The following is a 70500-nucleotide window of genomic DNA, read 5'->3' as shown; positions in this document are numbered from 1 at the left end:
TCCCCGGTGGCTGGAAGCAGCTCCCATCCCTTCCCTCCCACACAGTGCCAAGAGGCTGCTGCTGGCCACATTCTGCTGTGAACCCTGGCAGAAATCGGGGGTGGGGGTGGGGGCATGTGACCCTGTGTCTTGCCTCCTCCTACGTGTTGCCTCGGGAAGACACGGTGCCAGGTGCCAGGTACCAGGAGAGGCAGGTCCGTCCCCGGGGGCCCAGCCAGGCATGGAGGGAGGAGAGCGCTGGGCAGAGAGGTTCCCGTCGGTCAGTCACCCCCACCTTGTGTGTGTGTGTGTGTGTGTGTGTGTGTGTGTGTGTGTGTGTGTGTGTGTGTGTGTGTGTGTGTGTAAAACCTCTCCCCGCAGAGGGGGGGATGGGGTGTATATGTCACCCCTCCCAATTTGAACTGTAAAGCCTTAAAGATAAGAAGGTAAATACAAAGAATCCAGCTACGCAGAATTTCTTATTAACAGGGGCTCAGTCAACTTAATGTTAATTAGGATGTTTTTACTGCCTAGTTCTGATTGATTGGCATTGAACTCGCTTGAATACGAGTAATTTTACCAGGTGTCCCATATTCAGCATAGGGAAATATGGTCACCCTACAGATGGGCTAAGATCAGAGCCCAGCCCTGCCCCCAGTGCAGTCAGGGGTGACTCCGGATTGACCCCGAGGGCTGAGATCAGAATCCAGCCCACAGGTTCCCTGTGGATGCAGTGAGGTGTCTGTTACCCCTGGCGCTGTCCCTGGGGCTGGGCACTAAGGGCAGGTTACAGACACCCAGGGAGGGGTTTGTGTCTCCCCATCTCACTCCTGTTTGTGTGTGAACGCAGAGCTCCCTGCGCCCGGACCCTCCATCTCCGTCAGCCCAAGCGGGGTGATCGCCCCGGGGGGAGCTGTCACCATCCGCTGTCAGTGTCGGTGCGAGGCCAGGAGGTTATTTCTTTATAAAGGTGGAATCAAAAACTGGGAGCTGGATGCTGCTGGGGACGGGGGTAACTTCACCATCCCCAGCGCCAGATGGGAAGACTCAGGGGTCTACAGCTGCCGATCTCGCTCCAGATCGGAGCCACCCAAGTGGTCGTATCCGAGTAACATTGTGTGGATCTTGGTAACAGGTGAGTGGTCCAGCTCAGTGTCCCTGCTCCCAGCCCCACACCCAGCCAGACCATCGTGGGGGTCTCTGGGCAGATGGGAAACTCCTTGGGGTGTCACTTAACCTGCCTGTGCCTCCATTTCCCCTTGTACGAATGGGGGATAATCAGCCCTCCTGCACCTTGTGGCTGGTTAGATCCTCAGGACTTGGCTTTAGGGCAGGGTCTTTTTCTCACCGTGTCTGTGCAGCACCCAGCACCTCTGACTCCCAGCCCCCTCCCGATCTAACCACTAGACCCCACTCCCCTCCCAGAGCCAGGGATAGAACCCAGGAGTCCTGGTTCCCAGGCTTCTGGGCCCCATTAAGCACATAGATGGGTACAGAGGGGTGCCCTGGATTTTAGGCAGTTTCAGGCGTAGCTCCCAGGAATCTCTGGGATCTCAGAGAGGTTCCTCTGGCTGGGTTTTCTCCCGGGGACCCCGTCTCTGGGACGGTGCGGGGAGGACGGGGAGCACTGACTGTGCCGGGGTCTGTCTCACGGCCTGTCTCCTTCTCACCGAAGAGCTCAGCTACCCCACACCCTCCATCTTCCTACGCCCAGAGTGGGGGGCCTTCTCTGGAGTGAGCCATGACCATACACTCTTGGCTTTGGCACCAGAACGTGATGTTCTTTCTGTACTAAGATGGAAACCCGAACGTTCCCTGTGGATGCAGTGAGGTGTCTGTTACCCCTGGCGCTATCCCTGGGGCTGGGCGCTAAGGGCAGGTTACAGAGACACGGGGAGGGGTTTGTGTCTCCCCATCTCACTCCTGTTTGTGTGTGAATGCAGAGCTCCCTGCGCCCAGACCCTCCATCTCTGTCAGCCCCAGCGGGGTGATCGCCCCAGGGTGAGTCATCACCATTCGCTGTCAGTGTCGGTGCGAGGCCAGGAGGTTATTTCTGTATAAAGATGGAATCCAAATCCGGGAGCTGGATGCTGCTGAGGACGGGGGTGAATTCACCATCCCCAGCGCCAGACGGAAAGACACAGGGTTCTACAGCTGCCAATCTCGCTCCAGATCAGAGCCGCTCAACTGGTCGTATCCCAGTGACATCGTGCAGATCATTGTAGCAGGTGAGGGGCCCGGCTCAGCATCCTGGCTTCCAGCCCCACACCCAGCCAGACCCTTGGGGGGGGGGGGGCTCCAGGCAGATGGGAAACTCCTTGGGGTTTCACTTAACCTGCCTGTGCCTCCATTTCCCCTTGTATGAATGGGGGATATTGAGTCACTCTGCACCTGGTGTCTGGTTAGATTGTCAGGACTTGGCTTTAGGGCAGGGTCTTTTTCTCACCGTGTCTGTGCAGCACTCAGCACCTCTGACTCCCAGCCCCCTCCCGATCTAACCACTAGACCCCACTCCCCTCCCAGAGCCGGGGATAGAACCCAGGAGTCCTGGCTCCCAGGCTGCTGGGCCCCGTTAAGGAGATAGACGGGTACAGAGGGGTGCTCTGGATTTTAGGCAGTTTCGGGTGTAGCTCCCAGGAATATCTGGGATGTCAGAGAGGTTCCTCTGGCTGGGTTTTCTCCCCGGGGCCCTGTCTCTGGGACTGTGCAGCGAGGACGGGATGCAGTGACTGTGCCAGGGTCTGTCTCACGGTCTGTCTCCTTCTCACCACAGAGCTCAGCTACGACAAACCCTCCATCTCCCTGAGCCCCAGCGGGGGGGTCCCCCTGGGTGGAGCCATGACCATCCAGTGTCGGGGTCGGCACCAGAACGTGAGGTTCCTTCTGTACAAAGATGGGAACCCGAACGCGCTGCAGGACGTGGAGCCGGCTGGGGACGTGGCTGAGTTTCCCCTTCGCAATTTGAGCTGGAGAGACGCAGGGAACTACAGCTGCTATTATTACGGCCGTTGGTACCCGTTCATCTGGTCACATCCCAGCGACCCCATTGAGCTGGTGGTAGCAGGTGAGGGGCCCGGCTCAGTATCCTCACTTCCAGCCCCACCCCCAGCCAGACCCTCAGGGGTAGGGCCATGTGCAAGGGGGAAGCAGGCGCAGGGGCCCCCCTGAATCAGTGGCGCTGGAGCACAGAACTCCTCCGGGGAGCAGAGCCCTGGGCCCAGCAGAGGGGATGCCTGGCTGGGGGGCAGGGACAGAATCACTGGTGGGTTCCCAAGCAAGGGGCAGCAGCAGCTGCTGGAGGTTCAAGGCCGAGGGAGGGGGGAACCCTGCCCATGGGGGAGCTTCAGACCAGAGGCCTTTACCAGGGGGATGCTCCCCCGGCTGCCCCAGTTCTGGGGATGCACAGAGGAATCAGGGCCCAGGGGCTGCCCAGCCGGCCCCGCCCCCAGCCTGTGACTGCATTCCATGGCTGGCTGTGTGATGCCCACCGGGGCTGGGGGCTGTCGGGTTAAAGAGCAGTGGGAGCTGCACACGTTGGCTGCTCACAAGCAGCCTGGAAACAACAGCTGTTGGGAGACTCCCAAGGATTCCCGGGCAGCAGAAGTGGGGGAGCTCGAGCCTGGGGGGGTGTATTTTTTGTGAAACACAAAGAAAAAAGAGTCTCTACGTTACCTAAGCAATTCTTAGAAAACCACAAGAGAAGTGAAGCACGAATGAAACATGACAGAAACCAGCTGTGAGCAAAGAGAAACGGGCTGGAGAAATGAGGAGGAAGTGAGCTGGAGCGAAAGTAAAGCAAATAGTACGGACAAAACCTTCAGGTGCAGCGACAGGAAGGGAAAAATTGCCAGAGAGCAAAGGGACTCTAGATAAAGGAGCAGAGGGACAGTTGTTCGATTGAGAAGCCGACCCATCGCCTGGAGAAATAGCTGCAGGTATCTGAGCTGGAACTCAGAGCAGCAAACAGAGACGGCGCAAGGGGATGGCTCCAGACACAACAAAACAGCCTAAGAACAGAGAAGCCGCGAAGGGACCGTAGAGCGGTGGGGTTCTGCCCTAGTGCCTTGGACGTTCTAACTCCACATCCTGGTGCTCCAGGAATGTAAATTGTTGCCCAGGAAGTGGGTTTAATTCAGCCAATGGTAGTTACTGTCCAGGCGAGCTCAGCAATAGTTCCCAGTGTGACCCTACCCAGCAGTTCCTGCTACACCAGCGAACTCTGATTCACTTGTGATCATTCCCCACTGAACTGATTTCTCCTTCCCCAGCTGATGGAGATAAAACGCAATTGGCCTCTAGGTCACCTCGGCCTCTCCTTGCCCTGCCCCAGCCACCCCTCCACGGGCTCCTGGCAGATGGATCCGTGCCCTTGCCCTGCTGAGGGGTGGGGGACCCCGTGTCTCCTGTGTCACTAGCCCAGCTCTCTCGGTCTTGGATTCGGGGTAAAAGCATCTAGGAGACTCTCCTTGCAGGCCCCTGTATCGGCCTCGTCACTGGGGCCAGGCTGTGAGGACGGGGCGCAGTGACCGTGCCGGGGTCTGTGTCTCATGGCCTGTCTCCTCCTGTCTGCAGAGCCCAGCTACCCCAAACCCAACATCTCCCTGCACCCCAGCGGGGGGTCACCTTCTGTGAGTGTCGGTGTCGGGGAGCAGGGTTCCTTCTGAGTAAAGCTGGAGACCTGAACACACAGCGCACCACGGACCCCATGGGGATGTGGCTGATTTCCCCATCCACAACATGAGCAGGGCACATCTCTGTATCCTGTGTTTGTACAGCTCCGAGCACACGGTGGAGCTGACCCACGACTGGGGCACCTGTTAATTAATACTAGTCAGTAATGATTTTGGTTCCGGTTTCCGTGGAGCCAGGCATGGGTTGTATCTACGTTCAGGGTCTTGCTGGGCCGATCCTCCCCATTCTGGGATCCCAGGGTGCTGAGCCGGCCCGAATCCCTGGGTCCCGTCCTCTCCCCAGGGATGCCGGCTCAGCCCAGGGAAGAGCCACCATTGCCAACTGGGGGTGGGGGCTCCCTGTATAACTAACCACAGACACCAGAGTTTTCTCAGCCCCACGCCACACCCCTGACAGACACTGGTTTTATTCCCACAGGGGGAACTGACCAAACTCAGCCGGGAACGACACCAGCTCCCATGCGCCCAGGCACCGCGGGGGGCAGGAAATCACCATTAACCCCCCGAGAAACAGGTTTGTGCTGCCCAAGGAGCTGCCTCCGGGGGGAATCATGAAGGGCTGACTGGGTGGGATGAGGGTGGATTCCAACAGTGAATGCCCCATCTTTAAACACCCCTTCAGACTCATTTCACATGCGGGGGGGGGGTCACTGGAAAGATGCTAGATTGGCTGGTGGGGGCAGGGCCCAAGAGAGCTTCTCGCCACTGCACAGCCCCACCCCGGGGCCCGACAAACCGGGGTGCTATGCTGCCCACTGGCACCACAAAGCCACCAATTCCATGTGACAGTTAACTCTCAATATTAATGATGGCCATTGCTACACCACCCAGGGCCTGTGTCACGGAGTGTGGGGGGACTCAGGGCCCTGCACCCCCGGCTTCCTGCGATTCACCATGACTCTCAGCCAGCCAGTAAAGCAGAAGGTTTATTTAGACGACAGGAATACAGTCCAAGACAGGTCTTGCAGGCGCAGACAACAGGACCCCCCCCCCAGTTAGGTCCATCTTGGGGTCCCCGGGCACCCTAGCCCCCCTGGGAGGTCAGAGCCCCGTCTGCCTCCCAGCCATTCCAGCAGCCAGCTCTGAAACTCCCCCTCCAGCGACCCCTCCCACAGCCTTTGTTCAGTTTCCCGGGCAAAGGTGTCACCTCGCCTCTCACTCCTTCCTGGGTTCTCATGTTACATGCTCAGGTATTCTCCCTCGGCCAGTCTCCCATCCCCCAATGCAGTCTATCCTAGCCACACTCCCCTGTCAGCATTCACAGACCACAGTAAGAACAGTCCCAGTTCGTCACATCTCTCCCCCCTCCGAGACCGAACTGAGCGGGGTCACTTTAGCCAGTGACCCGGGGAAGTTCGAACCTACCCCCGTTCCCATGGATGCCCCAGCATCCCTCCCATTCCTTGGTGAGAATTACACCAGGCCCCTCCAGTTTCACGCCCCCCCTTAGGTCGCGGTTGCTCGATGGCACTCGTAGTTCGCATGTGGGAAGGTTTATGCGGCCTGTGCCCTTTTCCCACCCCAATACCCCTGGGGTTCCAACTGGGCTGTGGTCTTCTCCCAGTGCTCCAGTCTGGAGGTCTGTGCTTCGGGCTCTCTTGGTTCAGAGCCCCCCTTTTAACCTTGGCCACCCTCTGGAAAGGCTCCTCTATGCTGGGTAAGGGTCCTAAAGCCGTTTTCCCCTTGTCCCGGGCCTTCCTCCCCCTCTGACAGGGGTCACAGGATTGGCAGTACTGTCGGACAGTAGCAAAGACCCCAGGCCAGTAAAAACTCCGTAGCAGCCTCTGCTGGGTACGCCAGGTTCCCTGGTGCCCTGAGAGGGGGGTGTCATGGGCCCGGTACAGCAGCTGGCGGCGATACTTCTGGGGTACCACCAGCTGCCTCCTGATCCCCCCTGACTCCATTTTCCCTGGGGGAGCCCATTCTCAGTACAGGAACCCCTTCTCCCACAGGAACCTTTTCCGGCCACCTCTCCCCATGGTCTGTACCGCACCGAGGTCAGCCAGGTCCCTTATCTTCCGCAAGGAGGGATCTTTCTGCACCTCGGCCTGGAACTCAGCAGCTGGGACAGGGATGGCCACCTGCTCTTTCTTGCTGGCTGGGTCTGAAGCCGCCGCCTCCCTGAGCCGTGTCCCTGGGCGTTCCCTCCCCACCAGGTTAGGGTCCTGCACCTCAGGCAAGGCACCCTCCCCAAGGTCAGGGCGCAGTGCCCCTCGCCGGCTCTGACTGCGGGTCACAACCAGTGCATTCTGGGGGTTGCTTGGCCAGTCCTCCAGGTCCCCCCCATCAACACCTCAGTGGGCAAATACGGGTGTACCCCCACGTCCTTGGGGCCCTCCTTGGCCCCCCACTTCAGGTGTACCCTCGCCACGGGCACTTTGACTGGTGTTCCGCCCACCCCCGTCAGGGTCAGGTAGGTGTTGGGCACCACCTGATCTGGGGCCACCACCTCGGGCCGGGCCAGCGTCACCTCTGCGCCCCTATCCCAGTATCCATCGACCTTCCTCCCATCCACCTCCAGGGGAACAAGGTACTCTCTCTGGAGGGACAGCCCCGCGCCCACCGTATAAACCAAAAACCCTGAGTCTGGAGCATCCAGCCCCCCAGAGGAGCTGGCCTGGAGCTCTCCTCCCTCCTTAGCAGGTGGTACTCTGCCAGCCCCCCTTCCCTGGGAATGCTGCCTCTCGCCTGGCTGGGTCTCTACCCAGTCAACCCTCTGTGGGTTTGGTCTGCTCAGTCTGTCCCTGAGCCTGGGGCACTGGGCCCGTATGTGGCCTCTCTGGCCACAGTGATAGCAGCCCATGTCCCATGGGTCCCCTCGAGGGGGTTGGATGGACCTGACACTGGATCTTCCCCTTTGATGGGGTTTTTCCGTATTTTCCCGCTGGGAGGTCCCATGGTGACTCTCGCTCTGCGTTGTGGTGGGACTGTTCCTTTGGGACTCCTCCCTGTTATCCCCTGCCCGACTGTTCACAAACTCGTCGGCCAACTGGCCTGCGTGCTGCGGGTTCTCTGGCTTTTGGTCCATCAACCATCGCCTCAGGTCGGATGGGCACTGCTCATACACATGCTCCAGTACGAATAGGTCAAGCAGGTCCTCTTTAGTTTGGGCCCCAGCTGTCCACGTGCGGGCATACCCCTGCGCCCGGTTGGCTAGTTGTAGGTATGTGACCTCACGGGTTTTACACTGACTCCGGAACCTTTTCCAGTACATCTCAGGGGTCAGCCCAAACTCGCAGAGCAGGGCCTTTTTGAACAGTTCATAGTCCCCTGTCTCCACCCCTTTCAGTCGGCTGTACACCTCCCTGGCTGTGGGGTCCAGTGAGGGGATGAGAAACTGGAGCCTGTCTGCAGGGTCAACCTGGAGCAGCTCGCAGGTATTCTCAAAGGCCGTCAGGAAGGTATCCATGTCCTCCCCCTCCTTACGCTGGGCCAGCAAGCACTTATCAAAGCTCTTTGCAGTCTTGGGTCCCCGCTCGCTCACCGCAGCTGGGGCCCCACTGCTCCTCAGCCTGGCCAGTTCCAGCTCATGCTGACGTTGGTTCTCCTCATGCTGACGCTGTTTTTCCCGTTCTTCCCGCTCATGCTGACGTTAGTTCTCCTCATGCTGACGTTGTCTCTCCTTCTCTTCCCGCTCCTGCTTCAGTTCTTGCCGCCTTACCTCGAGCTCGAGCTCTTTCAGTCTCAGCTCCCTGTCACATTCCAGTCGCATCCGCTCCCGGGACGGGGAGCTCCGCCGGGATGATCCCCTGCTGGCCGCCGGGCTCAGGGTGCCCTCGGTATTCGCTGGGCTTCCCCCAACCCCTCCCCGAGGCATAGGTAGGCAGGGTCTCGGGATGTCCTCGGCAGCAGTCTGCTCCCTCCCAGCCATGTCAGGCCCCGGGGCCCACGCTGCATCCGCCGGGCGGCTTCTCTCAGGGACAGGGCTCGGTTCATCCAAGCGATCCCTCTCCTCCAGCTGGGCAATGAGCTGTTCTTTGGTGGACCTCCCAATGCGCAGCCCCCTCTGCCTGCACAGCTCCACCAGGTCGCTCTTAAGGCGTTTAGCATACATCCTCCTGCTGGCCACTCGCCGGCCTGTGCTCTCCGCTTTCCACCGTTCCAGGGGGACCCCTAGTGTGCCAGCCCTTCTTCAGGTTACCACCTCTCTGCCAGGGTCGAGCTGCAGACTCCTCTGCCCCGGGACCGCTCGCTGCGATCCCCCGGGGGACCCTGTTACTGCAACAGTCCTTCTCACTGGTCACACACTCCCAGGGCTCACTCACTCCCTGAATCGTCTCTCTCTGACTCTTCAGCACGCCTGGTCCCCGTCAATCCCCCTTCGTTTTACTTCTCCCCAGTCACTTACTGCAGGAAGCGCCGTCCACGGGGTGCAGTACATCCCACCGCTGCCACCAGTTGTCACGGAGTGTGGGGGGACTCAGGGCCCTGCACCCCCGGCTTCCTGCGATTCACCATGACTCTCAGCCAGCCAGTAAAGCAGAAGGTTTATTTAGATGTCAGGAATACAGTCCAAGACCGGTCTTGCCGGCGCAGACAACAGGACCCCCTCAGTTAGGTCCATCTTGGGGTCCCCGGGCACCCTAGCCCCCCTGGGAGGTCAGAGCCCCGTCTGCCTCCCAGCCATGGTCACTAGCCAGCTCCTGAGACTCTGCCTTCAGCGACCCCTCCCCCAGCCTTTGTTCAGTTTCCCGGGCAAAGGTGTCACCTCGCCTCTCACTCCTTCCTGGGTTCTCATGTTACATGCTCAGGTATTCTCTGTCGGTCAGTCTCCCATCCCCCAATGCAGACTATCCTAGCCACACTCCCCTGTCAGCATTCACAGACCACTTTAAGAACAGTCCCAGTTCGTCACAGCCTGACAACAGATCTCTCTGCCAGGATCTCACCACCCCCAGGAATTTCTCCCCATTGACCACCACCTTCCACTCCCACTGGGGGTACGAGGGGCCTGAGCCCAGGAGAGGACACGCAGACATATATGCTGGGGGCAGCAGTGGGAGCCAGTCTGCCACCCCGCACATCTGGCTAAACAGCTCTATGGCCTTGGGACCCAGAAACGGAGCTAGAAGCCAGAGCCTTTCTGCAGGGTCAGCCTGGCTCCAATTGCCAGCCTTCCCAGAGGCTGCGAGACAGGCATCTATATCTCCCCCCTCCTTAACCTGGGGCAGCAATCTAGTGTCAAGGTTCCCTGCGGCATTGGCACCCCAGGGTCCATCCCCACTCACCCCTGGACGGGTCCCTCTGCCTCTCAGATCCACCATCGCCAGCTCATCTCCTGCTGTTCTGCCTCCTGCCTTCCCTGTCTCTCACGGTCCTCCGACTCCTTCAATCTCCGCTCCAATTCCATCCATCTCAGATCCCCCCACGGGGAGCTGGCTGGAGACCCCCTGCTGGTCAGGGACATGGGTCTCGGGGATGCCTGGCTGCTCCCAGCCTCTCTCACGGCCTCAGCTGGGCCAGGAATGGGTGTGGGCCCTGGGGCTGCCTGGCTGCTCCCAGCCTCTCTCGCAGCCCCAGTTGGGTCAGGAACTGGCTCCTTAGAGCGATCGTCCTCTTCCAACTGAGCAATCAGCTGTGCCTTGGTGAGCTTTCCAACGCGCAGCCATCTCTCTGCACAGCTCTGCAATGTCCTTCTTCCGGAGATGGTTACAGGCCATCTCCGCGCTGTTCCCAAGAAGTCATGGATTCACAAGCCTGTGCTTGCTCCCCACTGTCCCTGGGGGGAACCGCCTTCAGTGCCACAGCCCATCTTGGGTGTCACAATCTCTGGTGAGGGCAGGGCCTGGGAGAGCTTCCCCTAAACCCACAGCCCCATCCCAGGGGTCCCAAAGACCGGGGTGCTGTGCTGCCCACTGGCAGAACAAAGCCACCCATGTGGGGCACAGTTCGGTGCAACCCCCTGGGAGAACAGGGCCAGGGATGGAGAGTCAGGGATAATGATCCCATGTCTGTCTGCCTGAGTCTGCAGACAGCCCAGTGGAACGGCTCAGAAGCAGGGCTCCCCCTTCGCTGGGGTGCTGCCCAGTGGGGCATTAGCTCTGGAACCTCTCAATCCAGATAGACATGGTGTTAACACTTGAACCCACTGATTCAGAGTGATATATCGTTGACTCTGGAACCTAATGACGGCTGGTGCAACGACAGCACCCTTACGTCTTCCGCTGCTGATTATTTCACCAGGGCTTGGTTCTCCCAATGATCTCAAAGCGACCTCCCTGGCCAGAAGCCCTCTCCCACTGCCATACCCCTGCCATCCTCCCACCCATATGATTCCTTTGCAGAAGTCAGATGAAGCTACTGAGAAATTGCCAGGACAGGGGCAGGACCCGAGTGGGGGGTGTGCTGCAGGATCTGGGCCCAACTGGCTTCTCAGGCATGGGACCTGAAGTACACCCCCACACACACCCTGTCCCCACCCCAGTACAACCCTCTGCCATTGTGAGTGAACCCCCAGACCACTATTACCCAGAATCCCCTCTGCTCCTGTCCCCCCACTAGCCCCATAGAATGTTCTGTTGTGGGTCCCTGGGTCCTCGAGGGGGAGGGGCTGGGGCAGCAGGTAACGAACCAGCCGCTCACGGAGCTTACAGCCTGATGCTGCTTCCCAGGTGAATCGGAACCAAGCCCAGCACCGGTTCTGACCCGCCCCATCATCGCCGGGGTGAGCGCGGCGGCCGCCAGCCTCCTCCTCCTCCTCCTGGTCTTCGTCTGCTACAGAAGAACCCGAGGAAGTGAGTGCCCCGCCCAGCGAGGGAAGGGTTAAACCCGCTGCTAAGCCGGGCTGGGAAGGGGTCATGGCTTGGATGGGAGACAGGGAAGGAAACCCAGGGGGTGGGGCAGGGGCCCAGCAGGGGGCGCTCTCCCCTGGCAGTGAGAGCTGGCCCCAAAGCCCCTGAGCTGCTCTAAGGGGCGCTGGGCTGCAGGGGGCAGGGACCTGTCTCTAGGGTATCCACGCTCAGCAGCTGGAGGTGGCGGGGCTCCCCATGGCAGAGCGGGAGGGGATTCTGTCCTGGGCCCCCCATTCTGGCTGCCCCAGTGTTTTCCCCAGGAATTGAAATGGGGGGGTGGGTGTTTGAATTTACGGGGGGTGGGGTCAGGGCCAATGACGGGTGAGACCATGAGGGTGAAGGGGGGCTGTATAGCACCATAGTAAAAACTGAAAAATGTTTCATGACCCTTTTATTAGATTTAACTCATGTTTTAAATTCATCACACAAATTAAAGTTGGCTACTCAAGCCTTCTATGAAGCACTACATCTACATCCTTGGTTTCTTGCTATAATTGTGCACAACTCTGTTAATGAACTTCTCGAATGCAGTGCGTTTATCTTCGGTAGCTTCTTGCGGGTCCGGTACTTCCATTCCTTCAATTGATATGCTCATTAGTTCATTCACATGATCAGGCAGAAGACGACTTCTTTCAGAACACAAAATTATATTCAATGATGAAAAAGAACGCTCAACTGTAGCTGTTGTGACTGGGAGTAGCGAGAGATGAATTCCTACTTCTTTCATCCCAGGAAACAGCATAAAAATCGGGTCGAGCCACTAGTGTTGATAAAAAAGAAGTTTGAGTCAAAGCTTCATTCATTTGTCCTTATGATATTCCATTCTGTTCAAATTCTCTATTCTGTCCTGAGCACATGGCAGCCCCATTGCTGGTACTGCCTCACTCCACTCAACTGTTGGTGTTTTATAGGACAGGGGTCTGTAAAAGCTATGTAGAGGTTGAGTAGAATCTAGAAGTCGCTGTTGTAGATTTTTAAGAATCAAGTCTGTGTACTTTTTCATTTATCTTAACAAACACTTCTTGTCCTTTCCACTTAAGGATTCAATGTAAGTGCCTTCATTAGTCAACTTCTGGACGGAAGTCTTTGCTTCTTCCAGTACTTTTTCAATGGATAGCTCTCTGATTGATCCAAATGTAGCTTCTACTGCTGGACAAAGGTCTACTACTGTTGTAGCAGATGCCTGGATGGCATTGTTTAATGACCCAAGTGGTTTCAACAGTAGACTTACAAGAGAGAGAATGGCAATAGTCTTCTCTGAACATAGTAGCAAAAGTAATCCACCAGCCTCACTAGTTAGATCCATCCCATCTTGGTAGATACTTTCCAAAGCCAATAATAATGGCTGGAGTAATTTTAAGAAAACAGCCAAGGATCGCTCATGAAAAAGCCAGAGAGTTTTCCCAGGTTGGACTAATTTGAACTTCAGTGCCAGATAGTCAGTCTTTTTGAACTCTTGCTGAGAAAAAGAATATAATGAAGACATTAAATGTATAGCTTTTTAAATGTCTTTTGAAGAGTCTGTAGCTCGTACTAGTGCTAGTTGGAGTAGATGGCCTCTGCAGTGTGTATAGGAGAGACTAGGGTTACACTTTTCTCTGAGCAAAGCTTGTGCTCCACCATGTCTTCCAGAGAAGTTTGAAGCTCCATCAAATGCACAAGCAGATATCTGTTTGGGGTCCAATTGACAAGCATTTAACTCTTCTAAGATGTGGGTTGTCACAGATGCAGACTATGTGCCTTCTATAATTTGAACATCTAGAAATGCATCTACTGGCCTAACACTGACATCAAGATAACATACACAATGACTTAATACTTGATGACCATTTGCATTGGCGCATTCATCAGCCATGTATGCACATTTTTTGAATGTGGTGAGAGAGTTCTTCACTTTTTCAACTGTTGAGTCTTTCACTGTTGCACCACATGCATCTAGCCAGTCAGTTGAGTTTCTTGCAGAAAGATACTGACATGCATCCGACGAAGTGGGCATTCACCCACGAAAGCTTATGCTCCAATACATCTGTTAGTCTTAAAGGTGCCACAGGACTCTCTGTTGCTTTTTACAGATCCAGACTAACACGGCTACCCCTCTGATACTTGCAGAAAGATAGTGAGCATTTGCTGGTCTTGTTCGGAACCAGTGTTTGACTTCAAGATGAACAAGTGACAATACACTTAACATTGGCCTCCAGTTTGTAGTATGTGATATCTCTTGCTTAAATAGAAAGTAGGATGCCACAGTCATGTTTGTTTGCATGAACTGTGTTGTGTCTCCAGCATTCTTAACAGCCTCATTAAGTACTTCTAAAATTGGCCTTGAAAGTGGGCTTATAAGGCTTTCTGCATGTTGATGCACTCCAGAGGCATTACATGAAAAGGCTGCAAAATGTCGTTTGTCAGCATTGGCTTTGCTGATCGGTCTGGCAAACCAAGCTCTTCCACTATTACCAATTATAGCATTGGGAAGCTTTCCTTCTTCGTAAGCTTTTTTGCAAGAGGTGCAGCAGTAGCCATCTTTTGTAACTTCAATAAATGGGAACACGTTGACTGACAAACATCGGGAACTGCCTTTAGGTTTTGGAGACACTGTTTCTTCAGTCGGTAGCTGTATTTGTGCTTTGGGCTAGTCCGATGTAGATACACCACTTGAACCTTCAGATGACATGTTGATATATTCTTGGTTTGTTCTTCACCTTGGTTAGTTTTTGAGGCCTTTGAGTGGAAAAATTGTTGCATTGTTTTTTGTCTTTTCATTTTCAGTTTGACCTGCAACATATAAAAGAGATATGAATACATTAAATGTTCTGTTAGGATAATGCAAATTTAACATAAGGATAATGCAAATTACACCAAAACACATAAAAAGTTCTAGATTTCTAAAACAAATATAATTTTTTTTTAAATTACTTAATTTAAATTGACTTTTGAAAAGTAAGCCATCATGGGATAAGAGGGAAGTCCTCTCATGGATCAGTAACTGGTTAAAAGATGGGAAACAAAGGGTAGGAATAAACTATCAGTTTTCAGAATGGAGAGAGATAAAGAGTGGTATCCCTGAGGGGACCATTACTGTTCAACATATTCATAAATGATCTGGAAAAATGCGTAAACAGTGAGGTGGCAAAATTTGCAGATGATACAAAACTATTCAAGATAGTTAAATCCAAAGCAGACTGCAAAGAGTTACAAAGGGATCTCACAAAACTGGGTGACAGGGCAACAAAATGGCAGATGAAATTCAATATTGATAAATGCAAAGTAATGCACATTGGAAAAGATAATCTTAACTATACATACAAAATGATGGGGTCTAAATTAGCTGTTAAAACTCAAGAAAGAGATGTTGGAGTCATTGTGGATGGTTCTCTGAAAACATCCACTCAATGTGCAGCGGCAGTCAAAAAAAGCAAACAGAATGTTGGGAATCATTAAGAAAGGGATAGATAATAAGACAGAAAATATCATATTGCCTCTATATAAATCCATGTACGTGCACACCTTGAATACTATGTGCAGATCTGGTCACCCCACCCCAAAAAAGGATATATTGGAATTGGAAGAGGTACAGAGATAGGCAACTAAAATGATTAGGGGTATGAAACAGGAGGTGAAATTAAAATGACTGGGAATTTTCAGCTTAGAAAAGAGATGACTAAGGGGGGATACGATAGAGGTCTATAAAATCTTGACTGGTGTGAAGAAAGTGAATAAGGAAATGTTCTTTAATCCTTCTCATAACACAAGAACTAGCAGTCACCCAATGAAATTAATAGGCAACAGGTTTAAAAAAAGCAAAAGGGGGTACTTCTTCACACAACATAAAGTCAACCCGTGGAACTCTTTGCCAGGGGATGCTGTGAAGACCAAAACTATAACAGGATTAAAAAAAGAACCAGATAAATTCCTGGAGAATAGGTCCATCAGTGGCTATTAGCCAGGATGGGGAGGGAGGCAACACCATGCTCTGAGTGTCCCTAGCCTGTTTGCCAGAAGCTGGGAATGGACAACAGGGGATGGATCATTTGATGATTACCTGTTCTGTTCATTCCCTCTGGGTCACCTGGCATTGGCCACTGTCGGAAGACAAGATACTGGGCTAGATGGACCATTGGTCTGACCCAGTATGACCATTCTTATGTAAAAATTAATTATAATAATAAAAATGTTTAGTACAGACACTCTCCAACATAATGGCCTCTGAAGATAGCAATGATGTGAGATAACAACCTTGGCAAATAATGCCTTTTAAAAATCTTGGCCTACTAGGAAACATATTTATGTAAGTTTCCATTCCCAGTCTCAAATCTAGCATTCTGGAGCAAAGTCACTAAAATATAGTCCAACAAAGAAATGTTTTTTTAACCTGCCCCTCACTTTTCTCTCCACTGCACCCCACTCACCGGTGTTGTCCTTGGTCAGTGGAGACTCCGAGTTCAGAGGTGCGTTCACATGAGTTCACCTCCCAGGTGGGGGCAAGAAGGCACCTTGCTCGTTCCTCCATCTGCTCACTATTCGCTCTGGCCACTGTTGTTCGTTGTGCCACCGTTCACTCCATCGTTGTGTTGCCAGTTGCCCTGCACCATCACTTTCTACTGCCACCTGCCACTGTGACTTCTGCAAGTTGGTCTCTTGAGGTTCCACTCAGCTCTCAGTGATTTCAGCTGAGCTCTCAGTGGGGGAAACCTCGCTGCTAGTGCAGGCTGGGCCGTCTCTTCCACAGATCAGAGGGGTAGCCGTGTTAGTCTGAAACTGTAAAAAGCAACAGAGGGTTCTGGGGCACCTTTAAGACTAACAGAAGTATTGGGAGCATAAGCTTTCGTGGGTAAGAACCTCACTTCTTCAGATGCAAGTTTATGCTCCCAATACTTCTGTTAGTCTTAAAGGTGCCCCAGGACCCTCTGTTGCCTCTTCCACAGAAACACTGTCCCACAGCAGGTCTAAGCACTTAGACCTGATTATCAGTGATTTCAGCTGCAGTGGTCACTTAACAGAACAAAAGACTATCTATGGAGCCTAATCAACTCTGTCTCTAAACAGTGGAGAGGGACAGGTCCCCACCCTCTCTTGTGATGCCCTCAATCAGCACAGGCTAAGTACAGTTCTACTGGCCTTTACTCATACACTAAGAATAACAACATTTTATTACCCCACCCCCCCATTCAAGTGATTTGTAACCCAACCCCAGCCAAAATCTATCACTTGGGCAACACAGCTCTGTTTGCTGGATACCTAGGTAGATTAGGTGTGAATGTAAATACAATCTGGTCCTGAAGCCTTTGCCCCCAGCCCCAGCTCATCACTAGCTGTCAGGGAGAGCTCATTTAGACTTTGCTTACAAATCATCATTTGAAATGATTAGGTTGGCCAACATCACTGAAATGAATGCACCGACATGGTCATAAAAAACAACAGCTGTATAAGGAAGTTAGTCCATGTTCATACTTTTCAAATCTATTATAATTTTTCAGATACACCTATTTTATCATATACTTTATATGTTTTTAAAGTGTGTATTAATGTTTCAATTTCAATTCAAATTTCCAAACAGTCACTAAATTGGCAACACTGCATGTAACTAGTTCACAAAATGGGGGGGGCGTGTTGGGGAAATTCAGGGGGGGGGTTGGGAAATCCGTGGGCTGCCCTGTAGGGCTGAGGGGCAGGGCTGGTACACGGGTATTAGGGTTGATTCATGGATGATTCTGCTTCGTGTCTCTGCAGGGAAAGGACCAGCCCCGAGACAGAACAGGTGAGACCCCAGCTCCGCTCTCCACCCCCGATCTACCTGCCCCAGGGCACAGGACTCCTGGGTTCTCTCCCTGGCTCTGGGAGGAGTGGGATCCAATGGTTAGCTTGGGGTGCTTGGAAGCCAGGACTCCTGGGTTCTCTCCCTGGCTCTGGGAGGGGAGTGAGGTCTAATGATTAGATCAGGGGGGCTGGGAGCCAGGACTCCTGGGTTTTCTCCCCGGCTCGGGATGGGGAGTGGCGTCTAGTTGTTAGAGCAGGGGGGGTTAGGAGCCAGGACTCCTGGGTTCTGTTACTATCTCTCTCTCTCTTTCTCCCCATAGGGATTCCGAGGCTGCAGCCAGAGTCTGTAAGTCACACATGAGGGGGCAGCCATGGAGCAGGGGGGAGGGGCGGGTGTCCCCTGGCAGGGGCCATGTCCTCAGGGGTGCAGCCCTGACTCATTGTGAGACTTTGGGGGTGCCCCTGCCCCCCTTTGTGCCTCAGTTTCCCCCACTGCACTATGGGCTGGTGACTAGTCTGTGAAGGGCTCAGATGGGGCTGGGCGGGGCTGGGCCCGGGGCCCTGATCTGGGCCCAGCCCCTCACCAAGTGGGTTTCTCTATTCCACAGACGCCCTCGTGGGCGAAGGGAAGGAGCTGGATGTCCTGGTAAGTGCCCCCCACTCCTCGATCCCCCACCAATGCACCATCCAGCATCCCCCCGCCCCCCACAGCCATCCGGCCCTGCACAGGTCCCACTAGAGCCATGTTCTGACACTGGCCCCCCAGACTCTGCCTGGCCCTCCCCACCCCCTCAGGGCAGACACCGGAGCTGGGGATGAACAGTGGGGCTCCCCCTGAGAGGAGCGGGAGACCCAGAACACAGAGAATAAGAGCCTGACCTTGCAGCCCCCAAACTCACCTTGACCCCCTCAAACCTTTCTCCAAACATTTGCATTTGTCTGAGATTTGTGGAGGGTCAGCGGAATTCCATGGGGGGCAGGTGCCGGGGTGGGGGAATTTCCCTGATCTCTGCCCCATGAGGATCTGTGGGCTGGAGTGGGGAGGGGGGGTGGAGATGTTGCTGGATTCCCTGGCGGGGGGGGGGAGAGCAGCTCTCTGGAGCTCCCTGCTGGACAGGACAGAGCGTGGCAGAGCAACTGTGCATGTGGGGGGGGGGGAGCTGTGGGGGGCATCGCTGCCCCCTGGTGGCTGGGATCAGAACTGTCTGGTGTGTGTGTGTTGGTGCACACACACACACACACACACACACACACACACACACACACACACACACACTGGTGTCTCTCTCCCCTCTCAGCCCCAGGAGCCTGACCCCGGCGCCGAGGGACTCACCTATGCAGAGCTGGACAGCCAGGTGCTGCAGGTCAAGCGGGGGGGCCCAGCCCCTGCCCCCGAGCCCGTCCTGTATGCCACCATCAACGTGAGCCAGGGGCCCGACGGGCAGAGGGCGCCCCCCCCCCCCATAGTGTGAACCCAGGGGGAGTCACTGGAGCGACGGGACAGGGAGCGTCGGTCACCAGGGGGTGACAGAGTGATTCCCCTCCCCAGAGAATGGGCTTGGCTTATAGCCCCCCGTAGCCCTCTCTCCAGCTGGTGCTGCCCCATCCAGCCCCATTGGTGGGGGGCCAGGAGGGCTCAGCACCAGGAGGGGGAGGGGACACGCCGATGCGGCTGTTTGTGTTATTTTGCACCCTGTTCATCTCCAGATTTGTAATAAACACAGAACCACAAACCAGCCTGTGACGTTCCCCTGGTGTTATCCGGCCGGTGATCTGCTCGGTCACTCCAGCCCTCGACTCTGGAATCCAGCCCCACCCTGCTCCGCTGTGACACCCCCACTCCCGGGCTGTTCCCGCACAGCCCCTGGCGCGTGAGCTGCTCCCAGCTCCGGGAGTGAGCACTTTGGGCAGCCGCTGCTTGGATTGTGCAACCGAATGTCACTAGCCGATATCTCCGGTCCCAGACACCCCCCTAGGAACCTCCATCCTGCAGTGCCCAGTTCTGCCCGCTGGATGCTGCAAGCTTCTCTGAGTGTCAGGGGGGCTCACGTGGCTCAGGCCTGACGCCTTGGTGAACCGACGGGCGCCAGGTGTTACTAGCCCCCCCGTCCTCCTCCCTTCCCCGGTGTCTCCCCTCACCTGCCCTGGGGGAGCCTTCAGCCTCTGCGCGCTCACACTCCACTGCGCGGCGGCTGCTGGCCCCTCGGGAGCAGGCGGAGCGGCTGGTGCTGGAGCCGGGGTCGCCCATCTCCTGCTCTGGGCAGGCTGGGGGCTCTCCAGGGGCCAGGCAGGGGGACGGCCCCTGCTGGGCCCTGGGGCTGGGCTCCTGGCTCCTCTGCTTCCTGGAGAGGAAGCCCCAGAGCCGCCGTGCCCGGCTCCGCCCTGTCCTGGGTCCCTCCCGCACAGCTGCACCCTGGGCCACCTCCATGTTGGCCCAGAAGGTGCCTCAGGGCCTGCTCTGGGAGCTGGTGTCTCCCTCCTGCAGATCGCCAGGCACTTCCACCTCTTGGCCAGGCCAGAGCCTGCATCCCCCCAGCGGGGCCAGAGGGGCTGCTCTCCTCCTGGGGCAGCCAGCAGCGGCTTCCCACGGGCCCTGGAGCCGCCTTCACAGCCTCCTTCCCCAGCATCCGCCTGAGCCTCTCCACCCTGGAACTGAGCGGGGAGCAGCCGTGAGTCTGGGGTCTAGGCAGCCTCTCACTAACAGGCTTTCCTGCTCCCCCCCTCCCCTCCGCTGGGGCAACTCCCCCTCAGCGCTCGCCCCACCCACAGGGACTGCAACCTACACACACGGGCAGGAGCTCCCAGGACAGGCTGCTCCCAACACTCCCCCTCCCCACTGAGGCACTGGGACACCGGGGGAGTCTCATCCTATCACAGCAGTGCGGTTTGCAGTGAGTTTGGACCAGCAGCTCCCCCACCCCAGGCCACACTCCCTGCCAGGCTGGAGAAAGAACAGAACCTGGGAAGGAGGCTGAGCTTGTCCTGGGAACCCCCAGCTAAAGTTCACAAGGTCCCAGTCACATGAGGCCTGAGCCCCCCCCCCAGTTCTCACTGATTTCATTGATTGGGGTTCTGGGGGTTCAGCAACTGGCAGGGTCTGGCTCCCCCAGAGACTCAGCCAGGGAAACTGTCTCCTACAGGGGAAGTCTGGGTGGCAGCCTCACTTGCTCTAGATGGCGTGGAGCTGGGTGGCAGGTGCTCAGAGTTGGTCCGTCCCTGGCCCTCTTCCTCGCTTTCCCGCCATGATGTGAGCTGGGAAAGGTGCTGCGCTGGGCGGTGCAATGTCCTGCCAACAGGGCCGGGGGTAGAAACCGGGAGACCGACTGTGGCTGTGAAAACAAGACAATGTTTTATTGCCAAGGGATGGAGAAACTCAGGCCAGCAGTCGGGGTCCAGAACACAGACCTGCTGCAGGCAGCGCCTCCCAGCTCACGGTCTGCCAGCACCTCACACACATTCCTGACGCCTGACAAGTCCTGGGCTCTAGGGGCGGGACCCCAACCCCCCTGATGGGAAACTGTGTCCTGGGCAGGGGAGTCACTGCCTCAGGGTCGCACTGGGAGCCAGTGACAGAGCCAGGGATGGAGCCAGGAGTCCTGTGTCCAGGCCCTGCACTGAGCACTAGAGGAACACTCCCTTCGAGAGCATCAGTCACAGGGTCTATAACACTGACCCACCATTGTCAGCGCTCTGAGATCTAACCAGGAAAAGCCGCCCTGTAAGCGCTGTGCAGCATTGGGCCAGTAAAGCCCAGATCCAAATTCCTAGAATTTACATCTGGGCTTTCAGTTCAGCCCAGTACAGAGTGAGGAGCCCAGCCCCAGACCTTAGATCGAGGAGGATCAGCCCTTCCTGGACTGGGAGATGAGCTAGGAGACTTTCAATCCCTAGGCATATGGATGAGAACTAGATTTAAAAAAAATAGGAACTGGATTTTTTAAATTAAATTAACCACAGGTTTGTTTGTTAAACTAATGCTGCTGAAAATTAAATTTGAAATTGACAACCTATGTTAAATCCTAACCTGATTATAATCTCTTAAAACAATTTAAAGAGAGAGGAAAACCCCCCCAACATTAAGCAGTACATGTTTACTGCCAAGTTTTAAGGACAGTCAAACCACTGAAGCCCCTAGAACCAGAATGATTGAAGAGCTAAAACAGCTTTAGACAGCAGTAGCCTCCTTTGAAAGCACAGAAAGAAGATTTTCTTCTTTTCAGTTTATTCAGCTACTTCAGTTCAATGACAAATTCACTGGATTTAAGAAACCCCTGGGGAGTTGACCAAGCAGGTAAACTTGTTTTCTTCCTTCAATCTATGAATAAAAACGAGGTGTGAGGGCATGAGATCTGCCAGTCCGTACATCTCAAAGGACATGGTGACCAGAAGGTATCAATTCAGTTCACTAACTACAGATAATATTTCCTTTGTTTAAGAACTCAGATTTAAATGCAGAACATTTTTGATCAATGCTTTTTCTTATGCTTCTCTTTCTGTCTCTGCCGTGGCCTTGCTGTGTAACCACCTCTTGCTTCTTACCTCTATTTCCACCACCTCTGTTCGGGATAGAGACACTTCTCTAACTCCTAACAGTAGTGCGATTTGAGTAGGTCATGAGCGTTAGAAACCTTTGAGCTCCAAAGGATAGTGGGTGATTGTTGTTTGGGGCAGAATCCCTAGTGATTTCCTGCTTCTCCCCCATCCAAAGCCAATGTCACATCTTTGGGTTTGGAATCAACGGTTGGAAATTCTCAGTGTCCCTCAGTCTCCTACGGCCTTCAATTGTTCCTTGGATTTAGAGCCTGGCTGCTAACAGGACTAGACTTTGTTCCTGGGTTCCTGGCTGTTCCTAGTCAATGAGGATCTCAGTCTGGCCTCCAAAACTCAGAATCCCAGAACTAGAGATCAGGGTGGATTGACTTAAACCATTGATTTTAATCATGTTTTACAGTTGTACTTTTTAGTTATTTTCCTAATGATAGGCTGTTTCTCATTAGTTGATAGCCATTAGAAAGGTTGATTTGCAACTAAATATAGTCTTTACACTACATTTGGTGCTTTTTTCTTTTGCTAACCATGATGGTAAAGTATATCTATGCACATTTATTTAAGCAGTTATATAGAGTAATTTACATTTCTTCAGTCTAATTTTGACCTTTTTATCATGTTGGAAAATGGCAAAAGATGCATTTATTTCCTAGATGAGGATGATTTTTTTGCTTCTGATTTGTCCAAGCTCTGTTTGGATGGAAATTCAAATGCACTCAAAAATGCACAGAAACAGCATTTTCAATATGTTTATTAATTAAATAAAACTACCTTAAATGTGCTGAATACATTAAAAAAAAGTGTACCGAAATGTATTTTTCATTTGAACCTAACTGATGTAATGCAATATCTGCAATTAATGAAATGAACTGATTGTTTCTGGTCATCGTATCTCTCGGATATTAGAACTAATAGATCTGATTTCCCCCCCCCCCCCCACACACACACACACATGTAGTGTTTATTCATAGATTGGAAGAGGAAAAGAAGCTTTCCTGCTTTCTCAACTCCCCGTCAGTATCTGAAATTTGAATGAACGTGTCATTGAACTGAATTAGCTGAATACACTGAGATGAAGAAAATATTCTTTCTGTTCGTGCAGAAGAGGCTACTGCTGTCAAAAGCTGGTTTTACCCTTTCAACAAACTCTGGTTCCAGGTGCTGAGCCAACGACTTCCACGAATTCAGTGGTTTGACTTCCATTAAAACTGGGAGCAAACATGGAGTAAACTAGAGCAAATTTAGGTATTAACATGGATTGTCATAATTTCAAATATAATCCCCAATAGTCTTGTTTAAAAAAAAAACCAAAAAACCCCCTGTTTTTAATTTAAATTTAATCCAACTTTTTTAAAATCCATTTTGTGGCTTTTCGTTTTTGAAAAAAATCCTTTTTATTCACCCTGATTTTAAAGAACTTCCACATTCAAGCTAATCATAAACGGCTCATATTCGGTTATAGGAGAGAAGGCAGCAAAATTCATCATATCAATAATTCATTGAAAATTATTTACTGAATCTTAAAAGAGACTAACTAGAGGGTCAGACACTTGTTTGTTTCTGTAGGCCCAGTTTCCGTCCCTGAACCAGTAACAATTGCACGGTCAATGCCCCAAACCCTACAGTTTATTGTCAAATCGTCTGAGCCATTCCTCGTCTGTTCTTCTGGTTTTAGAAGTTTCAGACCAACAAAAACTTCCCCTTGGCAGTCGGTGCCCATGTGGCGCTGCAGACAGAGGAGCTGAGCAGTAACCTTGTGACATCGACCATAACTCAGCAACCCGCCCATCACTCACTCACTCCACTAACCCTGATCTTAAATCCTCACCCTGCCACCTGCCTGGGTCATCTCTCCCCATTGAAACCCGCAGGTTGACTCATTTTAACCAATGGGGTTGAATTATGCAAATCACCTGGAAAGAGTTAGCACTGACTGGCTGAGTTAACTCTGATGTCACAAAGCGCCTTTGCCTACCGCACCAATTTAATGGAGATGGTGCAGAAAATCAGGCTTTTCTGGTGCTGCTGTTTTCCACTTGTCACCAAAACCAACAAGGTTCTTCCCACCGATGCCTAGAAATTTTGGAATCAATTTAACGTTGTCTTCAAAAATTATTGTGTTAGAGAAAGACAAAGAAATGCCATTGAACTGAGCATTCGGCCTCGCTGCACTCAGCCAACAGGGACCTGAGTCTCCTCCCTGTTAACTCAGTGAGAACCCCAAGCTCAGCCCATCCGTGTGGAGACTCTCCAGGGCTGGGAGCTGAGCAAGGGAACAGACGGGCAGACGACCGCATCAGTCCCCGGGGGAGATCATTCTGGGGGAGATCACCATCAGCACACGATTCCCGCCCCACCTCTTTGCGAGGGCCTCTCACAAGGATGTCAGGAAGACGAGCAGCAGAGAGAAGAAATAGGACAAGAAAAAAGAAAAGAAAAGACAAGAGGAAGGGAGGTAAAGGCAAGCGAAAAAGGACAAATTCCAAAGGCTCCAGTGAATCATAGATTCCAAGGCCAGAAAGATCCACTCTGATCATCTCGTCCGACCTTCTGTATTACATGGGCCATGGAACATCTCTCAAAATAATTCCTGTTTGAATTAGAGCAGATTTATTAGAAAAACATCCCATCTTGATTTTAAAAATGCCAGTTATAGAGGATCCATCAGAACCCTGGGTAAATTGTTCCAAACCCTGTCAGTTAAAAATGTTCCCCTTATTTCCAGTCTGAATTTGTCTGGCTTCAACTTGCAGCCATTGGATCTTCTTATCCCTGTGTCTGCTAAAGTGAAGAGCCCATTAACAAATATTTGTTCCCTTAAGCTCATCCCTTAACCGTCTCTTTGTTCAGCTAAATAGACTGAGGTCCTGGAGTCTGTCATTATCAGGCAGGTTTTCTAATCCTTTAATCATTCTTGTGGCTCTTCTCTGAACCCTCTCCAATTTATTGGCATCCGTCTCAAATTGTGGACACCAGAACTGGACACAATATTCCAGTAGGGGTCACACCAGTGCCAAATACACCTCTCCACTTCTAGCTGAGATTCTGCTGTGTAGGCATCCAAACAGCGCATTTGCCGTTTCGGCCAAAGTGTCCAGCTGGGAGCTCCTGGTCAGCTGATTAGCAAACATGACCCCAAGATTTTTCAGGGTCTCTGCTTCCCAGGATAGAGCCCCCCCCCTTGTACATATAGCCTAGATGTTTTGTTCCTAGAGGTAAACTTTACATTTGGACAAAGTAACAGGTATGTTGCTTGTGCTCAGCTTCCCAAACAATCCAGGTGGCTCTGTATCAATGATGTGTCCGGTTTGTTATTTACCACTCCCGCAATCTGTCTGTCATCTGCAGGTTTTATCAGAGATGATTTTATATTTGCTTCCAAGTCACTGATCAAAATGTTAAATCGTGTAGGGCCAAGGACCCTACTAGGAAGACACCTGTCCGATAATCATTCCTCATTTACAATTACATTTTGAGACCTATTAGTTACCCAGGTATTAAGGGGCGGATTCCTAGGTGGGACATTTTCCTGCCAACTTACCTTGTGTTTTCTGAGCCCAGCACTCGGCTGGCAAAGTTTGGATCAGACTGAAATGTTCCAACCCTCACTGAGAATCTTACCTTCTCCACAGGGGGTGTCGGCTTTCTATAGAATCAAGCTGGAAAGGAGAAAACTCCCACAGAAGCTCCTCCTTAGCACTCAGGTGCGTTAACGCAAATCCTCCAGGAGAGACGGCGAGAAGGAGGCTTGCTGCAGCAAGGCCACAGGGGTCTCCGAGGTTCCCCCTGCCCTGCCCCCCGTACTGCATGTCTGATGTCAAGGGAGCTCTGTGAGGTCACAGCCGCCTCACCACCTTTGCCCAATAGGCTGAGTTCCTGCCCAAGGCCCTTGTGAAGTCACTGCCACGCCCACCTCTCCCTTGCAGGGCTGGTGTCTGCCCCTGGCCAGCCTGTTTGGGTGTCTCAGCTGCTCCCCCAAATCACCCCACTGCTCACTATTGATTCTAGGGAACAAGCAGGCGAAAGAGTAAAACAGCAGGATCTGTTCCTCCCCCCGCACACTTCATAGATTCAGAGATTTTTAGGCCTGACGTGGCCACTATTTGATCTCCTAATCTGACCTGGATTTCACAGGCCAGGAAGTTTCACACACTTACCCCTGTTGGCGTCACTAGGCATAACTACCAGGTAACTCGGGGGGGGCGGGGGTGGAAGGCCATAAGTGCCGATGAAACTCCCCTGCTCTGGGTCTAAGTGAGCCACAGTAACTCCATCTTGTGAACTTTAACCTACCTCCATGCCCACAGCCTAAATGCTTGGAATATAAAATGGGAAACTTGCTTGTATTTGCTGCGCTTCTGATTTGAGACATGCTGGTCTCCTGAGTGCCTTTTCGAGATCTCGAATAAATTTGGTTTGCTTCTCCACCCTGGTGTGTCTATTGGCCAGGAAGTTTCACACACTTACCCCTGTTGGCGTCACTAGGCATAGCTACCAGGTAACTCGGGGGGGGGGGGGGGGTGGAAGGCCATAAGTGCCGATGAAACTCCCCTGCTCTGGGTCTAAGTGAGCCACAGTAACTCCATCTTGTGACCTTTAACCTACCTCCATGCTCACAGCCTAAATGCTTGGAATATAAAATGGGAAACTTGCTTGTATTTGCTGCGCTTCTGATTTGAGACATGCTGGTCTCCTGAGTGCCTTTTCGAGATCTCGAATAAATTTGGTTTGCTTCTCCACCCTGGTGTGTCTATTGGCCAGGAAGTTTCACACACTTACCCCTGTTGGCATCACTAGGCATAGCTACCAGGTAACTCGGGGGTGGGGTGGGGGGTGGAAGGCCATAAGTGCCGATGAAACTCCCCTGCTCTGGGTCTATGTGAGCCACAGTAACTCCATCTTGTGAACTTTAATCTACCTCCATGCTCACAGCCTAAATGCTTGGAATATAAAATGGGAAACTTGCTTGTATTTGCTGCGCTTCTGATTTGAGACATGCTGGTCTCCTGAGTGCCTTTTCGAGATCTCGAATAAATTTGGTTTGCTTCTCCACCCTGGTGTGTCTATTGGTGCGACGCACACCGGGCAACGAACCCTGTTGCCCCCTTGGGGCCCTCTGGGCCGGCAACACCCCCATATTAAGCGCAATAGCTTGTGTTTCACTAAAACACGCCTTCCAGACAGACACCCAGTTGTGATGTGAGGACATCAGGAAACAGAGAATCCACCACTTCCCCTGGTAATTTGTTCGAGTGGTTAATCACCCTCACAGTTAAAAATTGGTGCCGGGCTTCTCATTTGAATGTCTCTGGCTTCAGCTGACAGACGCTGGTTCTTGTTCTGTCTTTTGCGGCTCGATTGAAGAGCACTTTGGGACTCGTTATTTTCTCTCCAGGAAGGTACTTCTCCACCGTAATCAAATCACCTCTCAATCTTCTTCCACAGCGAAATGAGATCGAGCCCCTGAAATATCTCACTTTAAGCCTCATTCTCGAGCTCTCACATGATTTTTATGGCTCTTTTATGCCCCCCCCCTCCAATTTTTCACCGTCCTTTTTAAAACACAGACACCAGAACTGTACAGAGTATTCCAGTCGCAGTCTTACCAGTGCTACGGGGACCCAGAGATGCAGCAGCTACTGGTGGCTGCTGTGTACTCATCTGGGGGAGATACTGGCTAGATGGGCCCATGGAGGGTCGGGGATGGGGACACTGGGCTGGGGGGGCCCATTAAGTAGATAGATGGGTACAGAGGGGTGCTCTGGGTTTAGGTCCTCGGGCAGTTTCGGGGGTAGCTCCCAGGAATCTGGGATCTCAGAGTGGTTCCTCTGTCTGGGTTTTCTCCCAGGGGCCCTGTCTCTGGGACCGTGCGATGAGGACAGGGCGCAGTGACTGTGCCGGGGTCTGTCTCACAGCCTGTCTCCTTCTCACTGCAGAGCTCATCTTCCGCAAACACTCCAGCTCCCTGAGCCCCAGCAGGGGGGTCGCCGTGGGGGGAGCCGTGACCGTCCGGTGTTGGGGTTGGCACGAGAACATGAGGTTCCTTCTGTACTACGTTGGAAACACGAACGTGTGGCAGGACATGGAGCCTGCTGGGGACGTGTCTGAGTTTCCCATCTGCAACGTGAGCTGGAGAGACGCAGGAAGTTACCACTGCCGATATAGCACCAAATCAGACCCGCCCATGTGGTCAGAGCCCAGCGACCCCATGGAACCGGTGATAGCAGGTGAGGGCCCACCTTGGCATCCCCGCTCCCAGCCCCACACCCTGCCAGACCCTCAGGGGATCTCGGTGCTCAGAGCCAAGCTCTGCCCTGAGCCCTAGGCCAAGCAGGGGGGACTCCTGGCTGGGGAGCGGGGATGGAGTCACTGGGGGGTTCCCAGCTGGGATAAGGAGCAGCTGGAGATTTGGGGCTGAGGGAGGGGGGACACCTCAAAAACAGCCACAAAACAGCTGAGGTGGGGAGAACCCCAAGGATTTCTCGGCAGCTGAAGTAGGATGAGAAAGAAAACAGATGGGACAGCAGGCAGCAGCTCCCCACAGCCCAGAGTGCTCCTGGTGGAAATGGCTGGTAGAGTTTGGAGGGAGGCTGCCCAGCCCCTGGAGAGAGACACCAGCAGCCAGTGAAGTAGCAACCGGCACCAGAAATGAAGGAACCCAGCGAGCGGAGAGCCAGTGGATAGGAACCCCGGTGGCCGAGCTATATCATTGAAGGGCGCCAGGCACAGAGCTGGCAGGGAGGACTAGCTGTCTTGATTTGAGCTGGAACTCAGAACTAGGGTGACCAGATAGCAAGGGTGAGAAGTTGGGACAGGGAGTGGAGGGTTTTAGGCGCGTATATAAAACAAACCTTGAATATCGGGACTGTCCCTATAAAATCGGGATATTTGGTCACTCTGCTCAGAACAACCAACAGAGACCGTGCAAGAGTATGGCTCAAGCTGCAGTGAACCGTCCTAAAACCTGCAAACTCGGGATGTACTGAGGCTGCAATCAGAGAAGCCGCGAAGGGACCGTAGAGCGGTGGGGTTCTGGCCTAGTGCCTGGTACGTTCTAACTCCACATCCTGGTGCTCCATGAATGTAAATTGTTGCCCAGGCAGTGGGTTTAATTCAGCCAATGGAAGTTACTGTACAGGCGAGCTCAGTAATAGTTCCCAGTGTGACCCTACACAGCAGTTCCTGCTACACCAGCAAACTCTGATTCACTTGTGATCATTCCCCACTGAACTGATTTCTCCTTCCCAAGCTGATGGAGATAAAATGCAATTGGCCTCTAGGTCCCCTCGGCCTCTCCTTGCCCTGCCTCAGCCACCCCTCCATTGGCTCCTTGTAGATGGATCCGTGCCATTGCCCTGCTGAGGGGTGGGGGGAACCCGTGTCTCTCGTGTCATTAGCCCAGCTCTCTCGGTCTTGGATTCGGGGGAAAAGCATCCAGGAGACTCTCTCCCTGTAGCCCCTGTATCGGCCTCATCACTGGGGCCGGGCTGTGGGGACGGGGCGCAGTGACCGTGCCAGGGTCTGTGTCTCACGGCCTGTCTCCTCCTGCTTGCACAGCCCAGCTACCCCAAACCCAACATCTCCCTGCGCCCCAGTGCGCGGGTCGCCCCGGGAGGAGATGTGACCATTCGGTGTGAGTTTCGGTGCCGGGGAGCGAGGGTCCTTCTGAATAAAGCAGGATAGCTGGACACACGGTGTGAAATGGACCCTGCGGGGGATGTGGCTGAGTTTCCCTTTCGCAGTGTGAGCCAGAGATACGGAGGGAGCTACAGCATCCCCTCTCCCAGCCCCACACCCAGACCGACCTTCAGGGGGTCTTGCCCTGGTGGGACGTTCAGAGCCAAGCTCTGCCCTGGGCCCAGCAGAGGGGACGCCTGGCCGGGTACTGGGGACAGAGTCAGTGGAGGTTCCCCAGCCAGGGGAGAGTGTTGGGTGTGTTTTGTTATAGTGTTATAATCTGTTAAAATATGTATATATTAAATCCAATATGTAGTTTGTAAAGATATAGCAGCAATCCAAGATGGAGTTTGAGCTGCCATCTTGTGACCGCCATCTTGTTGTTTACTATTATCATGGCCCAGTCATAAGTGGATCCAACTGGTTTTTCCCGCCACTGGCAACTCCAAGGACAATTTTACCTCAGACAGTTTCCCGCCTTTGCTGGGACTGTGCCATATTTTCCCGCCACTAAAGGCATAAAGGGACTGAACTCACTGACAAGCGGCCAGTCCATCCCGGTGACTGTGCATGCACGATTCACAGCACCCGTTCACCGTGGGAGGGCACCACCGTTCCTGAGGTGAAGAGAAAGGGAAGGAGACGTTCCATCGCACCTGTGTTCCTGGGCACAACATCACCAGAGGGTGTCGGGCTGCTTCTTCCCCCCGAGACATCCATCGAGGGACTCCCCAGTGCTCCTCCTCCACGGGTTCCAGTTACCCAGCGAGTGCAGGTCCTGGACTTCGCCGCCGCCACTGACGTGCTGACCACATAGGGAGAGAAATAGGGGGTTGGGGGGTTATATGTGTTGTTGCCAGGGCGACATATTTTGGGCCTGAGCTTCATGCTCCTGTTTTAAAGCGTCTGTTTCACTGTCTTGTATTGTTTAGCTAGTTGCTGTTTATTCACAATTACCCCTTCCCTGATTTGTAAATTTATCCCCCCGATACACTTACCTGTTGTTTTTACTTATTGCCAGTTTTTATTATTTGCACTGCACATGGGGAAGAGGGAGGGAGACCTGTACACCAGTCTGCCGCTGACAGACACGGCAGAGGGCGGCTCTGCTCTTCTGAGTAAAAGGGGCTTGTTTTACATCTCGATACCGACATCGTGATACATTTAGACTTACCATGGCTCCCCTTTGAGGTAACAAGAGTAGCAGCCACTGGAGATTCAGGGATGGGGGATCCCTGCCCCCAGGGGGAGCTGCAGAGCAGGGGCCTTTCCCAGGGGGATGCTCCCCTAGGCTGCCTCCGCTCTGGGGACGCACAGAGGATTCGGGGCCCAGGGGCTGCCCAGCCGGCACCACCCCTGGTCCTGAATTCATTTCCCACCAGCCTGGACAACTGTATACTCCTGGGGGAATTCTGCGCTAAAAAATAAAAAATTCTGCACACAATATCTGAGAATTCTGAAAATTTTATTTGTCAAAATAACACAATATAATCATACCAGTTTCTATTATTTTCATCAGTTATTTCAAAATATCTGTCAGCGAGTGTGTATGTAATAATACAGACTAAAAAAATAGATTCTGGTAATTTAAAAAAAAATAGTTTCCTCACTAGGCATATTAACAGAGAATGTTGAGTAATTCATTTAATTTACATGACAGAACTGTATTTCCTGCACCTGTCAGAAGCAGTGCAAAGGCTTGGGGGCATCAGGGGTAACGGAGGAGCTGAGGGAGAGGGAAGGAGCCTGGGAGTAAACCTGGAAGGTGGTGGGTGTGAGTGGGAGGTGGGGTTTTTTTTGGAGGGGGGATTGTAAGGGAGCTGGGAAGCCTCCCCCATGCAGATCCTGGCTGCCTCAAGTCTCTCCCATTCAGTCAGGCACATCAGCCCCTGTCCCAGCAACCCCCGTCCCCATGTGTCCCTGCAGCCCCCTCCCCCGTCCCCAGACTCAACGCTGTCACCTCACTAGCTCCTGAGCCCCAGCCTGACCCCCCAGCAGCCCTGGGTGCCCCACTCTGCCCTAACCTGGCTCTGGGGCCAGGTGCTGTGATGAACTTCTGCTCCTGGGGGAATTCTGCAGCACGGGGCAGGCAGAGAATTGTTTTCCCCACAGAAAATACATTCTGCCCCAGAAGTGCTGCAGTTCTGCCTTTTCCCCACCAGGGTCCGCTGTGGCCCCAGAACAGCGGCTGTGTTCATGCTGCTGGCTGCTCTGGCGCCACAGCGGCCTCTGGTGGGCAAAATACAGATCAGCAGCTCGTTTTCGGCAGAATGTATTTTCTGTGGAGAATAAACACAATTATGCAGCACAGATGAATTCTGTGCATCCTAGGGTTGCCAACCCTCCAATCTTTAATTAAAGATTAAGTCATGTGATGAAATCTCCAGGAATACATCCAACCAAAATTGGCAACCCTAGTGCATCTGCAGATGCACAGAATTGCCCCAGGAGTAACAGACTGTGGATGCAGTGAGGTGTCTGTTACCCCTGGCGCTGTCCCTGGGGCTGGGCTCTAAGGGCAGGTTACAGACATACAGGGAGGGGTTTGTGTCTCCCCATCTCACTCCTGTTTGTGTGTGAACACAGAGCTCCCTGCACCCAGACCCTCCATCTCCGTCAGCCCCAGCGGGGTGATCGCCCCGGGGCGAGCTGTCACCATCCGCTGTCAGTGTCGGTGCGAGGCCAGGAGGTTATTTCTGTATAAAGATGGAATCAAAATCCGGGAGCTGAATGCTGCTGGGGACGGGGGTGAATTCACCATCCTCAGCGCCAGATGGGAAGACTCAGGGAGCTTCAGCTGTCGATCTCGCTCCAGATTAGAGCCGCCCAACTGGTCGGATCTCAGTGATTACGTGCGGATTGTTGTAGCAGGTGAGAGGTCCGGCTTGGCATCCCCACTCCCAGCCCTACAGCCTGCCAGACACACAGGGGGTCTCTGGGCCGATGGGATGTTCAGAGCTAGACTCTACCCTGAGCCCGGGGCCCAGCAGAGGGGACATCCAGCCGAGGATCAGGGACAGAGTCACTTTGGTGTTCCCTAGCCACTGGAAATTGAGGGATGAGGGAGGGAGGATCTCTGTCCCCAGGGGACCTTGGGGTGTCACTTAACCTGCCTGTGCCTCCATTTCCCCTTGTACGAATGGGGGATAATCATCCCTCCTGCACCTTGTGTCTGGTTAGATCATCAGGACTTGGCTCTATGGTGGGGGCTTTTCTCCCCATGTCTCTGCAGCACCCAGCACCTCTGACTCCCAGCCCCTCCCGATATAACCACCAGACCCCACTCCCCTCCCAGAGCCAGGGATAGAACCCAGGAATCCTGGCTCACAGACTGGGGGGGCCCATTAAGTAGATCGACGGGTACTGAGAGGTTCTCTGGATTTAGGTCCTCAGGTAGTTTTGGGCATAGCTCCCAGGAATCTCTGGGGTCTCGGAGAGGTTCCTCTGGCTGGGTTTTCTCCCAGGGACCCTGTCTCTGGGGCCGTGCGGTGAGGATGGGGTGCAGTGACTGTGCCGGGGACTGTCTCACGGCCTGTCTCCTTCTCACTGCAGAGACCTACTACCCAAAACCCTCCATCTCCCTGCGCCCCAGCAGGGGGCTTGGGCTGAGGGGAGCCGTGACCGTCCGGTGTCGGGGTTGGCACCAGAACGTGAGGTTCCTTCTGTACAAAGATGGAAACCAGAACGCGCTGCAGGACGTGGAACCAGATGGGGATGTTGCTGAGTTTCCCATTCGCAACATGAGCTGGAGAATCGCAGGGAACTACAGCTGCCGATATAGCACCAAATCTGACCGACCCATCTGCTCGGAGCCCAGCGACCCCGTGGAACTGGTGGTAGCAGGTGAGGGGCCCGGCTCAGTGTCCAGAACCCCATGCTCAGCCGGACCTTGGGGGGACTCTGTGCTAATGGGGGACACTCAGAGCCAGGCTCTGCCCTGAGACATGAGCCCAGCAGAGGGGACGCCCGGCCGGGGAGCGGGGACGGAGTCACTAGGGGGTCCCCATCCAGGGAAGAGCAGCAGCCGCTGGAGGTTTGGGGCTGAGGGAGGGGGACCCCGGCCCCAGAGGGGGCTGCAGAGCAGGGGCCTTTCCCAAGGGGGATGCTCCCCCAGGCAGCCCCTGTTCAGGGGATGCACAGAGGAGTTGGGGCCCAGGGGCTGCCCAGCCGGCACCAGCCCAGCCACATAAATCCCCCCCACACACACACCTGGGAAGGACCCTGATGATCGATACTGAGTCACAGGGTGGGGGAGGGATCATTGATGGACGCTGGTTCTATTCCCGCAGGGAGAACCGCCCTGACCCAGCCTGGAGCGGTGCCGGCTCCCACCCACCCAGGAAGCCCGGGGCCAGGTACCGGGGCTGGGGGGGAATCTACTGAGTCACAGATTATGGGGCATCTTCCCCCAGTGGTTGCCCAGGGAGAGGGATGGAGGCTGTTCTCAGGGGCAGTGATTACCCCCCAAACTCACCAATGGATTTGGGAGGGGTGCGAAGTCTCCTGCTTCAGACACGAACCTGCCTCTAATGGGGTGGCTGGAGGCTTCCTCTGGGGGTAGCTGGGCCCATCAGTGGCCATGGGGGAGGGGGACTGGGACTGGGCTTTCCCATGAAGCAGCCAGAATCAGCCAGCATGGGAGTTGGGATGCTGGGCTAGATGGACCCATTGGTGTGGCCAGGTCTGGCTGGTGACATGGTACCATGAGGGACAGCGGGGGGTGGCAGTGGGGTGGAAATGATTACTCAGACAGCACCCCATAGTGCCACACTGGGGCATTGGGGCCAGGCCTGACTGCCAGGGGAGAGCGCCCCCTACTGAGCCACCTGCAGCCCAGCACCCCCTAGCACCTAAATCCCCCAAATCTTGCTCTGACCCCACTTGATTTACCCCTCCTGCCCGCCCTTCATCATCATCATCATCATGTTCCTATTATGCCTCTGGCATTTAGGGCAGTGACGAAGCTCCTCTACTCCTGTCTGTTTCGGGCAAGTCTTTCAATGGTTCCCCAGCTGTGCCCCAGGTTTTTCAGCTCGGCTTCCTCAGCTCTTGGCCATGTTGTTTTCGGGTGGCCTCATTTTCACTTGCCATCAGGTGTCCATCTTACTGCTACTCTGGTGATGGAATCAGTTTCCATCTGAAGCACACGACCGATCCATCTCCAACGCCTCCTGGCAATGACTGTGCTCAGATCCTCTTGGCTGCACTGTGTCAATAGATCTTGGTTTGAGATTATTCTGGGCCAAAAGATACGGAGGAATTTTCTAGGCAGGTTGTATGGAATGAAGCCAGTTTGGACATGTCAGACTTTCTCATTCCCCAGCATTCTGCACTATGAAGTGGTGTTGAAATTACGCAGCTCTGATAAATCTTGAGTTTGGTGTTGGTGTTGTATTTTGATGATTTCCAGACTGTATTTAAGCTCCTGAAGGTGTTCCTGGCTTTATTGATTTTGTTCCGGATGTTCTGGCTTGTTCCACTGTCCTGGCTGATGGTGCTGCCCAAGTATGTGAATGTTTCTACATTGGTGAGAATATAATCCTCTATCCGTACTGGTGATGGTGAGGTCATGATATCTGTCTTATTGTGGTTGATTTTCAGTTCAATTTGCTGGCTGAATCCATTGAGTCGAGTTGTTTTTTCTTGTATATGGTGTTGAGTATGTGATAGGAGAGTGACATCATCTGCAAAGTCCAGGTTTTCAAGGGATGAGAAGAGTGTCCATTTCATGCCTCTTGGCATGTCTTCTGTTGTACGCCGCATTACCCGGTCGATGGCAGTGTTGAAGAGGATTGCAGACATGACACATCCCTGACGTACTTCTGCTTTGACTTCAAAACTGAGCTCATTGTGATCAACACTGCATGTAAAGTTGAAATAGAAGCTTTTGATGACGTTGATGATACGGAAAGGAATTCTATATGCCTGCAGAATGCGCCATAGGCTGGTCCTGTGAATGCTATCAAAAGCCATCTCAGAGTCTATGAAATTTACATAGAGTTGCTGTTGCCATTCTAAGCACTGTTCTATTATGTTTTGTAGAGTGAAGATCTGGTCTGTGCATCCACGCCCTTTCCGAAAACCAGCTTGCTCTTTTCTGAGAACGCTATCAACTGCCTCTGATGTACGCTGGACTAGGATCTTACACAACACTTTGCTTGGCACAGATAAAAGTGTGATACCAACCAGTTATTATAGTCACAGAGAGTTCCTTTCTCTGGTATCTTCACTAAAAATAACCCCATTGGTCCACTCATCTGGCACTTTTTCCCTTTCCCAGACTGATGTAAACAGAGGGGCCAGGATAGATGCTGCTAATTTAGGATTTACCTTGAACAATTCTGCATTCAAGTTATCCTTACCAGGAGCTTTCCCATTTTTAAAGGATTTGATGGCTTGAACGATCTCTTCCTTAGTTGGGGTGTCTGTGTTCATATCAAGCTCTTCTTCTGCCTCCTGGATGTTTGCTTTCTCTCCAGGTGGCTCCCTGTTCAGCAATTCTTTGAAATGCTCTGCCCAGCGCATTTTTTGTTCCTTTTTGCTTGTTAGTAGGTGTCCTTGTTTGCTCCTGATGAGAGTGTTGGTTGGTGTCTGCCATTTTGTAGGCATCATTTTGTAGACGGTTCCTTGTTCACCATGAGCAGCTGCACCCTCTGCTTGTGTTGCCAGATTATCTGCCCACCCTTATCGCTGGTAAAAAATGGGAGCGCCATGCCCCCCCTGAGCCTCCTGTTCCAGTGCTCCGGGACAGAGGGGGGTGGGTGGGGATAGATTAGATTAGATAGAGGGGGTGGATGGGCATAAGGGGCTGTGGTGGTGTTCTGCTCTCGGGGGGGCAGAAAGGGTCTGGGAGGCCCCTGTCCATCTAGCTGGATGGACAGGGTCTGGGAGGCCCCCCTGCCTAACCCCTTGGAGCAGCTGCTGACACCCCCGTCCTCCCTTTGTCACCCCCAGATTACACCCGGGGCAACAGATTACACACAGGGGTGTGCCCAGCTGGTCCTGCTGCTGACCCTGGCCGAGCCTGCCCATGGATGGAGAAGGAGCAGACACTTGGTAAAATGACCCCCCCAAGAGCCTCCCCCCACTCCAGCCTGGCTGCCCTAGCATGGGGAAAGGGTAGGGGGGTCACCGTCACCCTGAGCGATGTGACACTGCGTCGTCAGGACGGAGCCGGAAGGACCAGTGCAGCCGAACCCATCTGAGCTGGTCCTGCAGACCGGCCCACAGGGGTCTGGATGGGCCCGGCTCAGTGTGGGGCTGGGGGAGGGGCTGTGCCAGGGCCTCCATCTGCGGGTGGTGGAAACAGCTAACAGTAGCGGGATGGGGAGCCCACGCCACAGGGCACCCTAGGGGAGAGCTCCAGGCCCTACAAGGCAGCTGGGGCCGTCGTAGGGTGAACACACATTGTCCCGATTTTTAGCTGTTTGTCCCGCGTCCCGACCGATCTTTGGTCAGGACGCAATTTATCCCAATATTTCGCTCCGCCGGAATTATTATTATTATTATTATTATTTTTGCCCCTGCCCCCCCTCCCCCCAGTGTCCCAATATTTCCTTCCTCTCATCTGATCACCCTAGGCCGTCGGGACATTGGACGCCCTAGGGGAGAGTTGCTGTTTAATAAATTGTACGTGCTCTGAACTCTGTGTAATGATCAGTGAACCAGGGAAGTATCCGGTGCAAAGAGAGTGCCCCGAAGTGGGGACACCCTCGCCTCTGTCCTAACTGACCACGACAAGACTGGGGGTCGAGCCCCAAGGGATCCGGGGCCCAGCCTTGCCGGGGTTACGAGGACTCTGCCGCATGGGAGGAAGGAAGGGGAGCCTTTGAGGTCTGGCAGGCCTCTGGGTAAAAGGAGTGGGAGCGAGGAATCGGATCCTTTCACTAGCCAATCTCACCGGGGCGTGTATAAGCCAGGAAAGTTCCCCATAATAGCGGGACCATTCCCCTGCTTACACTAGGAGCGGGGTCAGCGGCCGCCCTGCCCGTCCGTCCGGAGAGTGAAATGAACCGGTTCCTCCCCCAAAGCCCGGCGGGTCTGGAAACAAGCGGCTCTGCTCCGGTGACTCCCGAAGGAGCGAGACTTGGAGCCGGTCTGACTCCGGCTGTTGGCCACGGTTGCTCAGCCCCCGTTTCAATAGACAGGCCGGGTTTGATTCCTTGTCCGTGGGTTTAACCCGAAAGCTTTGCCTTTGAACGGCTGCTGCTGGGGGTTTGCCCAGGAGCTGAGTAGAACCAGGGGCTCGGTTTGAAATGAGCCCCGGCCCCCGGCCTGTGTAACGCTGGTGAGGGAGAGAGTTTCCAACCCCCCTGAGCCCTCTGGGCCTGTGAGACCCTCTGCAAAGAGCAGCAGGGTACGGGAGTTTCGGGGGACAGGCTTAGGGTGGGGGGAAGGGATTAGAAGGGAGATGGGCTGAGATCAGGAAGGGAGTGGGGACAGGAATTTGAGGGGAGACAGAGAGGGGGTGGGTGGGTGGGTGCCAGAAGGGTGACAGGTTGGGCGTTTGAGGGGAAACAGGAGAGGGGGAGGAGGTGGAAAGGGAATGGGGGCAGGTGGGATGGGGGGATGGGGATTGGCTCCCCCCTCACAGAGTCGGGGACGGTGGATGGGGTGTGTGTGCAGGGATTTGTTTTCCGGCCAAAACTCTGGCTGAGCTGGGGGGGGCAAGCCTGGGGCGTGGTGCACCTCACTTCTGCCTCTGCCTCTGTCTCCTCCCCTGAGTGCGCCACGTCCCAGCTCCTCCACCTACCTCCCAGCACTTGCCACTGCCAAACAGCTGTAGCAAGGTCCAGGAGGGAAGAGGGAGGAGCAGGAACATGGCGCGCTCAGGGGAGGAGGCAGGGCCGGGGCAGGGATTTGGGGAAGGGATTGGAATGGAAGCAGGAGGGGGCAGGGCAGGGGGCATAGGGGGGTCAAGCACCATGGGGCAGATTCACCCTGAAATGCTCACAAGGGGGGAACCCATGTAGGAATATTAAAGAAGGTACTAACAGTGATTCCCCCAAGTGACAGTGACCCCCTCATAATTTGTCCCCCACACTTTAAAATCCAACAGTTTCACCAAGTACAAAAATCTCTTGGGTCTTCTGTTAAAACTTGTAAGCTACTGTCTGTAGAAACCATTGATTGTATCTATCCTGTAAAAGATACTTTACTACTATGTAAAACTTACAAACAAGTTAATTGACTTTGTTCTTGAAGTAATTGATACAATGTAAACAAACACTATAAGCCGTTAAGTGACTTTCATTTAATTGTAACAGCAACGGCTCCTAGGACAGACCCCCACCCTCTGTGATTAAAGGGCCGGGAGTCTCAAATGAATTAGCACACACCCCGAAAGTGGTGGAGACAGTAAATTAAAATATGGTTAAGATATGGAATGTATGCTGATGAATGCTTGATGTACATTAATGGTTAGGGAGGTGCCAGCCTAGAAAGGGAGTATCCATCGGCCAAAGAATGTGTCAAGTAGGACCACCAAACAACCCCCTGAGGGTAAACTGGGATCCACCCCATCACCTGGAAGGATGAGAAACACAAACTTTGGACAGTTTGGAGCCACCAGGAATGTGCCCAGGAATGTGTCCAGGAATGTGCCGTCTGCTGATTGAGTCAGCAACAGCAGAATGAAACAGCTCCCATAGACTAACATAGGAATTAATGCCTATAAAAATGGACTCTAAAGACTGAGGACTTTGAGTCTCCGGTTCTGCTGCCAACCTCCAGGAGCATCAGGTGCACCTGACACAGACTCGGCTCCATCCTCATGACCAAGATACCTGGCCAGTAACTTGGCATGAGCAACTTCTAGGCTGGTAACTATAACACCTATACAGAACTTAAATGAATGATTGTGTAAATGAATATATGTGTGTGTGTGTGTGTATATAAGGAATAAGTAGTGATAAGAATAAATAGTCAAACAACGTTGTTTACTTTTATCTTTTGCTTTATCATTATATTTACAATAAATGTGGCATCTTTGCCTTATCCCTCTTAATAAGATCCTGCTGGTTTTTATTCTATTGGTATAACACCCCGGCATCCCCCAGCTGTGAGGGGCAGCGTCCATTATCCCCCCTCCACTGTCCTGCCCCCCTCAGCTCCTACCGCTCTTCCCCCACCCCACAATGTTCCCCCACATTCTCCCACTCCCCATATTCCCCTGCTCCCTACTGCCCTTCCTAGCCCAGGTAGCTGCCATTTCCCTGAGGGTAGCCTGGTGCCAAGCCCACTGGGGACACTGGAAGGTGGCAGCCATCTTAACTGAGGGCAGGGGTGGGCATTTGAGGGGAAACAGGGCAGGGGATGGGGGAGTGAGGAAGGACAGGCCGTGGTGCGGGGAGGGTGTGCGGGGGGCAGGCTTGTATGGATTCGAAGGGGGATAGGCCAGGGGGCAGAATAGGAGATTGGGGGGGCAGGCTGGGGTGGGGGGTGTTAGCTGTGGGCAACAGGCTGGGGGTGACTCTGCTAGGCAGCAATTCTGCTGCTCGTCCCCCTCCTGTTCCGTGGGGCTGAGAGCAGCTATGGGGGGAGGCTCCTGGGCAGTTGGGGAGCAGCTGGTAAGCAGGTGGAGAGGGATTTAAGAAGCCCATTGGGACCATCCGGATAGTTATATGACATAACCAGAATATGTTTTATGCTAAACATGCCATCTAACATGTCTCTGTAAAGGTTATGATCTACTGAATACATTCCTCCTCTTTGTATGCATGTATCATTTTTGTACTTGAAGTTATGAATATTGGCTGCATACTTGTTTGATTTTAAGTAGGTTTTAGTAAGGCATTTGGTCAGCTTCTTTGAGAGGAATGTGCAAGTTAAGTGCCCAATCAAGAAACACTTAAAGGACGATGGATCTTGGAACGATCCAATCCACATAAGAAGTCTACCTGAGAACATTCAAGGTAGCATGTGAACAATGGCTGCTGCCTGTAAAAACTGAGTCATGCATGGACATGTGACTTGCCCATATGACTCCCAAACTCCATCTTGGAGCTGGACTTTGCATAGGAGAGAGGAGGGGGTCTCCACCCACAAGACAAAGTCTATTTAAGCCCGTGGGAGACCCCCTCCATTTTGTCTTCAGCTGGCTAAAGAGATAGCCTCTCCACCCCAAAGGATACCTGAAAGAAACTGGAACTAAGGACAGTAACTACAGGGGGTGTGAGTGATTGCTGGACCTAGACTAGAAGGAGGCTAGTCTGTAAAAAGGAGTCCGGTGGCACCTTAAAGACTAACAGATTTATTTGGGCATAAGATTTCGTGGGTAAAAAACCTCACTTTTTATGTAGAAGAGACTTATTGGAAGATCTCTGAGGGTGAGATTTTATCAGTATTCAGCTTCTTACTGTATTAGGTTTAGACTTGCGTGTTGTGTTTTATTTCATTTTACTTGGTAATTCACTTTGTTCTGTCTGTTACTACTTGGAACGATATAATTCCTACTTTGTGTATTTAATAAAATCACTTTTTACTTATTAATTAACCCAGAGTATGTATTAACACCTGGGGTGGGGGTGGGGGGGGGAGGGCAAACAGCTGTGCATATCTCTCTATCAGTGTTATAGAGGGCTAACAATTTATGAGTTTACCCTGTATAAGCTTTATACAGAGTAAAACGGATTTATTTGGGGTTTGGATCCCATTGGGAGTTGGGCATCTAAGTGTTAAAGACAGGAACATTTCTGTTAGCTGCTTTCAGTTAACCTTGCAGCTTGTGGGACGTGGTTCAAACCTGGGTCTGTGTTTGTGGCCAGCAAGCGTGTCTGGCTCAAACTAGGCAGGGCTTTGGAGTCCGAAGCTGGCAGGGAAAACAGGGGCAGAAGTAGTCTTGGCACAACAATTGGCAGCCCCAAGGGGGTTTCTGTGATCCAACCCATCACAAGTGTCTCCTCCAGCTCGGGGGCAGGGTCTCTGCAGGGGCATTAGAAGGTCCCTGGGTCTCTCCTGGCTGGTGACCCGTTGGGGGCCCGGGATGGAATTTCTCTTTCCCTGATTTTCTTTTATTCCTTGTTTATTTAATTCACACACTGAGAAAAGCCCCTTAGAACCAGGCGTTACAGTGTAAACCCGTCATCACTGCTCAGCTATGGTGCAAGGGGCAGCAAACCCAGGTGTCCCCTATCGTGCCCGCTCCTCACACGGTGCCACGGCTTGTGTCGCAGGAGGGCACGTTTGCAGGCTGAGAGGGAAGGTTGCAGAGTCAAACCCTCCAGCACCAGGAAATGTCACAGTTAAGGTTTTCTGAACATCCTTAACTCTGCCCCCTTGTGCACATGTATTATGATGCCAGCCTTTAATTGCATGATCAGGTATTAGTTTTACCTACATGAATCATCAGCTGCTTGAACCCAGAATGAAAAGGGGATGGCATTGTCATGGAAATAGAGGTCAGTCGAAGATTGAAGACCAGACTCTGTGGTCTCCTGGTTCACAGCCCAGCCCAGTGCATCTTCCACAAGGCTGCAGGGTGACCTCTCCCCACTCCCCACAGAGACATGGACAAGCTGGGAGCTGCATGACGCTTGGCCAGGCTGACAGTCTCTGGGTTTCTTGGGTTTTGCAAAGCCCTCTGCTTACTTTGACCACAGTAGATTTCACCTGCAGATTAGAGACAATGTGTGATGGACGCAGGAAGAGACGAGACATTATCGACTTCCTGTAGCTGGAGCCACCAGCTGAGTTCCTCATATGGGGCTCAGTGGAGCTGGGCACCGGGGTGTTGGAGGAAGCACTGAGGGGCCCCTCACTGCCCTCATTATGGCATCTGCTCTCATGATCCTCTTCCTTGGTGAGTATCGGAGACAGCCAGGCCATGTGCCCATGGGGGGAGAACTGAGACCAGGGCCTCTGTCTGTGATGGGGGTCTGAGACCAGGGTGTGCGTCCATGGGGCTGGTGAATGTGAGACCACGGTGTGTGCCCATGGGGATGGGGGGGGGGGATCTGAGACCAGGGCGTGTGCCCATGGGGTGCGGGGGAGTGTATTTGAGACCAGGGTGTAGGATCCAGTCACTCTGGGATCTGATCCCTAACAACATGTCTCCTCTCCAGGCTGCTGGCTGGCCGGACAGAGCGGGGTGTCAGAAGGTGAGTATCTGTGGGGCAGGGGAAACTTTAGTGTTCAGGACAGGGAGGAGGTAAGGGGGGAAGGAAAATAGGAGTTGAGCCCTGAACCTTCACCCCAAAATCAGTTCAATCTCCTTGTTTTGATTCCAGGGAGCTCTGATACCTGGCCCTGCCCCCAGTGCCGTCGGGGGTGACTCTTGGTTGAGGGCAGGGGTGCAGGATGATCAGACCTCACATTTTTAAAGCGACAGTCCTGTATTTAACCCTCCTGCAGGTTTCCTGACTTTTTCTTAAAAACAGGCAAATTGTCCCATATTTTCTGTCTCCCCCCTTCCCCCCCAATCAGTACTGGCCAGATCCCTGATTGCCAGCCACCTGCCCACCAACGGTGAGCGGTGGGATCCCATGGCCGACGACAGAGGTGGGGGTGCAAGGCCGGTGGCAGGGCAAAGATGCAGCATGCGAGGCCAGCCGCTCCCCTGCTAGTCCATCAGCGCAGCCCCCACGGTGTGCTGGGTGAGGGTCTCGCTAGTCCGATCCTCCCCGTTCTGGGATCCCGGGGGCGCTGAGCCGGCCCAAATCCCCGGGTCCCGTCCTGTCCTCAGGGGAAGACCCACCATTGCCGACTGAGGGACGGGGGGGTCCCTGTATAACTAACCACAGACACCAGGGCTCCAGCTTTCACACCCCTGCGCCCCACCCCTGACAGACGCTGGTTCTATTCCCACAGGGGGAACCAACCTGACTCAGCCGGGAACGGCGCCGGCTCCCACCCGCCCAGGCAGCGTGGGGCCAGGTACCGAGTCTGGGGGCAGGAAATCGCCATCAACCCCCACAGAAATAGGTTTGTGATGCCCAAGGAACCGCCCCCGGGGGGAGCCATGAAGGGCTGGCTGGGTGGGATGGGGGAAGATCCCCACAGCGAATCCCCATCTAACCCCCCCCACGGGCTCATTTCATATGCGAGTGGGCAGGGCCAGCTTTAGGCTGATTCAGCTGATTCGGCTGAATTGGGCCCCGCGCTAAGAGGGCCCCGCGCCGCAGCTCTCCACCCCGCCCCCAGCTCACTTCCCCCTCCTCCCCTCCCCTGAATGCTCCACCCCCTGCTCCTCCCCCACCCCTGCTTCCCGCGAATCAGAGCTTTGCGGGAAGTCTGAAAAGAAGCAGGGGCGGGCAGGCAGCACCAGGTAAGCTAGGGTGGCAGGGGGCACGAGAAGGGCTCCGGGCCGGCTTGGCTCCAGCCCGGCCCCCGTGGCACGGCTCGGCTCAGGTCCGGCCCGGCCCCCGCGGCGCGGCACAGCTCGGGCCCAGCCCCGCGGCGCGGCTCGGGTCTGGCCCGGCCTGGCCCCCGCGGCGTGGCACGGCTCGGGTCCGGCCCGGCCCCCACGGCGCAGTTTGGGTCTGAGTCTGGTCCGGCCCGGCCCCCGCGGTGCGGCGCGGCTCCGGCCGCCGAGCAGCTCTAGGCCGGACCCAAGCCCGGCGACCCCGGACGGAGCGCGGCTCGATTCCTGGGGGTGGGGCTTGCTGCAAGCCCCGCCCCCAGGAATCGGGCCCCACTCTTGCTAAAGCCGGCCCTGCGAGTGGGGGTGTCACTGGACAGATGCCAGATTGGATTGGTGGGGGCATGGTCTGACAGAGCTTCCCCCCAATGCACAGCCCAACCCCAGGGGCCCCCACAAACTGGGGTGCGATACTTCTGGGGTACCACCAGCTGCCTCCTGATCTCCCCTGACTCCATTTTCCCTGGGGGAGCCCATTCTCGGTACAGGAACCCCTTCTCCCACAGGAACCTTTTCCGGCCACCTCTCCCCATGGTCTGTACCGCACTGAGGTCGGCCAGGTCCCTTATCTTCCGCAAGGTGGGATCTTTCTGCACCTCGGCCTGGAACTCAGCAGCTGGGACAGGGATGGCCACCTGCTCTCTGTCGCCGGCTGGGTCTGAGGCCGCAGCCTCTCTGAGCCGTGTCCCTGGGTGTTCCCTCCCCACCGGGTTAGGGTCCTGCGCCTCAGGCAAGGCACCCTCCCGAAGGTCAGGGCGCAGTGCACCTCGCCGGTTTTGACTACGGGTCACAACCAGGGCACCCTGGGGGTTGCTTGGCCAGTCCTCCAGATCCCCCCCCATCAACACCTGAATGGGCAAATACGGTGTACCCCAACATCCTTGGGGCCCTCCTTGGCCCCCCACTTCAGGTGTACCCTCGCCATGGGCACTTTGACCGGGGTCCCACCCACCCCCGTCAGGGTCAGGTAGGTGTTGGGCACCACCCAATCTGGGGCCACCACCTCGAGCCGGGCCAGCGTCACCTCTGCGCCTGTATCCCAATATCCATTGACCTTCCTCCCATCCACCTCCAGGGGAACAAGGTACTCGCTCCGCAGGGACCGCCCCGCACCTACCCTGTAAACCAAAAACCCTGAGTCTGGAGCATCCAGCCCCCCAGAGGAGCTGGCCTGGCGCTCTCCTCCCTCCTTAGCAGGTGGTACACTGCCAGCTCCCCTGGTCTGGGAATGCTGCCCCTCGTCCGGCTGGGTCTCTACCCAGTCAACCCTCTGTGGCTTGAGTCCGCTCAGTCTATCCCTGAGCCTGAGGCACTGGGCCCTTATGTGGACCCTTTGGACACAGTGATAGCAGCCCATGTCCCGTGGGTCCCCTCGAGTGGGTCGGATGGACCTGATGCTGGATGTTCCCCTTTGGTGGGCGTTCTCCATATTTCCCCGCTGGGAGGTCCCATGGTGACTCTCACTCTGCGTTGTGGTGGGACTGTTCCTTTGGGACTCCTCCCTGTTATCCCCTGCCCGACTGTTCACAAACTCGTCGGCCAACTGGCCTGCGTGCTGCGGGTTCTCTGGCTTCTGGTCCATCAACCATTGCCTCAGGTCGGATGGGCACTGCTCATACACGTGCTCCAGTACGAATAGGTCAAGCAGGTCCTCTTTAGTTTGGGCCCCAGCTGTCCACTTGCGGGCATACCCCTGCGCCCGGTTGGCTAGTTGCAGGTATGTGACCTCACAGGTTTTATGCTGACTCCGGAACCTTTTCCAGTACATCTCAGAAGTCAGCCCAAACTCGCGGAGCAGGGCTTTTTTGAACAGTTCGTAGTCCCCTGTCTCCGCCCCTTTCAGTCGGCTGTACACCTCCCTGGCTGTGGGGTCCAGTGAGGGAATGAGAAACTGGAGCCTGTCTGCAGGGTCAACCTGGAGCAGCTCGCAGGTATTCTCAAAGGCCGTCAGGAAGGTATCCATGTCCTCCCCCTCCTTACGCTGGGCCAGGAAGCACTTATCAAAGCTCTTTGCAGTCTTGGGTCCCCCCTCGCTCACCGCAGCTGGGGCCCCACTGCTCCTCAGCCTGGCCAGTTCCAGCTCATGCTGACGTTGGTCCAGCTCATGCTGACGCTGCTTTTCCCGTTTTTCCTGCTCATGCTGACGTTGGTTCTCCTCATGCTGATGTTGTTTCTCCTTCTCTTCCCGCTCCTGCTTCAGTTCTTGCTGCCTTAACTCGAACTCTTTCAGTCTCAGCTCCCTCTCACATTCCAGTCGCATCCGCTCCCGGGACGGGGAGCTCTGCCGGGACGATCCCCTGCTGGCCGCCGGGGTCAGGGTGCCCTCGATATTCGCTGGGCTTCCCCCAACCCCTCCCCTAGGCATAGGTAGGCAGGGTCTCGGGATGTCCTCGGCAGCAGTCTGACCCCTCCCAGCCATGTCAGGCCCCGGGGCCCACGCTGCATCCGCCGGGCGGCTTCCCTCAGGGACAGGGCTCGGTTCATCCAAGCGATCCCTCTCCTCCAGCTGGGCAATGAGCTGTTCTTTGGTGGACCTCCCAATGCGCAGCCCCCTCTGCCTGCACAGCTCCACCAGGTCACTCTTGAGGCGTTTAGCATACATCCTCCTGCTGGCCACTCGCCGGCCTGTGCTCTCCGCTTTCCACCGTTCCAGGGCGACCCCTAGTGTGCCAGCCCCTCTTCAGGTCACCACCTCTCTGCCAGGGTCGAGCTGCAGACTCCTCCGCCCCGGGACCGCTCGCTGCGATCCCCTGGGGGACCCTGTTACTGCAAAAGTCCTTCTCTCTGGTCACACACTCCCAGGGGTTACTCGCCCCCTGAACCGTCTCTCTCTGACTCTTCAGCCCACCTGGTCCCCATCAATCCCCCTTCGTTTTACTGCTCCCCAGTCACTTACTGCAGGAAGCGCCGTTCACGGGGTGCAGTACATCCCACCGCTGCCACCAGTTGTCACAGAGAGTGGGGGGGCACAAGGCCCTGCACCCCCGGCTTCCTGCAATTCACTATGACTTTCAGCCAGCCAGTAAAGCAGAAGGTTTATTTAGACGACAGGAATACAGTCCAAGACAGGTCTTGCAGGCACAGACAACAGGACCCCCCTCAGTTAGGTCCATCTTGGGGTCCCAGGGCACCCTAGCCCCCTTGGGAGGTCAGAGCCCCATCTGCCTCCCAGCCATGTCACCAGCCACCTCTGAACTCTCTCTCTAGCCTTTGTTCAGTTTCCCGGGCAAAGGTGTCACCTGGCCTCTAACCCCTTCCTGGGTTCTCATGTTACATGCTCAGGTATTCTCCCTTGGCTGGTCTCCCATCCCCCAATGCAGACCATACTAGCCACACTCCCCTGTCAGCATTTAAAGACCACAGTAAGAACAGTCCCAGTTCATCACACCTTGGGACCCAGCAAGGGGGCTAGACGATGGAGCCTTTCTGCAGGGTCAGCCTGGCTCCAATTGCCAGCCTCCCAAAGGCCACGAGACCGGAATCTGTATCTCCCCCGTCCTGAACCTGGGGCAGCAATTTAGTGCCTAGGTTCCCTGCGGAATTGGCACCCCAGGGTCCATCCCCACTTACCCCTGGATGGGTCCCTCTGCCTCTCAGCTCCGCCATCACAGTTCATCTCCTGCTGTTCTGCCTCCTGCCTCCCCTGTCTGTCCTGGTCCTCTGACTCCTTCAATCTCCGCTCCAATTCCATCCGGCTCAGATCCACCTACGGGGAGCCGGGTGGAGACCCCCTGCTGGTCAGGGACATGGGTCTCGGGGACGCCCGGCTGCTCCCAGCCTCTCTCGCAGCCCCAGCTGGGTCAGGAACTGGCTCCTTAGAGTGATCATCTTCCAACTCAGCAATCAGCTGTGCCTTGGTGAGCTTTCCAATGCGCAGCCGTCTCTCTGCACAGCTCTACAATGTCCTTCTTACGGTGATGGTCATAGGTCATCTCCACGCTGTTCCCAAGTGGTCACGGACTCACAGGCCTGTGCTCTCTCAGCTCCCCACGGTCCCTGGGAGGAACCACTTCAGTGCGACAGCCCTTCTCGGGGGTCACAATCTCTCTCAGAGGTTAAGCCATAGGCTCCTCTGCCTCCAGAAACAGAACATCTCTGAGCCTTCAGCATGCTTGTCTCTCATTAATCCCCCTTCCTTCTACTGCTCCCCACTCACTTACTGCAGGATGCTCCGTCCAGGGGATGCAGTGGATCACACCGCTGCCACCAGTAGTGATGGAGTCACAGGTCTGATGCTCTGGAACTGCTCTGTATGCAGCCAGCCAAGACTGTAGGGTGGTGCAACTCCCCTAAGGGCACGCTGTCCAGGGCAAAAAGCATCCTGGGCTACAGCCTTCCTGGTCTGACCTTGGAGCATTCAGCATCCCTGTTCACACCGTGCACTTCCCCTTGGCGGGTCCACCTGGACGGGACCAGAGGTCCCTGCACCCCCACTCCGCAGCCAGCAGTGACTCCCAGCCAGTGTTGTAAAACAGGTGGTTTATTAGTCGATAGGAACACAGCGTAGAACACAGCTTGTTAGCACAGAAATCAGTGACTTTCAGCCCAGTCCATGTTGGGGGAACCCCGGGATGCCCCCTCTGAATCCCATGCCGCGCTCGGGGTGGGGGGCGGCGGGAGGCTTTTTTGCCTGCGGCGGCAAAAAAGCCAGAGCCGCCCCTGCCAGCCCCACACCCAGCCGAACCCTTGGCCAATGGAACGCTCAGAACCAGGCACTTCCGAGAGCCCTGGGCCCAGCAGAGGGGATGCTCGGCCGGGGCGAGGGGAAGGAGTCACTGGGGTTGTCCTCACCTATGCGGGAGCATCAGCTGCTGCAGATTCGGGGCCGAGGGAGGGGGGATCCCTGCCCCTAAGTTCCCGCTAAGCTGCCGTGGCCAGGGAGACGCACCTCTCCCCCAACCCCAGGCTGCTGCAGCAAGAAAGGGCTGGGGGGAGTCCTCTCTCCCCGCTGCAGCCCTGGGGCAGCCTGCACCCCAAACCCCTGCCCGGGGCAACCGACCCGACCTTGCCTGGAGCGGTGCCAACTCCCAACCACCTGGTCACGCGGGGCCAGGTACCGGGGGGAATCTCTTGAGTCACAGATTATGGGGCAGCTTCCCCCAGTGGTTGCCCAGGGGGAGGGATGGAGGCTGTTCTCAGGGAGATTTACCCCCCCCCCCCGCCGACGGACACGAACCTTCTCAGACACAAACCGGATGCTAACAGGGCAGCCGGAGGCTTCCTCTGGGGGAGCTGGGACCATCAGTGGCCATGAGGGGGGCTGTCCTGGAGCTCCCAGCGAAGCAGCCAGGGGCAGCCAGCATGGGAGGCGGGATGCCGGGCTAGATGGGCCCCTTGGCCTCAGCTGGTGTGGCCAGGCCTGGCTGGTGCCATGGTACTGTGAGGGGTGGGGGAGGGTAAATGATTATTCAGACAGCACCCCCTTGTGCCACGCTGGGGCATTGGGGCCAGGCCTGACTGCCAGGGGAGAGCGCCCCTTAATGAGCCCCCTGCAGCCCAGCGCCCCCTAGCACCTAAATCACCCAAATCTTGCTGGCTCTGACCCCACTTGATTTCTCAGGGCTCCCCAACATCCTCCCCACAGAATTTTCTGCTGCCTCTGCCCTCCGGTGTCCCAGCCTCTTGTGCGCCGCCTGAGGTGGGAGGGGCTGGGGAGGGAACAGACCTGCCGCTCCCGGCACTCACAGCTGCTGCTGTTTCCCAGGTGGATGGGTAGCAAGAAGTGAATCGGTTCTGATTCCCGTCCTCATCATCGCAGCAGCCACCGTCCTCTTCCTCCTCCTCTTCGTTGCCTTCGTCTGCTTCAGAAAAAAACGAGCCAGTAAGTGCCCCACCCAGCGAGGGAAGGGTTAAACATGCGGCTAAGCAGGGCGGGATGGGGTCACGGCTTGGATGGGGGACTGTGCTGGGAAAGCCAAGGAGCAGGGGGACTCAGCAGAGGGCACTGTTGCATGTGTAATCCCTGTACACACAGCTGTCCCACCCCAGAGGTGGCCACATCTCAGCGCTGAATGTGTCCCTGCGATGCCAGGGGAGTCACCAGCCTGTGGATCAGGTTCGTTATAACGAGTCACTAACGAGGGAGGATTGGGAACAGGAAAAGCCCCATGAGTTAATCTGCCCCATCCCCCGGCGCATGCTGTGGTGTTGTGCTGCCCCCTGCTGGTTTGGCCCACCCCAGCAGGGATCCAGGCTCAGCACCATCCCTGCTGCCCTGTGGGGGGTGAGTGGCCGGGCGCTGGGACCGGGGGATCCCGATCGGCTCATGGGGGATTCTGGTTTGTGTCCCTCTGCAGGAAAAGGAGCCGCACCAAGACCGAGCAGGTAGGAACCCGGCTCCTCCCCCTCCCGCTCGACCTGCCGGGGTCACGGGGCTCCTGGGCTCTGTCCCAGCTCGGGGAGGGAAGTGGGGTCTAGTCATTAGAGCAGGGTGGCTGGGAGCCAGGACTCCTGGGTTCTCTCCCTGGTCTGGGAGGGAAGTGGGGTCTAGTGGGGGGGGGGTTAGGGAACAGAGTTCAGAATGGGGGGCTCTCTGGGTGTGTTGTGGAATCTCCCTGTGGGTTGGGGGATATGACATTTACAGAGGGATTTTCTCTCTTTTATTGCCAGCCGTTTGAGGGTGTTGAAGTCTCCAGCTCAGGAAGACCCCATCTGTGAGTAACACACCCAAGGGGGCACCAGGGTGGGACAGGACACCTGTGGAAGGGAGGGGCATTTGGGGGCTCCCCTCCCCCTCTATTTCAGGGTCTCCCTCTGTGGGCCACCTATGCTCCCATCCCAGGCCTGGCACTTTTGTGTCCCCCCCTTCACTTCTCCATCAGACCTTCCCAGCCAGTGACCTGCAGAGAATGCCCATCCACTCCTGGCTCCCAGCCCCCTGTTCTAACCACTAGATCCCACTCCCCTTCCAGACCAGGGACAGAACCCTGGAGTCCTGGCTCCCAGCCCCCCCTGCTCTAACCACTAGACCCCACTCCCCTTCTGGACCAGGAAGAGAACCCAGGAGTCCTGGCTCTGAGCCCCCCTCCCACCCTGCCGTAACCCCCTAGACTCTGCTGCTGTCTCTGTGCCTCAGTTTTCCTCTCTGTAACACGGGGCTAATGACCCTGGCCCATGCTGTGGGGCGGAGGGGGTGGCTGTGCAGGGCTCTGAGCCCCCTGGCTAGACAAAGGGGTCGGAGCTGGGTGTGGGGTTCTGCTCTGGGCTGGCCGGGGGTGTAGCTCAGCGGGTGTCTCTGTTCCGCAGACGCCTCCATCGATGAAGAGAAAGAGACGCAGAACCTGGTAAGTGTCTCCTGTTCCCCCATGGGGCCTGACCCCAACCTTGACCCGCATGAGCCCAGCAGCCCGCTCATAGCCCCCCCTCGCCTTTCCTGGCACACTCAGTGGTTTGGGGTGGGGGTCAAGCTGCTGGGATGGGGGTGGGCTTATGGAATTGCCCGCTGGGATTGCAGGGTGTGTGTGTGTTTCCCTGTCACCCCCTGCTGAGGGGATGGCCCCTGCTCTGTGTGTGTGTGTGTGTGGGGGGGTGTTTGGTGCATGCGCACGAGCACATACACACACACACACACACAAGTGATTCTCTCCCCTCCCACCCCAGGAGCCGGACCCCGACACCTACGCGGAGCTGGACGTCCAGACGCTGCAGCCCAGCGTGTACGGCGTGATCAACATGAGCTGGGGGGCCCTGCAATGAGACCCCCCCACAGCCATGGGACACCAGCCCCTAGGGGGCGCCAGACTCATGCCACTACAGCGCCAGCCCCAGAGAACTCTGCTTCTAGGGAAGATTTAGGGGGGATGCTGCCCTCCCCCCACTGCAGCCCCATCCCATCGAGCTGCGTTCCCCTGCCCCACCCAGACCCATGTGCGGGGGGTGGAGGGGGCTCAGCACCGGGAGCGGGAGGGGTCACATCAAGGCAGCTTTGATGTTATTTTGCATCCTGTTAACCTCCAAATCTGTAATAAACACAGATCATTAAACCAGCCCCCCGGGGCAGCCCCCAGCCCCCTTTCCCGGTGCCAGGAGAGTGTGTCACACCTGGGGGAGATGGGTCACTGCCGGGGAATCAGGTTTATGCTGAGTTTCACTGGCAGTAGCAGAAACAGCAAGCGAGCGCCGGCTGTCACAGATCGTGCCCACTCTTGGCCCCGTATGGTCCCTTGCGGGGAACTCCCTTCAGTGTGACAGCCCTTCTCGGGGGTCCACTCTCTCTCGGGATTAAGCCCCACCACCTCCTGGAACCGCACCTCTCTTGAACCTTAGCACATCTGTCTCCGCCGTGGGCCCCCTCAGGGAGTCCACTCGCTCTGGACCCCCAAGGCCAGGGCCGCCCAGAGGGGGGGCAAGTGGGGCAATTTGCCCCGGGGCCCCCACAAGAATATAGTATTCTATAGTATTGCAACTTTTTTTTATGGAAGGGGCCCCCAAAAGTGCTTTGCCCCAGGCCCCCTGAATCCTCTGGGCAGCCCTGCCCGGGTCCTCCACTCCCAGAGGGAATAATGCAACCCTGATCTCTAGCCCAGAGTGACTGTCTAGGAAGGAGTATGGCAGAAAGGGATCTAGGGGTTATAGTGGACCACAAGCTAAATATGAGTCAACAGTGTGATGCTGTTGCAAAAAAAGCAAATGTGATTCTGGGCTGCATTAACAGGTGTGTTGTGAGCAAGACACGAGAAGTCATTCTTCCGCTCTACTCTGCTCTGGTTAGGCCTCAGCTGGAGTATTGTGTCCAGTTCTGGGCACCGCATTTCAAGAAAGATGTGGAGAAATTGCAAAGGGTCCAGAGAAGAGCAACAAAAATGATGAAAGGTCTAGAGAACATGACCTATGAAGGAAGACTGAAAGAATTGGGTTTGTTTAGTTTGGAAAAGAGAAGACTAAGAGGGGACATGATAGCAGTTTTCAGGTATCTAAAAGGGTGTCATAAGGAGGAGGGAGAAAACTTGTTCATCTTAGCCTCTAAGGATAGAACAAGAAGCAATGGGCTTAAAACTGCAGCAAGGGAGGTTTAGGTTGGACATTAGGAAAAAGTTCCTAACTGTCAGGGTGGTTAAATACTGGAATAAATTGCCTAGGGAGGTTGTAGAATCTCCATCTCTGGAGATATTTAAAAGTAGGTTAGATAAATGTCTATCAGGGATGGTCTAGACAGTATTTGGTCCTGCCATGAGGGCAGAGGACTGGACTCGATGACCTCTCGAGGTCCCTTCCAATTCTAGAATCTATGAATGTATCGCCCCACCACAGTAAGGGAATCCCATTGCAGCAAAGCCATCCACTATGGCCTGCACATTTCCCAGAGTCACTGCCCTTGATATCAGCAGCTCTTTGAGTGCATTGGATACTTGGATCACAGCAGCCCCCACAGTACATTTGCCCACTCCAAATTGATGCCCGACTGACCGGTAGCTGTCTGGTGTTGCAAGCTTCCACAGGGCTATCGCCACTCGCTTCTCAACTGTGAAGGCTGCTCTCATCTTGGTATTCTGGCATTTCAGGGCAGGGGAAAGCAAGTCACAAAGTTCCATGAAAGTGCCCTTACGCATGCGAAAGTTTTGCAGCCACTGGGAATCATCCCAGACCTGCAACACTATGCGGTCCCACCAGTCTGTGCTTGTTTCCCAGGCTCAGAATCGGCATTCCACAGCATGAACCTGCCCCATTAACACCATGATGTGTATGTTGCCGGGGCCCATACTTTGTGAGAAGTCTATGTCCATGTCCTCATCACTCTCATCACCGCGCTGCCGTCGCCTCCTCGCCTGGTTTTGCTTTTGCAGGTTCTGGTTCTGCATATACTGCAGGATAATGCGCGTGGTGTTTACAGTCTTCATAATTGCCGCGGTGATCTGAGCAGGCTCCATGTTCCCAGGGCTATGGCATCTGCGCTGAAAAAAGGCACAAAACAATTGTCCGCCATTGCGCTGATGGAGGGAGGGGCGACTGATGACATGGCTTACAGGGAATTAAAATCAACAAAGGGGGTGGCCTTGCATCAAGGAGAAACACAAACAACTGTCATACAGAATGGCCCCCTCACGGATTGAACTCAAAACCCTGGGTTTAGCAGGCCATTGATTTCACAGAGGGAGGGAGGGAGGGGGGAGCAAATGACTACAAAACAAATTGCGTCTATTTCTTGTTTTGATCCACTCCATCTATCTTATACAACTTAGGCTGGCAGCAGATGGTGCAGTATGACTGCTAGCCATCATCATCTCCTGGGTGCTCACCAGAAGACGGTGCAGTACGACTGCCGGCAGGACTGCATCTCCAGGAGACAAAACTTAAAAAGGGAATGACCTGGCTGAGTCACTCCCATGTTTGCCCAGGCGCCCCTGACCGACCTCACTGAGGTCAGCTAAAAGAGCACCCAGGAGTACAACGACAATGGTTACCAGTCATAATGCACCGTCTATGACGAAGTGGGGTTATTTTTTATTTTTTTCGTGGTTTTCCAGTGGGTTGCATGCGGAGGGGGTGGGACTCAGTGCCCCTCGGTGTTACTGGTTTAACGACGTGAGGGGAGAGGGAGTTTGTTGTTACACAAGACCAGTGAGGGAACTTGGGACCCCAGCCAATGGCCTGGAGGATGGATACCCCAGCGACTGGTGACCTGACGACCTGAGGACCCAGCTCAGGAGTCGCAGCCAGTTCTGGCCAGTGGGAGGACAATGGGCTGTGAAGAGAAGACCCCGGTGACCTGACCAGCCAGTTCCAGCCAGAGGACAGAAGCGAGGAGAGGAGGTCTGGGCGACCAGTTTACGACTCTGTTTACCTGAAAGAAGACAATGGACAGAGGCGGGGCCTGGGGCCGATGATATCAGATGTCCAGCTGGGAAGCAGGGGGGCTGTGGGCTGGAGAGGGGAAGCAGGGAGAGCCCACCTGGATGCAGGGAGACTGGGATGTGCTGTGCTGAGGGAGGCCAGGCCTGAGGCCCTGAGAGTTTCCTGTGCTGTGTTCAACTCTCAATAAACCCTCCTGTTTTACGCTGGCTGAGAGTTGCTCCGGTCTAGAGAACAGGGTTGCATCGTCCCCTTCGGGGGGTGGAGGCCCCGGGGGTCCAGAGCGAGTGGACTCCCTGAGGGGGTCCACGGCAGAGACAGGTGTGCTAAGGCTCAGAGGTGCGATCCCAGGAGGTGGAGGGGCTTAACCCCCAAGAGAGAGTGGACCCCCGAGAAGGGCTGTTGCACTGAAAGGGGCACCCCCCATGGACTGCACGGGGCCATGAGTGGGCACGATCTGTGAGTCCATGACAATGTGGTAGCAGAGGATGGTTGGCGGATGCACCCTGTAGACGTTGGCTGCGGGCGCAGGCGCTTTGCAGTGAGTGGCTGCCAGCGATAGAACGAGGGTATTGAAAGGAACCAGCCTGGAAATGGCCTAGAACCAGCTCTGTAAGGGCAACCTGGCACGTCTCTGCAGGGAGAGGGGGCTGAGCGTGGGGAGGCTCACTAAGGAGCGGCTGATTGCTCAGCTTGTAGAGAATGACCAGTCTGAGGAACAAGCTCCAGACCCCAGGGGGGCTCCCGGGAAGCCGGGGAGTACCCGTGGGGCAGTCTGTGTAGCGACCAGGAGTCCATCAGGCCCGAATCCCCGGTTGGCACAGGGAGACCCCAGTCAGGTTCCTCCCTAGAGGAGCTGCAGAAACTGGAGCTGGAGCTGAAAGCGAAGGAGCTGGAGCTGGAGTATCGGAGGCTGGTGCACCATACAGAACAGCAGAAGCACGAGTTGGAGATGGACGAGAGGCGGGCCAAGAGGGCCTGCCGGGGGATAAGTGGGGAAGGGCCCCGAGATGCCGGTGTTGGGGGGACTCTAGACACCAAACTGCTGCCCCAGTTTAAGGAGGGGGAGGGGATATTGATGCCTACCTCACAGCCTTTCAGAAGGCTTGTGATCTGAACCAGATTGACCCCGCAGACAGGCTTTGCTGTCTGACCCCCCTGCTGGGTCCCAAGGCCATAGAGGCGTTCAGCCAAATGGATGGTGTTGAGAGGGGGACTACGACCTGTTCAAACAGGCTTTGCTGCTGAAGTTTGAACTGACCCCCGAGGCGTACAGGAAACGATTCTGGGGTGTACGCAAGACACCAGCTGTCACTTACAAGGAGGTCACCAACCTGCTGGGGGAATATCTCCGCAAGTGGGGGAAGGGCACAGGGGCACAGGGGCCACTACCGCAGAGGATGTGTATAACCTGGTGGGGTTGGAGCAGCTGTATGACATCTGCCCTCCGGACCTTAAGATGTGGCTAGTGGACCGGAAGCCCAAAGATCTGCGCCGTGCAGGGGCGCTGGCAGATGAGTTCGTGGACAGCAATTCGGGGGCAGGAGGAAGACCCACATCGGGGACTCAGAAGGGGAGTCACCCTGAGACCTCTCCAAGGTGGGACTTGAGGGACCTGAAATGTAATTACCGTGGCCAAAAGGGACACAAGGTGCCACAGTGCCTGAAGATGAAGGAAATGGCGGCCAAGCAGAACCCGCGGGGTGTCAACTGGGTGGAAGCCCACCGAGAGGGGGCATTACCGGTCCAGGGGGGTGCAGTCGAGAGGACTGTGCCAGGGGGAGTGGGAGTGCCAATATTATAGCCGCTGCTGTATCACGGGGCAGGGGCCCTGGACTTCCCCAGATCACTAGCTAAGTGACCCTGCTCCGTTCAGCCTCAAAGGGGGGAGAGATGTGACGAAGTGGGGGATTTTTTTTTTATTTTTTTGTGGTTTTCCAATGGTTTGCATGCAGAGGGAGTGGGACTCAGTACCCCTGGGTGTTACTGGCTTAACGAGGTGAAGGGAGAGGGTGTTTGTTGTTACAGAGGACCGGAGAGGGAACTTGGGACCCCAGCCAATGGCCTGGATAATGGATACCCCAGCAACTGGTGACCTGGTGACCAGGAGGCCCAGCGCGGGAGTCACAGCCGGTTCTGGCCAGTGGGAGGACAATGGGCTGCGAAGAGAGGACCCCAGTGACCTGACCAGCCGGTTCCAGCTGAGGGGTGCAAAGGTGAGAGGAGAGGAGGCCCAGGCAACCCGGGAGTTTTGCTCATGGTCAGATGTGGCGAATCATGGCTGGGGTGTTTTCCCAAATTAATGCCAGGTTCCTTTCCCCTTTTTATTCCCAGTTCTCTCTGCTCTGGACAGACTCAGGGCTTGCGCGTGGGGCAGGGTCGTCTCTTACAGAGACGCGGGGGGGCTGTTTCATTTTCCCAGATGACTGGATGGAGGCTCGAGCCGGGTCTGTGTTGTATTGTTAGGAGGGACCCCTGGATATTGAACCCGGCCCTGGTTGCTGCCGACTCCCCCGGCAGAAGGTTACACATGATCACGTATTAATTTTACCTACATGGGTCATGAACTGGGTTTGAAACCAGCATGTAACACGGGGGAGGATCTGCATGGAAATACTCACAATGGTCAGCCAAAGATTGAAGATCAGATTCTGTGGTTTCTGGGCTCCACCTTCCCCAAGGCTGCAGGGTACATTGAAGGTGACCTTCCCCCCTCCCCACAGAGACAGAGACAAGCTGCAAACTACATGACACTTGGCCAGGCTGACGGCCCCTGGGTTTCCTGGATGTTGCAGAGACCTCCGCTTATTTTGATGGCACTAGATTTGGCAGCAGATTAGAGACAATGTGTGAGGTATCAGGAAGAAGTGGGCCGGCGCCAGGGAGGGAGCTACAGCTGCAGCTATCAGCTCTGATCAGAGCCCTGCTTGGAGGGGCCCGGCTTGGAATCCCCACACCCAGCTCCACACCCAGCCAGACCATCATGGGGGGCTCTGGGCAGATGGGACACTCCTTGGGGTGTCACTGAACCTGCCTGTGCCTCCATTTCCCCTTGTACGAATGGGGGATAATCATCCCTCTGCACCTTGTGTCTGGTTAGATCTTCAGGACTTGGCTTTAGGGCGGGGGCTTTTTCTCACCGTGTCTGTGCAGCACCCAGCACCTCTGACTCCCAGCCCCCTCCTGATCTAACCACTAGACCCTACTCCCCTCCCAGAGCCAGGGATAGAACCCAGGAGTCTTGGCTCCCAGGCTGCAGGGCCCCATTAAGTAGATAGATGGGTACAGAGGGGTGCTCTGGATCTTAGGCAGTTTCGGGCACAGCTCCCAGGAATCTCTGGGATCTCGGAGAGGTTCCTCTGGCTGGGTTTTCTCCCAGGGGCCCCGTCTCTGGGACCGTGCGGCGAGGACGGGGCGCAGTGACTGTGCCGGGGTCTGTCTCACGGCCTGTCTCCTTCTCACTGCAGAGCTCAGCTACCCCAAACCCTCCATCTCCCTGCGCCCCAGTGGGGTGGTCGCCCTGGGGGGAACTGTGACCATCCGGTGTCGGGGTTTGTACCAGAACGTGAGGTTCCTTCTGTACAAAGATGGGAACCCGAACACGCTGCAGGACGTGGAGCTGGCTGGGGACCTGGCTGAGTTTCCCATTCGCAACGTGAGCCGGAGACACGCAGGGAGCTACAGCTGCTATTATCACGACAAATGGTACCCGTTCATCTGGTCGCATCCCAGCGACCCCGTGGAGCTGGTGGTAGCAGGTGAGGGGCCCGGCTCAGTATTCCTGCTCCCAGCCCCACCTCCAGTCGGACCCTCAGGGGTAGAAGCATGTGCAAGGGGGGAAACAGGCGCAGGGGCCCCCCAAATCAGTGGGGCTGGAGCACAGAGCTCCTCTGAGGAGCAGAGCCAGCTCCTCTGGCTGCGGGGGGCACACAAAGTTCCCCTCCAAAAGCAGCCACATTTTTATTCCTGTTCATGCCCCTGATCAGGGGGTCTCTGCACCAATGGGATGCTCAGAACCAGCCTCTGCCCTGGGCCCAGCAGAGGGGACGCCCGGCTGGGGGGCAGGGACGGAATCACTGGTGGATTCCCCAGCAAGGGACAGCAGCAGCTTTGGGGATGCACAGAGGAGTCGGGGCCCAGGTGCTGCCCAACCGGCCCCACCCCCAGCCTGTGACTGCATTCCATGGCTGGCTGTGTGATGCCCACCTGGGCTGGAGGCCAGGGCCAGTGCTACCATTAAGGGAAACTAGGCAGTTGCCTAGGGCGCCAAGTTTTGGGGGTGCCAAAAAGCGTTGCCCCCAGTTTTTTTTACAGCGTTCGGCAGCTCCCCACCCCCCCGGCCCGGGAAGCCGTGCGGCAGCTGCCCATCCCAGCTCATCTCTGCTACACCCCCTCCCCAAGCGCGCGGTCGCCGCTCCGCTTCTCCCGCCTCCCAGGCTTGCAGCACCAATCAGCTGTTTGGCACCGCAAGCCTGGGAGGGGAGGAGAATTAGAGCGGGGGCGGTGTGCTCAAGGAGGAGGCGGAGCAGAGGTGAGCTGGGGTGGGGAGTGTCGGTGTCAGGGAGTGAGGGTCCTTCTGAGTAAAGTTGGAGACCCGGACGCAGACCCGTGATGGAGCCTGTTGGGGACGTGGCTGAGTTTCGCATCCGAAACATGAGCCAGGGACATGCAGGGATTTACAGCTGCCAATATAGCACCAAATCTGACCTCTCCTTCTGGTCGGAGCCCAGCGACTCTGTGAATCAGCCCCACACCCAGCCGGACCCTTAGGGGGTCTTGGCCCCGATGGGACGCTCAGAGCCAGACTCTGCCCTGAGTCCAGGGCCCAGCAGATGGGAAGTGGGGACAGAGTCACTGGGGGGTTCCCCAGCCAGAGGGCAGCAGCAGCTGTTGGAGTTTCAGGGCCAATGGCTGGGTGCTCGGTTCCCTCCCTCCCCCTTCTCAGCCGATTCTCGTTTTTATCCCACAGAGTGAACTGACCCAGCTGGGTCCCAGCATCTGAATCCCCCCCTGAAGGAGCTGGCGGGAGAAGGTGAGCGAGAGAAATGGAACAATTCATCCCTGAGGGAACAGGGCTCCCCGCTCAGACGCCCACGGGGCCATTCGGGCCGTTTGGAGGAGGGTGGTCCCTGCAGACAGAACTGATGGGTTCAAATGTTCTATATAGCGCGTGATGGACAGATCCATGGGATGGACTGCCACGGGTCGGTGGGGACTAGGGTTACCTCATCGAAAAGGGACCCTGGCGACTCCAGTCGGCACTGCCGATCGGGCTGCTTCCTTGAGCCCCGGTAAGTGCTTACGGGACCCTGAACCCCTTCATGGAATCAAAGAATCATAGAATATCAGGGTTGGAAGAGACCTCAGGAGGTTCTAGTCCAACCCCCTGCTCAAAGCAGGACCAATCCCCACTAAATTATCCCAGCCAGGGCTTTGTCAAGCCGGGCCTTAAAAACCTCTAAGGAAGGAGATTCCACCACCTCCCTAGGGAACCCATTCCAGTGCTTCACCACCCTCCTAGTGAAAAAGTTTTTCCTAATATCCAACCTAGACCTCCCCCACTGCAACTTGAGACCATTGCTCCTTGTTCTGTCATCTGCCACCCCTGAGAACAACCGAGTTCCATCCTCTTTGGAGCCCCCCTTCAGGTAGTTGAAGGCGGCTATCAAATCCCCCCTCACTTTTCTCTTCTGCAGACTAAACAAGCCCAGTTCCCTCAGCCTCTCCTCGTAAGTCATGTTCCCCAGACCCCTGATCATTTTCATTGCCCTCCGCTGGACTCTCTCCAATTTGTCTACATCCTTTCTGTAGTGGGGGGCCCAAAACTGGATGCACCCCAACCCCCTGCCCCAGCCTGGAGCCACATCCTGCACCCCAAACCCTCATCCCTGGCCCCACCCCAGAGTCTGCACCTCCAGCCAGATCCTGCACCCTCCTGCACTCTGAACCCCTCGGCCCAGGCCCGGAGCCACCTGCCACACCTCAAACCCCTCATCCCTGGCCCCACCCCAGAGCCTGCACCCCCTCCCGCACTCCAAACCCCTCAGCCTGGGCCTGGAGCCTCCTCCCTAACCCCAATCCCCTCTCCCTCCCCCATCCCAGTGAAAGTGAGTGAGGGTGGGGAAGAGTGAGCGATGGAGGGAGGGGGGATGGAGTGAGCGGGGGTGGGGCCTCAAAGAAGGGGCGGGGCAGGGCAGGGATGTTTGGTTTTGTGTGATTAGAATGTTGGCAGTCCTAGTGGGTCCATGGGAATGTGGGTCAATGGGGATGTAGGGCGCTGGACAGATGGGAGCACGTCTGGTGAGGGATAGAAAGATGGATTAAGACCTTGTCTACATGAAAACTGGACCCGAAATGACAAATCTGTGTGGTTCCCAATCCCCACTGGTGATCTCAGATCATGTCTGGGCTGTCAGAATTAGAGCCTCCTGATTTGATACAGGTTTCAGAGTAGCAGCCGTGTTAGTCTGTATCCGCAAAAAGAACAGGAGTACTTGTGGCACCTTAGAGACTAACAAATTTATTTGAGCATACAGCGAGGGAAGGGGGGGGTCCCCACTCCCTAGCCTCTAAAATTCCCCTCCCAGGAATGACAGTGACGATTGATGCTGAGTCAGGGGCGGGGGTGATCACTGAGGCGCTGTTTCATCCCCGCCCCAACAGATGCCGGTTCTATTCCCACAGGGGGAACCAACCTGACCCAGCCTGGAGCGGCGCCGGCTCCCACCCGCCCGGGCAGCGCGGGGCCAGGTACCGGGGCTGCGGGGGAATCACGATTGAACCAGGCCCCATTGTACCTCCCCCACTGCCAGGCCCCAGCTCCCCTAGAGCCTCCTGCCCTGCAGATCACTGCCAGGAAGCTGTGGGTGATCCCAGGGGCTGGGCAGGGGCTGGGGCGCTGTGCACCGCTGGGATGTGAGGGGCAGCGGGTGGTGTCCCAGCCTCCTCCCCCCGCACGCACTGCGTGGCTGAGTTGGGCAGGAGCTTAGATACCCCGGGGATGGGCTCACTGCGCAGCAGACAGGCCGGGGCAGAGGTACCTGTGGGGGTGGACAGAGGGGCACTACAGGGGTGCCGGGTGGCTCAGGGGGCAGTTCAACTGCCCAGGTGCCCCATTCACCAGGGAAGCTGAGGCTCAGCCCCCAGGGCAGGACACAGCCTCCTGTGAGGGGTCCGGCCCCAGGGCTGCAGTGCCTCAGAGACCTCCTAAAGGAGGCTGGGCCGGTCCTGCTGGAGAAGGGAGGCCGAGGACTCTGCTCCCGGGGCAGCAGCAGCTGCTCATTTCCCCGTCTGAGCCCCTGAGTGACTCTCCCCTTCCCACCACAGTAGCCCCCTCGGGATGCCCAGATTTCATCCACACCAACATCACCCACCTGGTGCTGGGCGCCGTGGTCCTGCTCGTCCTGGAGTTGATCCTGGCTGAGACCTATTACAGCCACCCGAGGGAGGCACCCTAGGTGAGGTGACCCCCCCCTTTCTGTGCCCCTTGCTCCCTCCAGCGTCTGAGCCCAGGGTGACACGGGCCCCTCTAACCCACCATCTCTCTACACTCCCAGGAGCCTGGATCTGGCCTTATGGAGAAGAGCCGCTTCCCCGTGGGGAGCTGAGACGTCAGCACAAATCTCCTGCCCCCAAACACCCCTGCCTCGGAGAATCCCGCCCCCCACACTGCTCCTGACCCAACTGCTGCATCCCAGGATTGAACCCCGGACTTCTGGCACCAGCTAGAGGAGCTGCCCCAGCGCTGGGCGCATCAGGCTCCCCACAGAGCAGCCCCTGGAGGGTGTCGGGGTCCCACTCGCTGGCCCTGATGGGCCAGTCTCTGCCTAGGGCTGTCAGTGGGGAGCGGGGACGCTGCGTCTGACTCTGGCGCTGGAATAACGGCACTTACTGCCCCCTGGTGTCTGTCCCCCTCCTCTCTCTGCAGCAGGGTCCCCCAGCCCCTTTTCTTCCCCCCTTTCTCTCTAGATCTCCCCTGCCCTGTATTTCTATTTTACAGACCCCCAGAGCTTCTTTCTCCCCTGCCCCCCAAATCTCCCCACCCCAGGGGCGGCTGTGATACCGGAGTCTCCAAATGTCCCCTCGTGGTGGGTTCAGCCGACGAAGGTGAGTGAGAAGTTCAGGCAGCGTCATGAGAACCTGGATGAATGAATGTTGGGGGGAAAGTTGGCGAGACATAAAGACGGGATTATTCCAACTCGAGCGGCCGCCGGACAGAACCCACGGGCCGGGCTGGGGCCTGCCTGGGACATGGGGTGAAGTGGGGGAGCAGAAATCAAACTTGGGGTGTTGGAAACAAGGCCTCATTGATGGACAAAATACTGCGGGGATGGGCTGTGCTTCCCACCACCCTTTGGGGCCTTAAAGAGACTCACTTCACTGTCGTGGCTGCCGCCCCCGTCTCCTGGCCCCCCTGGGCCGTCCAGACCCTGCTCCATGGAGACGTTCTGAGCAGAGCGGCTGGAGAAAGGGACCCCGATACCATCACCCTTCCCCCGGCTGAACCCCCAACCTGGGAGGAAACTGAACTATTAGGGGGAATAGGTCTTTGAATATGCTAATCTCCCGCCTTCCTGAGAAGTTTCTTGGGATGCTTCAAACAAACTCTGACTCATGGCTGCTTTATCCCTGCAGGGTCATGTGATTAATTCACCTGGTACTGGACTCCATGATGGAATACCAGTATTTTTCCACTGACGTGGCGGGGGACCACACTGGGAAACAAAGCGTTCCCGCCATATGTTAAACCTATTTAACAGTGAGAGGTGAGATAATCAGTTGTGATAAATGAAGGGGTGGGGTAGCTCCCTTTTATGGGCACCCAGCTATAAAATCCCTCTTAGTAGCTGTTCACTAATTGCTCTACCTCTAAAGGGTTAAAAAGTCTCACTGCTCTGCATAGGTAAAAGGAAGTGAGTGGGCACCTGGCCAAAAGAGCCAATGGGAAGGCTAGAACTTTTTAAAATTGAAAAACGACTCCCCTTTGTCTGTGGTGGTTCTCCGGGGAGAGGCAGAGAGGGAGCAGTTATGCTGTAAGAAGCTTGGGCCAGGTATGACAAATCATCAGAATCATACCTAGAAACTATTCATCTAAAACCCCAGATACGTAAGTAGATCAGGAAATGTCTAGGAAGACGCGATTAGGTTTATTCCTTTTATTTCATTATGGCTTGTGGATTCTTCTGGGCTAACCCCAGCTGCTTTTGTTTTGCTTGTAACCTTTAAGCTGGACCTCCAAAAAGCTATTCTGAGTGCTTAATCCTTGTAGCTGCTTTTTTTAAAATCTAGCAATAGCCTGAGTTCCCAGATGTATTTTCTTTCCTTTTTTTATTAATAAAATTTACCTTTTTTAAGAACAGAATTGGATTGTTGTGTCCTAAGAGGTTTGCACACGTCTTGTTTAATTAGCTGGTGGCAACAGCTGATTTTCTTTGTTTTTCTTTCTCAGCTCTTCCCCAGAGGGGGGGTGAAAGGGCTTGAGGGTACCCCACAGGAAGGAATTCCCAAGTGCACCTTCCTGGGCTCTCAAAAGGGTTCTGCACTTGGGTGGTGGCAGCATCTACCCAGCCAAGGTCAGAGAGAAGTTGTAACCTTGGGAGTTTAATACCAGCCTGGAGTGGCCAGTGTTAATGTTTAGAAACCTTGTGGGCCCCACCTTCTGCACTTGAAGTGCCGGAGTGGGGAATTAGCCTTGACATCAGGATTCATTCTTCGCTGAATCCCCACCCAGGATGACTGCTGAGAACATGTAAGAAACAAAGACAAAGGGGGGTGGGGGAGCAGAGAAGGACTGAGCCCAGGCTGGAAAAGGTGCCTTGCCTGTGACAGGAATACGGCTCCTGTCAGACGTGGGCAGGTTTGCAGGCTGAGCAGGAAGGCTGCAGAGTCAAACCCTCCAGAACCACAGTTTCCCGAACACCCTTAACTCTGCCCCCTTGTGCACATGCATTACGATGCCATCCTTTAATTTTGTGATCACTTACTAATTTTACCTTCATGGGTCGCCAGCCATGTTTGAACCCAGAATGCAATAAAGCAGGGGCAGGGGAATCTGCATGGAAATAGTGGTCAGTTGAAAATTGAAGATCAGACTCTGTGGCCTCCTGGCTTCCAGCCTGGTGCACCTTCCCCCAGGCTGCAGGGTACATTGAGAGTGACTTGTCCTCCCATCCCACAGAGACACGGACAAGCTGTGAGCTGCATGGCACTTGGCCAGGCTGACGGTCCAAGGGTTTCCTGGATTTTGCAGGGACCCCTGCTTACTTTGGCTCTTCTAGATTTCGCCTGCAGATTAGAGAAAAGATGTGAGGGACGCAGGAAGAGACGAGACATCGTCGACTTCCTGTAGCTGGAGCCACCAGCTGAGTTCTTCATTTGGGGCTCAGTGGAGCTGGGCAGAGGGGTGTTGGTGGCAGCGCTGAAAGGCCCCTTCCTGCCCCCGTCATGGCATCTGCTTTCACTGCTCTCATCATCCTCTTCCTTGGTAAGTATTGGATAAAGCCAGGGCATGTGCCCATGTGTTGTGGGGATCTGAGACCAGGGTGTAGGATCCAATTGCTCTAAGATCTGGTCCCTAATGCGCCGTCTCCTCTCCAGGCTGCTGGCTGGCCGGGCAGAGTGGGTTGTCGGAACGTGAGTATCTCTAGGGCTGGAGAAATTTTATTGTTAAGTGTGGGGGTGGGGAGGAGCTGACCCCAGAATGTTCCCATTAAAAATCAATTCAACCTCCTTGTATTGACCCTGGAGGACTGAGACCAGAACTCCGCCCTGCACCTATTGCAGTTAGGGGTGACTCCGGATTGACCGTGGGGGGCTGAGATCAGAACCTGGCCCACAAGTTCCCTGTGGATGCAGTGAGGTGTCTCTTACCCCTGGCACTGCCCCAGGGGCTGGGCACTAAGGGCAGTTTACAGACACACGGGGAGAGGTTTGTGTCTCCCCATCTCACTCCTGTTTGTGTGTGAACGCAGAGCTCCCTGTGCCCGGACCCTCCATCTCCATCAGCCCCAGCGGGTTGATCGCCCTGGGGCAAGTCGTCACCATCCGCTGTCAGTGTCGGTGCGAGGCCAGGAGGTTATTTCTGTATAAAGGTGGAATCGAAATCCAGGAGCTGGATGCTGCTGGGGACGGGGGTGAATTCACCATCCCCAGCGCCAGGTGGGAAGACGCAGGGTTCTACAGCTGCTGATCTCACTCCAGATCGGAGCTGCCCAACTGGTCGGATCCCAGTGATTACGTGTGGATAGTTGTAGCAGGTGAGGGGCCTGGCTCATGGGAACGGCCAGACTGGGTCAGACCAAAGGTCCCTCTAGCCCAGTATCCTGTCTTCCGACAGTGGACAATGCCAGGAGCCCCAGAGGGAATGAACAGAACAGGTAATCAGCGAGTGATCTATCCCCTGTCGTCCTCCCAGCTTCTGTGCTCACTGTCCCTGCTCCCAGACCCACACCCAGCCAGACCCACAGGGGGTCTCTGGGCCAATGGGACCCTCAGAGCCAGCTCTGACCTGAGCCTTGGTCCCAAGAGAGGGGACGTCCAGCCAGGGAGTGGGGATGGAGTCACTGGGGGGTTTCCCAGTCACTAGAGATTTGGGGCAGGGGACGGGAATCCCAGATCCCAGGGGACCTTGTGCTGTCACTTAACCTGCCTGTGCCTCCATTTCCCCTTGTAAGAACTGGGGATAATCCTCCTTCCTGCACCTCATGTCTGGTTAGCTCCTCAGGGCTTGGCTTTAGGGCGGGAGTGGGGCTTTTTCTCACCGTGTCAGTGTGTAAGCGGTGGAATGGTCCCGCTATTGTGGGGAACTTTCCTGGCTTATACACGCCCCGGTGGGATTGGCTAGTGAAAGGATCTGAGTCCTCGCTCCCACTCCCTTTACCCAGAGGCCTCCCTGCCCTTGAGGGCTCCCCTTCCTCCCTCCCATGCCGCAGAGTCCTCATAACCCCGGCAAGGCTGGGCCCCGGATCCCTAGGGGCTCGACCCCCAGTCTTGTCATGGTCACTTAGATCAGGAGCGAGGGTGTCCCCACTCCGGGGCCCTGTCTTTGCACCAGATGCTTCCCTGAGCCACTGATCATTACATAGAGTTCAGAGCACGTACAATTTATTAAACAGCAACTCATAAAAAATAAATAAACATGGGGAAGGTTAAAGGAAACAAGTCATCCGCCCCGTGCATGGGAAAGGAAGTTCACAGTCTGTTCCTCACACATCCCAGGCCCCCTGCCCACAGCTTGGCCATGCTGCAGAGATGCTGTGGGTCAGACACTTGCTGTGGCTGTAGGTGGCAGGACCCTTCTTCCCAGTGTCGGCTCTGCCCTGTCGGGGTTACGATTCCTCTCCGACTGCGGCCTGCAGGGCCTCTTGGCTGGGGGCATCTCCCTGCGCTGGGCCCTCACTGCCCAGGGTCCCCCTCGCTCTGCCCAGCTGCTCACAATCTGTTAATTGCCAGGGATAAGGAAGCAGCCCCAGCAAAAATGCTTGTAGTGAAAAACCAGCAGCTAGAACTCGAACAAAAGCCAAAAATAGCTGATCTGGAAGGAGAAGCTGCTGAAAGAGAACGCCTGTGGTTTGAACAGGAACAAAGAATGACATGTACACCTCTACTTCAATAGAACGCTGTCCTCGGGAGCCAAAAAATCTTACCGCGTTATAGGTGAAACCGCGTTATATTGAACTTGCTTTGATCCACCGGAGTGCGCAGTCCTCCCCCCCACCCCCCCGGAGCGCTGCTTTACCGCGTTCTATCTGAATTCGTGTTATATCGGGTCGCGTTATATCGAGGTAGAGGTGTATTCGATTGCAGGAACTAGAAGCTAAGGCAAAAGTGACAGACTTAAGCGTCAGCTCAAAATAATAAAGTGACAACAAGAAATGTATCATCCTGAAAACCAGCGCCTCTCACCAGCAAAGATGGGGACAGAATCTCTCCAGTTTGTAACAATGTGGGTGTGTTGTTTGACTCTAAGCCGGTGTCTGTGTGTAACCAAATTCACCCCAACACTGCCCCCTTTTATGTAAATACTTTTACTGTGAGCTCGGGTGAAGGTAACCCCATAACTTGTGCAGAGAATGTAAAAGTCAATGGTAAAAGCTGTTTAGGGCAAATTTTGTCTGGTGAAAACAATTTCCATGGAACCTAACCCCGCCCCCATTTACATTAATTCTTATGGGGAAATTGGATTCGCTTCACATGGTTTTGCTTAAAGTAGCATTTTTCAGGAACAGAACTACCACGTTAAGCGAGAAGTTACTGTACAATGCAAAGGAACATGAATGTTCAAGAGATCAAGACTTTTAAAATGATGCCTCACAAGGCAACTTTGTACCCAACCTATCATAATTCTATTGTAGTGGTGAATATGGGGGCTCCAGGGTGCTACTTTGAGGTACAGATTGTCACACTGTGGTATCACTGTGGCATGGCCAGGGCCTGAGCAGGAGGCCTGGGACATGTAAGGAACAGACTGTGAACTTCCTTTCCCTAGCAGAGACGGCTGTTTGTGGTGTCCCCGTGCCCACAGGGCGGGTGACTTGTTTCCTTTAACCTTCCCCATTTTTACTTGTTTTTTATGAGTTGCTGTTTAATAAATTGTACGTGCTCTGGACTCTGTGTAATGATCAGTGGGTCAGGGAAGCATTGGGTGCAGAGAGTGCCCTGGAGTGGGGACACCCTTGCCCCTGTCCTAAGTGACCACAACAAGACTGGGGGTCGAGCCCCCAGGGATCTGGGGCCCAGCCTTGCTGGTGTAGCCTATAGGACTAACCTGCTTGCTTTTGAATATATATATATTCTTATAGTTTAAGTATTTGATGTATTGTGATAGGTTTATAGATTTATATTAAAGTTCGGCTGTAATGCAAGAGACCTACAGGCCATATCCTGTATGTTAAGCTAAGGCAAAGTTAGGAAATCTATATTAAGACCTTTTACTCAGAAAGCGAAGTTGACCTATAGCTTGTTACCTAAATAGATGAGTACCCACGCCTATGTCTATGACCTTTTATCTAGACCAATAGACAATGGAAAATGGCATAGGGGGGTTTTCCCACAGACTTAACAAGTAAACCACCAGAGACTGATGTGTGTACATACCTGTCATCAATACACACATACATACTAGCCTATGGGTGAGGAATGAAATTTGGGCATAAGAGGAAGGAGGTCCGGCATTTGCCCTATAAAAGAGGTAACCCACCTCAATAGAGTATCTCTGTTCTTACTTTACTCCATCTCCATTTCTCACTATCTCCGTTCTCACTTTACTCTATTTTCATTTACTTCCTCCACTCTATCTATCCACGATGACTGCTACTATTCGTAGGCTATACTTGTTCTTCTTAAACTTTAAGTTTCAAGGGAACTAGGCTAAGCTCGGTTTCCCTAAGTTTTATTCTTAGTTTGATTATTAGGTTTTGATTTAAGTTTAAGTTAGTCAAGTAAACCCTAGTCAGCTTTGATAGCGCTTAGCATTTTCTAAGCACTGCATCCCTCACTCAAGAATTGAGAAACCTGAACCGCAAAGCTGTTCCTGTGTCTCTGACCACCAGGTTACCAAGGAAGGGTGTGAGTATTAACCAAAGCTTTGTTACATATCATACTATTTTACCACATGTATCTTTTGAATAGCAGTACTGCTAGTGTAACTTTGCAACTCTGGGTATTTTACCATTTACTTACTATTATTGATTTTAATAAAAAGTCTTTAAGACTATATCTGTCTCAGTGTGAGCTTCCTGTCATACCCCCAAGGGTCCTTTATAAATTCTGTGGAGCCTGATTCAGGACAAGAACTTTTATCTTCTGATCAAACAGATTGGCAAGCCTAAACCCATACTAATTAATATTGATGCTAATAATAATAATAATAATAATAATAATAATAATAATAATAATTATTATTATTATTATTATTATTATTATTATTATTAAGATCAAATAAAAATAAAGTAATAAATTAAATTCCCATATTATCCCAATTAATATTATCAGTACACCCTAAATCAGGCTACACCGGGGTTACGAGGACTCTGCCGCACGGGAGGGAGGAAGGGGAGCCCTCGAGGTCAAACAGGCCTCCGGGTAAAGGGAGTGGGAGCGAGGACTCAGATCCTTTCACTAGCCAATCCCACAGGGGTGTGGTCAGCAGCCGCCCTGCCTGTCCATCCAGAGAGTGAAATAAACCGGTTCCTCCCCCCAAAGCCCGTATTAATTTTACCTACATGGGTCACCATCCGGGGTTGAACCCAGAATGAAAGGGGGATGGAATTTTCATGGAAATCATGGTCAGTGGAAGATTGAAGACCAGACCCCGTGGTCGCCTGGCTCTCAGCCTGATGCACCTTCCTCAGGGCTGCAGGGTACATTGAGGGTGACCTGTCCCCCCTCTCCACAGAGACACAGACAAGCTGTGAGCTGCATGATGCTTGGCCAGGTTGAAGGTCCCTGGGTTGCTTGGGTTTTGCAAAGCCCTCTGCTTGCTTTGACCACACTAGATTTTGCCTGCAGATTAGAGACGAGGTGTGAGGTACGCAGGAAGATGCGAGCCATGTTGGCTTCCTGTAGCTGGAGCCACCAGCTGAGTTCCTTATTTGGGGCTTGGTAGAGCTGGGCACGGGGGTGTTGGTGGCAGCGCTGAGGGGCCCCTCGCTGCCCCCATCATGGCATCTGCTCTCACCGTCCTCTTCCTCGGTGAGTATCAGAGACAGCCAGGGTCATGGTGTGTGTCCATGGGGTGGGATCCGAGACCAGGGCGTGTGCCCATGGGGTGGGATCTGAGACCAGGGCGTGTGTCCATGCGGGGGAGGGTCTGAGACCAGGGTGAAGGATCTGGTCCCTAACAAGCCATCTCCTTTCCAGGCTGCTGGCTGGCTGGGCAAAGAGGGCTTTCCGGACGTGAGTATCTGTGGGGAAGGGG

The 70500-nt window shown here is 54.8% G+C and overlaps 1 protein-coding gene across 1 annotated transcript; it reads left to right on the top strand.

Annotated features, from left to right (window-relative positions):
* Positions 1–27797: 27797 nt before the first annotated feature.
* Positions 27798–62041, top strand: LOC135893093 (leukocyte immunoglobulin-like receptor subfamily A member 6). The gene is made up of 6 exons (XM_065420879.1): positions 27798–27980; positions 29321–29394; positions 32043–32311; positions 32993–33283; positions 58052–58342; positions 61911–62041. Exons 1-6 carry the CDS (start codon positions 27798–27800, stop codon positions 62039–62041), a joined length of 1239 nt encoding a protein of 412 aa, XP_065276951.1.
* Positions 62042–70500: the final 8459 nt, after the last annotated feature.

The sequence above is a fragment of the Emys orbicularis genome, chromosome 21 (assembly GCF_028017835.1).
Source record: "Emys orbicularis isolate rEmyOrb1 chromosome 21, rEmyOrb1.hap1, whole genome shotgun sequence".
NCBI lineage: Eukaryota > Metazoa > Chordata > Testudines > Emydidae > Emys > Emys orbicularis.
The sequence above is the reverse complement of the archived record's forward strand: the minus strand, read 5'-3'. Positions and strand labels throughout refer to the sequence as shown.

Bases quoted from the DNA above. Each gene is read 5' to 3' on its own strand.
- LOC135893093 (XM_065420879.1), top strand. From the start codon at position 27,798: ATGAGGTTCCTTCTGTACTACGTTGGAAACACGAACGTGTGGCAGGAC. The intron at 27,981-29,320 runs GTGATAGCAGGT...CTGCTTGCACAG, and splicing joins CCAGCGACCCCATGGAACCG to CCCAGCTACCCCAAACCCAA. The intron at 33,284-58,051 runs GTGAGGGGCCCG...TTCTCACTGCAG, and splicing joins CGTGGAACTGGTGGTAGCAG to AGCTCAGCTACCCCAAACCC.